This window comes from Adelges cooleyi, unplaced genomic scaffold, assembly GCF_023614345.1.
Source record: "Adelges cooleyi isolate 19-005CV unplaced genomic scaffold, UGA_ACOO_1.1 ACOO_flye_CR_arks_rails_tigmint_CR_PRNA_55, whole genome shotgun sequence".
Lineage (NCBI taxonomy): Eukaryota > Metazoa > Arthropoda > Insecta > Hemiptera > Adelgidae > Adelges > Adelges cooleyi.
In genome coordinates, this window is record NW_026096241.1 from 887,297 (window position 1) to 959,385 (window position 72,089).

Consider the following 72,089-nt stretch of genomic DNA (forward strand, 5'->3'; position numbering starts at 1 on the left):
CATTGTATATTTTCCACAACATGTTTGTGCTTTTGTAATGGCGTTAACACGTGTGGACATTCAAAATCGTTTTTGGTTAAACAACAACAATTCGCTTAAGCAACACCGCCATAACCTAAATTCTTATTTTTTTGGCTATCAAAATGAACTTGCGACCGCATATTTGTTGTGCTTAAATACACATTTGGAAACATAAATATGTTTTCAACGAGCATTTTTTTTGTTGAAAAAACACATTTTTCGCAATGTTACAAATTAAAGATACACTATTTAATTTATACTAGGGGTTAATCTAACAAATTCTAGGTAAGTGTTTTTTATTTTCCTTGTCTGTAATTATGACTTGTATTAAACAAAGGTCTAAAAAGAAACATACTACAATTCAGATTTGTTGATATAAAGATAAAAGACTCAAATTTAGTTTTAATTACAACAAATTGATGGATAGTTTACAAGTACATGAAACCTATTCATAAAAAACAAATAAATAAAAAATCGTCAGACATTATACATTTGTATTTTTTTTTACAAATTTTTGCATTCCATCACTCAAACACGTTGTATATATTTTTTACGTTGTATATATATGTCATCATCTAGCAATAAGAGCATAATATATAAAATTAACAAAAACTACGTGTGTCAAGACAGTAATCTAAGCGCTATTTATTAAGGAGGCAAGGATAGACAATATTTCACACATAACTATCTAGTAACCATTTTAAGTACGCCGACTAATTTTAGTATGTAAGAAGATATAATTAATTTTTTCTAGCTATACAACTCTCAAAGTTATTTATCTCCGAGTTATGGCGAAAATTTGATAAAAAATTAATTTTTCAAAAGTCTTTTCCGGCGTATCTATTGGGCGGATTTAAATACATATTTTTTGTAATGTGAAGCTTAATGTTTATTTATTGTCTAGACGATATCTGATTTTTCAGATACTAAGTAAGTTATTAAGCGCAATATATCTATACAAATATGATTTATTTTGGATTTAAATTATAATAATTATACTTTTTGAAAATTTTTATCAATGTAGACAAATAAAGTAAATGCAACTGGCGGGACATATGCAGTGTGTATTGTTTAACTTAACGTGAAAAATTAAAATATTATAACTATACGCCAACGACCCTTCAGTCAAGCCTTTTGAATAATAAAAAAAAATATATAAAAATATTAACAACGATTTTTAATATATAGTTTATTGTGTAAAAATAAACAATAAAACGTCAATCACACAAAACAAATGAATTACAGTTTACAGAAATCATCGATACTGTTCACGTCGCCTATGAAATAATTGATGACTTCATTTAGTTCATAGTCGGTAGCTGCATAGAATTTTAAAGTTTAGATTAAGATTTAGATTATTATGTATACAGGGTGATCCAACTAACATAAGACACTCATTTTCTCTGAAAGTATGAATATTTTGCAAATTTTTTTTTTCCTAAAATTTTAGGTACATATTTAGCTACATTTTTCAATATTTAGAAAAATTTTATCTTCAACCCTTATACGTTAAATAAGTACGAACCTCGTTTTTTCAAATGGGAACATATGTTTTAAATTCCATAAATATAAAGACAAAAAATCTAAAAAAATGTTAGCGTTTGAATTTTTAATTTTCATCCATTTGTTCGCTGTTTATGACTTTGTAAAGATTTGAATTTTTGTCTATATTTCTTAATAATTTCATTCGATTCGACAAAGACAAGTAGTTTTATTACGACGGTCATCACATCAAATATAATAATAATTTGATGTTAACGCATTCCGTATCATAATCAGATATAATAAATAACCATACATTATTAGACGAAAGGTAGACTGTTACGGATAACGGACTTTACACTTTAACCTAATCTAGCTGGAGCTAGTCATTAGCTGGTTATCTCGGATAACAATCTAGTATCTAAACTATGTATCAGTTACCACGGAATAATCGAGTGACCAGTACCCATAATATATTTTATTATTTGTACAAAATCGCATTATATTTATTATTTGTACATAACCTCATCGCTAACAAATTTCGACTTCGAAGTTCACACGTTTACATTAGTGAAATGAGAAATTGCAAACTTAATTAAAAAATGTTAGTAAATTTACATTTTACTTTATAGTAAATATGATAGCATGCTTATTGTAGTTATGTCATAACTCGTTATTTTATAATTTTTTAAATATATTAATTGATAATATTTGCTCTCGACTTTATTTTGACGTTACATTCTTGGACACACCATTAATTTAATAGGTAAGTGTATTAAAGTTTAATAGATAATTTAATACAATACGAATTCAATTAGCTTTTTTATTTTAGGTTGAATGCTTTTTTCCGAAAATCTTTTATCATTTAAAAATCAATGTTATCATGTCAGAAATATCTATGGCGTTGAGAATAGGCTATACCAATTACTATGGAAATGTCTTTTCAATTGGACCCAAGACTGAAGACCTTACAATTTTATATTAAGGTGTAAATTATAAATATAAAGCATTAATTTAATAGGTAAGTTTATTAGAGTTTAATGGGTAATTTAATACAATACGATTTCAATTAGCTTTTTTAATTTAGGTTGAATGCTTTTTTACTGAAAATATTTCATCTTTTAAAAACCAATGTTATCATGTAAAATTGGATTTGAGTATGACATATCAATTGCTATGGAAATGTCTTTCCAATCGGACCCAAGACCTTACATTTATATATCAAGGTGTAAATTATAAGTATAAAACATTTATTTCTAATGTGACATTTTTTCATGTGAATGTATAATATCAACACTAAGCAATTTGAATGAAAAGTGTGTTGTGTTAACTTAAAATAATTATTAATGCATGTATTTGTGTATGTGGGTTGATAATACTCATATACCTGTTTCATTTATTTTTAAAAATATCAGTAATTAATGTATGAATTTCATACTACTACATACAAGGAATCACTTCTTGATTATACCATTATTTATAATAATATGTAAGTATATTATTTTTATTTGATTAAACTTATCTAAGGTAGTTCAAATGTCTGCTTTCAGTTTAGTTATTTCTTACAATGATATAACCCATATATTGTGTGTCTGACATACATTACGGATATTTTATCATAAAGTTTTAGCTATAACTGACACAGGTATTTGGCTATCAAAGTTAAATTTTATATCAAATTAATTAATATACAATAATTCTCTCTTTAAAAAAGTAGTAATTCTATTAATTTGTATTTAATGAATTCAGTAAATCAAGTAAATTATTTTTTTGAACTTGCCTAAGATAATTCTTATAGTTAATTTTATTTATTGAATTTTGATTTTGTTAGATTTGTTTAATTACCAACGATTGTTAAAAGAAAAAAATTTAAATCAGTATTATAGAAGTTGAACAATTTCAAATGTATAGATATTGTTTTTGTTTAATATTTTTGATTGAATATTTTCAAAATAGTAACATTTGTAATTTTTAAATTTATTGTTGTATTAATAAATAGTTTATGAATATTTTATTAGTTAAATACTTATATTATCAGACAAAAGATTATTATTGTTCTTTAAATGTTATACTATACTATATGTTTGTCGTTGAAATTTATCAACACAATTGTTTGACTATGTGTTATCAATGTTCAAATTTTGTAAAGTACACAGTAAAAATTAATAAAAATTGTTTTTTAACTCTTTAAAGTAGGAAAATTGTCGCATACGCATTACAGCAAATATTCTTTTAACCATTATTTGCATCATTAAAGGTAAACAAATTTTATTTTTAACAACTATGCATTATAAGTTAGTATAATTGATTTTATAATTATTTGTATTTATACATAAATATAGTATACATGTATGTATGTGTATAAAATCAGACAAACTTGTCGCGTACAAATTCCATAAAATTGAAATCCTTAAAAATGTGTTTTATTACAGAATAATTGTTAAATTTAGATACTACAATTTAGCTAAGGCTATTTTTGATTTAATATTGCCACTTTTACATAATCTTAGTAAAACGTACCCGTTATAATAGTTTAATAATGTCAATACTTTAATTTGTATAGTAAACAAGGAAATATCAGATAATGGTTTTCTTTTTAAACAACTAAAATCTATTAAGCTTTTAATTTTCTAGATATTAAATAGTGAAGAAAATAATAAAAATAAGAAAATACTGATTATACATAAAATCAAAATAAGCAGATTCAACTGTAAAAGAATTAACTTTTCAATTTGAAATTTTTGAAACAGACATATTTTATTATAAAGGCTTTAGAATCACTATTATTATAACATTGTACACCTTATAAGTTATAATAATAATTAGTAAGTACTAATAAAAAGATTAGAAACATATAAACTATTTAATTTAATAGTTATTAATAAAATAAAAAAGACAAGTTCTGATAATTTAATGTTTGCGTGACACAAACCCTAACTTTATTTCTGAAGTTTGAGTATCACTGTGTGATTTTGTGTAATTGAGTCACAAACTATTGATCCATATTTTTATTAACAGGATCTTAATAAGAAATAACTTGACTTAAAAAAAAATGAAATATCAATGATGTTGAAAAATTTACCGTTACAGAAAAATCAAATCTTTTTTGCCAACAGGATGGGGAAAACAGAAAAAAAAGTATAAGTACTTTGAATCATAGTTTGGAACTACCGGCTTAAATTAAGTCGATAATTAATACAATTTCAAACTTAACTGTGATTTTGTTGTAGGTTCCTAAAACACTGTTTACAAACATCTAGTCTTTAGACAACTTAATCATTTAAACACAGTCCACTTTATTGCATTATTTTTTATTAATAAAGTTGTTTATATAATAAAAAAAAGTTAGTTATAAATGTAAAATAAGCAACATTTTAAATATTTACTGTAGAATTAAAATAGTAAGCAAATTAAATCCAAAATTCCTTATTTAGTGTAAATTGTTTAAAACAATTATTTGAGCACAGAACATATTTTGAATAAATTGAACATAACTAAACAAATAATAGTAACGCTTCGCGACGCTTGTCCATTCAATGTATGCACTTATGAGATTGTAAGCCAAATTTTAAAGCTATTGTTTACTACCTATAAAAACTAAAAATTATAATTTTCAAATAGCATAATAATGATCTGTTGTACTGTGCTGTTACTTGTTGAATGTAGAACATAGATAGTAGAAAAATATGATAACTAATGATAATAATATTTTGTATTATCATCATAGCAGCAGTTATCAACCTACTTGTACCACGGTTTTTGATTGTTGTGGTTAAATAGCCATTCGTTAGCTGCTGTCAATATAGGTCTGTCAACCTACCTGTCATGACGGTGTGTTAGAAAAGTCGGTAATCTATAAATATGAAACGCTGGTCAAACAAAATATCACAAAACATTTTATTGTGTTTGGTTATCTGTGTACTCATCTATCGGACAATGCGATCATAAATAAGTATTTTATTGGCTCCCGGTCTTTGGAAAACCAAAGAAATATAACAATATTTAAGAGAAAATGTAATATCTTTACAAAGTCATAGCTAACGACTAGATGGATAAAAATTAATAATTCAAACGATAACATATTTTAAAATTTTTTGCCTACAAATTTATGGAATTAAAAACATATGTTGCCATTTGAAAACGTGAACTTAGACCCTTTTTATCGTATAAGGGATGAAAATAAAAATTTTCGAAGCATTGAAAAATGTAGTAAAACTTATACCTAAAAGAATAGGAAAAAATGTTTTTTCAAAATATTCATATTTTCCGAGAAAATGAGTGTCTTACGTTAGTTGGATCACCCTGTATAGAGATGGGAATTTCGAATTGCAGATCTACAAAAAAAATCGGTTGATGCTACTTTTTTTAAATCTTAAGATTTAAAGTTTTTAATTTATTATTGCCCTTCTTCTTATTTATTTTTTTTTTTGTTATATCGAGTAAAGCATCACGTGCTTCTTTTTCTCGATCTTCTGAATTTCCATTTTCTAATCCAAGAAAAATTTGGTTCCTGGCTTCTGTAACCCGTGCAATAAACTCAGAGTCTAATTGAAATTTCAAATCTGTATACAAATAACAATTCAGGTTTGGTCTGATCATCGTAATAAACTAATAAATATTAGTTAGACAAAATATTGTAATATATGTTGGCGTAAATCGGAAAACCACCATTGGTGAAAAACGGGATAGATGATAATATTCAAATACGAAATTTTCTTTTTTAATGTTTGCCAAATTGATTGTGTGCGGTCTGTTTTTAAGGAATTTTGTACAGGCAATATTAATGAAAAAGAAGAGGTTTTAATTAAATTCTACCATGTCATTTAGTTGTTAGGATAATTGTAAAAGCAACTTTGGTTTATTCTAGTCCAAAATGTAGACTACATAGGATAGTCCAATTTGAATTCTTGTGCAGAGATTTGAGTTTTTCGGCTATTTTATTAGGTATGTTATGTAGAAAGCTAAATCTCATTCATAAATGCCGGTTTCTTGTAATTAAATAAATAAAATTTTATAAAAAATCAAAAATCTCTTTCCCACATAACCTTGTTAAGTTGCAGTGAACTCTATATTTTCTGTATATCTTTACAGAATTCAAATCGGACCACTATAGGTTTGTTACGTTCATTTCCACAAAGTTTAAAAGTTTAAAAAGACATATATCAGTTTAGGTTTGGGAAATTGATAAAACAGACAAACGTTTAACTACAAATGTGTTTTTCAATAAGTGCATTATTTTTAATTTAAATTTCTATCGTTTTAATACCCTCATTTTTCCTTTGCGCATAATTGAAAAATAATTATTTAAATACTCACAGTCTGATATAAAACTATTATCTTTTAGACTATCTAAATTTTTCAAAAAATCAGGATCTGTTATGATTTTATATTCATTTCCGGGTATTCCTCCTGGTCTATTTGGAGTCAAAATCTGAAAGACCCACATATTAGTATTAGTATTATTACTAGTATAACATACAGCTATTGTCGACTGTCGTCAAATACTTAATGTATTAAAGTACACTTGGCTTGCAATTTTACTTAAGATAGGTCAAAGAAAATGTATTATGAAATTAAAGAGACCCTGGAAATCATTAGTGCTTGATCTAAATAAGTACAAACTAGTTTTTTTGTATTTACATTCAATATGTAGTTGCATATAGAGACGGGTAAGGTCTCTGATGTCTCTGATGTCCCTGATGTCTCGCCACCGCTTGGTACCATCGGCGAACTATTCAAAGACACCTGAAAGTCATACACTAATATTAGTAGTATGGTACGCTTCACAAGCAGGAGTATTATAGAGGGCGATCCTATGCGGTTGTTCAACACAATATCGTCTAAATCCATTGATACAGGCAACGAATATGTAGGTTAGGTTAAGTTAATATCATTATTGTTATAAGTGGCCAATATTTTATAATGATAGTTAAAAAGTCTTTTAGAAGTTGACGCATTATCTAAATGAAAACTAAATACTGATTGAATAAACTTGAACTTTTTTAATGAAAAAAAAAAATACTTAGGAATTAGGTATAAGAATTTTGAGAGAAAAGGATTAAACTACATTAATAATAAAATAGTTAAAAATTAGTCCAAAATCTATATTTACTTACAATAAGACCGAACAAATACACTGCATATAGCGCAACACTCATGTTGGATTTAATTGTAAAAGTTTAATTTCATCGCTTTAAATGATAAAATCGAATACTAGTCTAATTCTATCGACCGGTAAAAATTCACATTCAATTATTTTTAATTTACTAATTAAAAACAATAAATATAGTCATACGATACAATATGTCCAAAAGTTGTTAGTGCTTTAGAAACTACCAAAAAAAAATTGGATCATATTATATACAAAAAGTAAAATCCTATTAATCTTCCTAACACTCTTTAAACATTGTAAATTTTTTATTGTTGCGATTAAAAAAATAATAACACACCTAGTAGTTGTATACATTTGCACAATATTATGAAATTAATATGGAAATTAAACTTTTGAGGTTATTACTAAAAAGAAAATATAAGCCTTACATTTTTCTACTCCAAAAATGTACGAAAAATATAATACATAGCGGTAGGTACTAGGTATAATAGTATATTAAGAGGAAATCAAACAAAAACATTAATAATGAAATAGCTAATATTTAGCTTAAAATATATATTACTTACAATTACACCGAACAAATACACTGCAAACAGCGCAACACTCGCGTTGGATTTCATTTTAAATACCTAAAACAATCGTCATTTTTTATAAATAATAATATTGAAACAAAAAAAATATGAAAACAGCATTTGCAATTTAAAACATTATTGCCTAAATAAAAAGAAAAATACCATATTTTTATTTATAATTCCCCTGGTAACCGATACAAAATTTTCAAAAGTTGTTAGCACTCTAATAAATACCAAAACAAATTTTAAAATTTGGGTACTTTATAAAAAGTGAAATATGGTATAATTTGAACGTTAAAATGTAAACGTTTCCAAAAATTTAAGTATTTTTCGATAAAAAAAATACATATGTTTTAGTTGTAATGTTTTTATGATGGCAATAAGTCAACATTTTTAAATTTTTAAGAAAAACATTGTCCTACGATACCATTTGCTTACGAAAAATAATTTCAAATATCGCTTACTTTTATGCAAGATAAACTTATCTCAAAGAAACTCACAAACACACTAAGACTGTTCCACTAACTATTTTGAGTGCCTTTTGTTGGTTAGAATTGCGGTTCTTCGCATACGTCATACTTTTGTGTTTACTTAAGAAAAATATGCTTTATTCAAGATGTTATTATGATGATAACAAACTTCTAAGCCAATCGGACTCAAATGATCACGCCCTACTATCCGCCACCTTATCCGGTTGGTGTACTGCGGTACTTACAAGGATGTGACCTAACCTAAAATTATATAGAAAAACATAAGCCGGTCTGCATTAAAAAATAACGGCATTTTTTAAATATGCTTTTCTTAGATATAATCTAAGTTGAAATCCTTGAGAGAATTGTTATACTTTACGGATACATTTTTTTTATAGAAATCAAGTTGTGTTTTTGGACATAATATCACTATACATGTTCTTTACATTAAAATCAAATTTAATAATTATAAATGTTTACATTGGGAAAATTTATTACAATAATTATGTATCTTAACGTACAAAATAGTTATTCGCCATAGTTATTGTAACATAGTTCAAACTAGTGATGGGAAATATTCGAATATTCGACTAGTTTGGATTCGAATATTTGGGATTCTAATCCTTCGAATATTCAAATAATAATAATAATACTTAATTTACAAATAGTTTTTTTTCCAACTATTCGAATATTTAAAAATTAGGTATTCGAATCCAAATTACAACACTAGTTCAAACATTTGAATAAACAAACGACAAAACAAAATAAGGTTAAAACAAATATTTTGTATTCGATGAACAACAAGCCATAACATAATATCGTATAATAGCTATACAAAAACTGTGGAAAACCACTTTATAAAATGTAAAAAAAAAATGTATCGATGGAACTTTTATACTTTATAAATACAGTTTTTATAGAAATCATTGGTTTTTTTGGACATATTTTTTTATACCAAATTTGATGGTATGGTAGTACCATATTGTAGTAAATAATAATTTTGTATTCACACCAATAACAATACTTAAAAACATCATATCGTATGGTATACATGTTCTTTACATTCAAATCAAATTTAACAATGTACAAAATTGTTGTTTGCCATAGTTATTGTAACATAGTTCAAAAATTTGAATAAACAAAATAAGGTTAAGAAAAATAACTTGTTTTCGATAAACAACAAACCATAACATTTTTGCGTGATAAAATAAAATAATAAAGCTATACAAAAATTGTAGAAAACAACTTTATAAAATGTAAAAAAAAATGTATCGATGGAACTTGAAAAAAAAAGCTATTACTGATTAATTAATTTTATAAATCTCTAATGCTATAATGCCGTTAATGTGTCATAAACTAAAAATATTTTAACGACCAACAATTTTAACTGTAGGTAAAAAAAAAATGTCTTATAAATTATAAAAACAATTTAGGTATATTTTACATTTCCGCTTATTTTTATAAATATATAAAAGACATTTTTTTGGAAATGATTATCAGTCAATCAATTATTTATCATATTAATTTAGCGATGCTAACATTAGAGACAGTGTTTTAAATAAGTATACCTAGGTATAAAACGTGAAAACATGAGTCTTAGCTAATGTACACAAAATGTGTATTTTTTGTATATCGTCTCAGAGAGGATAAGTAATTTTATTACATTTGTGTAAAATTATTTTATTTTCGTGCGTAACGTTTTATAAAACGTATTCTTATATGGTAGATATAGTTGATATTTAGCTTACACAAGTGTACTTGAAAACACAATTGGTTAGTTTGTGATAATGTAAAATCAGACGACCTTGAACCAACATCTTTTCATACATACAGTCTGTGGCCAAGTTATTACTATTGTCAAAACTCCAAACCTCTCAAAAAAAGTATTCATCATTGACCATAGATTTTATTGGTATACCTAACTGAAGCCTAGACGTGACACAAGGGTTTATTTCACCTATAATTAAAACAATTGTTGTGGTCAGGATTTAGTTTAAGGGGAGTATCATAACAACATGCATTTAAAGACTATTTGAACAATGCAACTTAATCTTTTTTAACTGTACTGCATACATTATATTTGCTACTTCAAAACTATACAGAAACTTATGCAAATAGAGATAGGAATTTCAAAGTACAGATGTATAAAAAGTATCGGTTGATGCTACTTTTATTAAATCTTAAGATATAAAATAGTGAAACGAATGTGTAAAAAGAAATATACTATAAAATATATACATTAAACTATGCGATATCATATATTCGACCAGACGGTAATTTTTAATCACACATAATGAACATAACCCAATAGCCAGATAATCTATGGTATTGCATTTGAATAGAATGCAAAAATAAGAAATAGAGAAGGATAGTATTAAGGATATTTTATTAGTAGTTCATTTTTTTATCAGCCTCTCGCACTAAAGTACATTTCCGGCGAACATTTTTTTTTGATAATATATTTTATATTCGCATAATATTAACATTTAATAATATCATGCGAATATAAAGATTTTTTTTTGACAAATTTACTATAATACACAGGTTTTTCTGTTTGCATAAAGATCTCAGCGATAACGTATCCTACATTTTTGTTTATCATAGTAGATTTTCCACAACATGTTTGTGCCTTTGTAATGGCGTTAACACATATGGACATTCAAAATCGTTTTTTTTTGGTAAAACAACAACAATTCGCATAAACAGCAATCAACATGACCTAAATACATATTTTTTGGCTATAAAAATGAACTTGTGACCGCATGTTTTTGTGCCAAAATACACATTTGGAAACATAAATATGTTTTTAACGAGCTTTTTATTTTGTTGAAGAAACACATTTTTTGTAATGTTACAAATTAATAATTAAACAATTTTTTTTTTTAAAAATACAACCTTTCAGTTATAATCTTTAATTTAAATTCGACTTCAATCTAACAAAATCTAGGCACAGTGTATTTTTGTTTTCTGGGTCCTATATTTCTTTATCTGCAGTTATGACTTGTTTAAGGTCGATAAAGGAACATAATATTGTATTTGTGACCAGATATGTTGTGTATTTCAAATGTTTTAGTAGTAATTATATTTTAGTAATTATATTTTGCAAATAAATAAAAATTTGTGTGACATTATTTTTGTTAACGGCGGGACGACATTAAAAATTGGCCTTAAATCTTCAATAGGTGATAAAACGTGTTTATTTTGACCAAATAAAGTAAATCCAATTGGCGGGAAATACAAATAAAAATAAAAACAAGGGATTTTTCATATACAGTTTATTATGTAAAAATAAACAATAAAACTTCAATCAAACAAAACAAATGTATTACAATTTACACATCATCAACACTTTTGTTTTATAAATATTGTTTCACGTGCTTTATGAACGTATCGATGACCTCGTTTATTTCTACGTCGGCATTTGGATATTCAGTATTAAATAACTCCTCCTTGCTCTCATTCTCCAGCTTCTCAAATAATTTGGTTTTTATTGTAAAGAATAAAGCAGCACGTGCATTTTTTTCTTCTTCTTTTAAGTTTCCTACTTTTAATCCCCGAAGAATGTCGTTCCTGGCATCGATAAGCCGAGTCATAAACACTGGGTCTAGTTTTGCTTTCGAATCTGTATACAAAAAAATATTTCAAGTTTGATCTCTCGTCATTGTATTAAACTAATAATATATGTTGGCGTAAATACGAAAACAACCATTGGCGGAAACGGACTTGATGATAACGTTCGAATATGAATAATGATTTTAAAAAATTGCTTGCCAAATATACCTAAGGGGATCTGGTATGCGATCTGTTTTTAAGGATTTTTGTATAAGCAATATTTACAAATAAAAAAAAAACCAGTACAGTGGGGTCGTTGCATAGTTGGGTTGGGGCATAGTGGGGACGGGGAGGTCACAGGTTTACAGGAATTTTTAAATCTGAAAGTGATAAAATCACTTTTGAAAAAGCGCTTCGGTGCAAATCGGTAGTTAGTATTTTCGAGCCAGTACGGTCCAAACCAAGCACAGTATAAACCAGCAAAGTTAGAAAGTTTTAAATTAAGGTTCTGTATTTTCAAATGAGCATCAAAGCGTTAATTTGAAAGTGATTTTATCCGAGAGGACTAGTACAGTAGAGTATAGGCATAATGTAATCAAAGCAATGAGGAAGCGGAGAGGTCACAGGTCTACAAGAATTATTTTAAAAAAAGTGATAATTGATGAAATTGGATTGAAATTGGATCATTTTAATACCCTTATTTTCCCTTTGCTTATTAGAGAAAAATAATTTTTTTAATACTCACAGCAATTTTTGATGCTCTTATATTTTACACCCTCTAGTACTTTCACAACGTCAGCAAGTACCATAACATTTAATATAGCTATGGGCAATTCATTTGAATTTCTTCTACTAAAATGCTGAAAGATCCACATATAAGTATTAGTATTATTACTAGCATCATATAGTTCATGTCGACTGTTGTCAAATACCTAATGTATTAGTGTACATTAGTCTTGCAGTATCAGTGTAGATAGGTCTAAGAAAATGTATTATGAAAATAAAGAGACCCTGGAAATCATTAGTGCCTGGCTTGTATAAGTACAAAGTAGTTTTTATGTATTTACATTTCTTATACGGTTTTTCTTAGCGACTTTGGGCAAGGAGTTTGATGTCTTTGATGTTTCTAATTTCTCGCCACCGCCTGGTCCCAAGGGCGAACTATTCAATGAAACCTGAAAGACATACACTAATATTAATAGGATCATACTCTTCACCAGCATTGTTATTATAGAGCGCGAGCATAATATGCGGTTGTTCAACACAATATCATCTAAATGTATTGATACAGGCAACGAATATGTATATTAAGTTAAGTTAATATTAATATTGGTACAGGGGCCAATACTACATGATGGAAGTCAACATTTTTTTAAAATTGTCTTATCCACACTTAACTATTAACAAGTATTGATTTTATTATTTTTATTTGGAAAAAACCGAATGTTCAAAAAAATCCTGATTTTCGAGTGAAGTTAGATCAATGAAAATTTGTTTTTTTTTTTTGGAAATTTAAGCCACTTTTATTGAGAACATACAGCCTGTTACAAAGGTTTTATTAAAAAAAAATAATAATTACTACTAATTATATACATGTTTGGCATGAGGAAGAATCCCCATAAAAAATGGCACCGCATAGACAATTTGTAATAGAGGCTCTGGGAATTAGTGGTTGTCCAATATTATAGGAAACTAAATAGGCAGTAGCTTGTGTCATATCAAGATTAATATCATACATTTATAATTGATGATTAATTCACTGCAGTTATTTTCAATCATATTATAATAATATACTGCATACAAAAAGTGAAATACTATTAATATTCTTATAACATTTTGAAATGACGGTTATTTCTTTAAAAAAAATATGAACATAAGTAGTTGTATACAATTGAGCAATACAGTAAAAATAATATAGAGATTAAATTATTGAGGTTATAATTTAAAAAAAAAAAAAACTATACTTTTTTTCTATTCCAAAAATGTATGAAAAAAATAATACTAAGTTGTTAGGTATACGAATATTGAGAGGAAAGGATTAAACTACATTAATAATGAAACAGTTAAAATGTAGTCCAAATAAATTTATATTTACTTACAATTAGACCGAATAAACACACCGCAAATAGCGCATCAATCATACTAGATTTCATCATAAATACCTAAAAAAAAAAAAAAACAGTTAAGTACAATTAAAAACATCAACTTTTATATTATTTTATACTTTTCTTTATTTGATTTAAATGTAAAAGTTTAATTCCTTCGCTTTAAATTATATCGAAAACTATTCTAATCCTATCGACCAGTAAAAAATGACATTCTGTTATTTTTAATTTACTAATTAAAAACGAAAAATATAGGTATACGATACAAAATGTTCAAAAGTTGTTAGTGCTCTAGAAACTACCAAAAAAAAGTAAAAAATTTGGATACTTTGTAAAAAGTTAAAAACGGTAAAGTTTGAACGTTAAAATGTAAACGTTACCAAAGTTTAATTATTTTTCGAGGACAAAAAAATATAAATATGTTTCAGTTGTAATGGTTTTATGTCGGCAATAAGCAAAACATATGTTTAATATCTAAAAAAAAACATAATACCATTGTCTTAATAAAATAATTTAAAATATCGCTTACTTTTTTTATGTTTGACAAACTTAACGCAGAGAAACTCAAAAACACACTAATACTTTTATTGGTGCTTGGGTTGCCTTCTGTTAGATAGATTTGCGACTTTTCGCGTACGTCATATTTTTGTGTTTACTTAAGAAAAAGTATGCTTTATTCAAGATATTACGACAATAACAATCTTCTAGACCAATCGGATTCAATTGTTCAAGCCCTATTTTCCGCCACTTTGTCTGGTCGATTTACCTAATGCGGTACTTACAAGAATGTGACACACCTAAAGTTATATGAAGGGCACAGCGAAAAACAGACATGTCTTTTTGATTCAAATCAATAATAGAATATGTGTTTTAATCATTTTTTTTTTGCAATTTTTAAACCTGTTTTCCTTAAATTACAGCAAAAGGGACTTTTCTGTTTTTTTCCCTGTACCTTTCATGTACTCATATCAGGCCCGCCGTGGTGGGAAACACTCTGTAAAGAGTATAAACTGTAGTTTTTAAGTTATAACCTTGAGAGAACTGTTATACTTCACAAATACAATTTTTACAGAAATCAAGTTGTTTTTTGGCTATATATTGTTTTATTATTGGATTTCCACATTTTTCGTATTTTCTTGTTTGAACATTTGAATTTGATGGCATGATAGTAGGTGTACCATATTGTTACAGATATTATAGCAAATACAAATCTGTATAAACACCAACAACAATACTAATAAAAAAAGTTTACTATACCTACGCGTGTCTTATATTCTAGATAACACATTTTTTTATCATTGTGTTCAAATTTTTCGATCTCTGAAAATAATAATTTAACTCATCTTTATCTTGTAATTTGTTTTAATTAAGAAAATAGTACCAGTATACATATTCTTTACAATCAAATCGAATGTAATAATTATAAAAAATAGTTATTCGCCATAGTTATTGTACCATAGTTCAAATATTTGAATAAAAAACGACAAAACCAAATTAATTTAAGAAAAAACACTTGTTTTCGATAAACATCATGTTCATAGAATAATATTATATTTATTAAAAGATAATAATAAGAATTGAGACTAATCTTAATTCCTTTGTTGACGGCGGGATGACATTTAAAATTGACCTTAAATCTTCAATAGATAATAAATGTTTATTTTGGCCAAATAAAGTAAATCCAATTGGCGGGAAATATGCCGTGTGTATTGTTTAACTATACGTGACAAATTAAAATATTAACAACGTTTTTTAATATATAGTTTATTATGTAAAAATAAACAATAAAGCGTCAATCAAACAAAACCGAATGAATTATAATTTGCAAATTATCGATACTTTTGTTTTATAAATCCATGTTCACATCACTTATGAAATAATTGATGACTTTTATTAGTTCATTGTCGGTAATTGCATAATTTTCTAAAGTTTTTAATTCATTATTGTCCTTCATCTCATTTAATTTCTTTTTTGTTATATCGAGTAAAGCATCACGTGCTATCTTATTTTGGTTGACTGAATTTTCATTTAGATATCCAAGAATAATTTGGTCTTGGACCTCGGTAACCCGTGCAATAAACTCAGGGTCTAATTGAAATTTCAAATCTGTGTACAAATAACAATTCATGTTTGGTCTGGTCGTCGTAATCAACTAATAAATATTAGTTAGACAACATATTGTCGGAATTAATAATAATATTCGAATACAAATTTTTTTTTTTTAATGTTTGCCAAAGATGCACTTATTTATAAGATTGTATGCGGTCCGTTTTTAAGGAGTTTTGTACAGAAAATATTAACAAAAAAGAAGAGGTTTTAATTAATTTTGACCATGTCATTTAATTTATAGGATAATTGTCAAAGCAACTTTGGTTTATTTTATGCCAAAATAAAGACTACATAGAATGGTCCAATTTCAATCCTTGTGGAGAGATTTGAGTTCTTCGGCTACTTTATTATGTTATGTAGAAAGCTGAATTTCATTCATAAATGCTAGTTTCTTGTAATTAAATAAATACTATTTTATAAAAAAATCAAAAATCTCTTTCTTACATAACCTAGTTAATTTGCCAGTGAATTTTATGTGTTCTGTAGATATTTACAGAATTGAAATCTGACCACTCTAAGTTGTCGAAATTGTTGTCTGGCTTTTTGGTCTGAAACGTCTATTGTAAAAAAAACCCCGCTTTTCTTTAATCAACAAGTGTTTTAAATACCGGGTGGTTGTTTAAAGTCTATTACTAGATTACTCTTAAAATAATTGCGATTTTGTAGTTATACTTTTTGAACACGTGTTTGTTTATGCTTTATTACTGTATGCGATAATACCTATTTAAATGTATACCTTTTAAGTATTTTCTTGAGCTTTATTAGATTTCGAAACATAAATGATAACGTATACATATTCCTAACTTTTCAAACTAACTATAATTTGCTGAACATTTTCACTGTTCGATAACCAGTTTTAAATGAATAGTTTTAATATAATTAAAGTTTAAAATTTAGGAAGGGTGGAGAGTAGAGCTATTTTTATCTAAAATTTTTCAGTAAATTATTCCTAAATTTTAAAGCTAATAAGATATATACGTCATTAAGTTATATAAGTTAATAGAGCTAAAGCAAATACTAAAAAAGATAAAAATTTAATAATATAATGTCAGACAGTCAGATGTCAGTCAGAGAACTCTTTGTTATGTTAATTTCCACGAAGTTTAAAAGTTTAAAACAGAAATTTAAAAGCTTAGGTTTGGGAAATTGACAACATAGACAAACGTTTGACTATAAATGTGTTTTTCAATAAGTGCATTTTTCTAAACTTAAATTTCTATCGTCTTAATACCCTTATTTTTGCTTTTCGTATAAGAGAAAAATAATTATATAAATACTCACAGTCTGATATAAAACTATTATCTTTATAACTATCTATTTTTTTCAAAAAATCAGGATCTGTTACAATATGTAATATTTCACCATCGGAAAATCCTGGTGGACGACTCCTGTGAATCAAAATCTGAAAGATCCACATATTAGTATTATTACTAGTATAACATACGGTTCTTGTCGACTGTCGTCAAATACTCAATGTTTTAAAGTACACTGGGCTTGCAGTTTTACTTAAGATAGGTCAAAGAAAATAAAATATAAAATTATAGAGGCCATGCAAATCATTAGTGCTTGACCTAAATAAGTACAAACTAGTTTTTAAATATTTACATTTATTATGTAGTTTCTTATAGATGGTGGCAAGGTTTCGTCGTCGCCTGGTATAATGCAAGTCACAAGCTGAAAGACCCACATATTAGTATTAGTATTATTACTAGCATCATAGTGTTCTTATCGGCTGTCGTCAAATACCCAATGTATTAATGTACACTAGTCTTTAGTGAGATCAAACATAGGTCAAAGAAACTGTAATATAAAATTAGGGACGCTCCGGAAATCATAAGTGCTTCACCTAAATAAGTACAAACTAGTTTTTATGTGTTTACTTTTGTTATAAAGTTTCTTAAAGATACAAGACAAGTGTTTGATGTCTCTGATGTCCCCGATGTCTCGCCACCGTCTGGTACCATGGGCGAACTATACATTGAAACCTGAAAGGCAAACACTAATATCAGTAGTATCATACACTTCACTAGCAGTGGTATTTTGAAGCGCGATAGAGCGTGAGCCTATGCGGTTGTTCACCACAATTACATCTAAATCTATTGATACAGGCAACGAATATGTAGGTTAGGTTTGGTGAATACCAATATTGGTACAAGTGGCCAATATTATATAATGATATTTAAAAAGTCTTTTACAAGTTGACGCATTAACTAAAGGAAAACTTAATACTGATTTAATAAACTTGAACTTTTTTAATGAAAAAAATAATACTTAAGAGTTGGGTATAAGAATATTGAGAGGAAAGGTTTAAACTACATTAATAATGAAATAGTTGAAATTTAGTCCAAAATCTATATTTACTTACAATAACACCGAACAAATACACTGCAACAAGCGCAACACTCGCGTTGGATTTCATTTTAAATACCTAAAACAATAAAAAAACTCATTAAAGATTATTAATAATAACCTTGGTATACGATACAAAATTTTCAAAAGTTGTTAGCGCTCTAAAAAATACCAAAAAAAGTTTTAAAAATTTGGATACATTATAAAAAGTTATATATGGTAAAATTTGAACGTTAAAATGTAAACGTTACCGAATTGTAATTATTTTTCGTAAAAACGATTATTTTTTTTTTTAGTTGTAATGACTTTATGTTGCCATTAAGAAAAACAATTTTAAATTTTTTAAAAAAACATTGTCCTATGACACCATTGTTTTACGAAAAATAATTTCAAATATCGCTTACTTTTATGCTAACTTAACGCAAAGAAACTCAAAAACACACTAATACTGTTTTACTAACTGCTCGGTTAGCCATTTGTTGGTTAGATTTGCGGTTCTTCGCATACGTCATACTTTTGTGTTTACTTAAGAAATATATGCTTTATTCAAGATGTTATTATGATGATAACAAACTTCTAAGCCAATCGGACTCAATTGTTCCCGCCCTATTTTCCGCTACTTTGTCCGATGGGCGTAGTTGCGGTACTTACAAGAATGTGACACACCTAAGTTATATACAAAAACATAGGCCTGTCTGCATTAAAAAAAAAACGGCATTTTATAAATATGTTTTTCTTAGATATAATCTAAGTCGAAATCCTTAAAGTTTTAACCTTGAGAGAACTGTTATACTTTACAGATACAATTTTTATAGAAATCAAGTTGTTTTTTGGACATAATATCGCTATACGTGTTCTTTACATTTATATCAAATGTAATATTTATAAATGTTTACATTGTGACATTTTAATACAATAATTATGTATCTTAACGTACAAAATAGTTATTGTAACATAGTTCAAACATTTGAATAACCAAACGACAAAACAAAATTAGTTTAAAAAAAATAACTTCTTTTCGACGAACAACAAACCATAACATAATATCGTATGATAGCTATACAAAAACTGTGGAAAACAACTTTATAAAATGTAAAATAAAATGTATTGATGGAACTTGAAAAAAAAAACTATTCATGATAATTCAATTTTACAAATCTCTAATGCTATAATGCCTTTAATCGGTCATAAGCTAAAAATATTTTAACAACCAATATTTAATATTAACTGTAGGTAAAAGCAAATGTCTTATAAATTATAAAAATAATGTAAATTTTACATTTCCGCTTATTTTTATAAATATATAAAAGACATTTTTTTGGAAATAATTATCAGTCAATCAATTATTTATCATATTAATTTAGCAATGTTAACATTAGAGACAGTGTTTTAAAAAATTTTAAAAGTTTTAACCTTGAGAGGACTGTTATATTTACAATCAAATCAAATGTAATAATTATAAACGTTTACATTGGGACATTTTAATACAATAATTATGTATCTTAACGTACAAAATAGTTATTCGCCATAGTTATTGTAACATAGTTCAAACATTTGAATAACCAAATGACAAAACAAAGTTAGTTTAAGAAAAAACACTTGTTTTTGATAAACAACAAACTATAGCATGATAAAAACTGACAAAAACAGTATCGCCTAATAGAAAAACTATTGCTAAAATACGCTGTAATTAATATTGTTGTCGTATTTCTTGTATATTTTTTACTATCTTAATATTTATTTTATACTTTATTTTACTCTTAAAATGTGAATGCTTTATCAAATGAAAAATGGTAAAGTTTAAACATTTTAATTATTTTTCGAGGAAAAAATAATTATATAAATATGTTTCAGTTGTAATGGTTGTAATGTATATATATATATATATATATATATATATACCCCTGTCAAGCGTAGAGTATAAGGGTATAGGGTATAAGCTACAGTTGGAAAAAAACATATTTTTAAACAATTTATATTGCGGTACGTGATATAAAAATGAATCCCTATTATTTATTTTAAAAGTAACATTCTTATTATATGTTTTTTCACACCTTATGGCATAAAACTATATCGTATTTAATGACCGTTAATCAGTTTTCATGTATTCAACTAACATGTTTTATTCTAGTTAGAATCTATGTAATTAAAAAAAAAGCCAACGATACAGTCTGTATCTTCTAGACAAGAATCAAATGACTGTTAACAATGCAATTTTTAAGTTTTTACATCGAGAGAACCGTTTTACTTCACAAATACAATTTTTATAGAAATCAAGTTGTTTTTTCGACATATCTTGTTTTATTATTTGATTTCTACGTTTTTCCTATTTTCTCGTTTGAATATTTTATTTGAGTAAAATGATTATTATTCAAAATTGACGGCTTATTATAATTGTAGTAGAATTGCAGTAGGCACCCATTTTCTGTTTCAGACGAGGAGCTGTTTTTTTAGAAATGTTGTGTTATTAAATATTGTGTGATAGCCTGATAAGAATTCAACTACTAATAAAGTGTCCTCAATACTATGTACATCATATTTGTCTACAACAAAACCCTTAAAATCTAGTATATGTGAAAGCTTTTTAACTATTGACTTGACTGTTGGCACACAAATCATAATTGACCCAGAAAATTAAAAAATACAGTATCCTTGGTTTTGTTAGGTTAACCCCGAATCTAAATTAATGAGTGTCACTGAGGGGTTGTATCTTTTATACATTTTGATTTTTTTATAAATTTGTAACTTTGTGTTTTTCAAAAAAACCAAATGAGTTAATTTCATCATTATTTTAAATATCCAGTTGTGTTTATGGCACAAACATGCCATCATTATTTCATCGTGTTACATAGAAGAGTACTATATTAAATACAAGATGAAAAGAAGAATTGAGACTAATCTATTTCCTTTGTTGACGACCAGACGACATTTAGAATTGGCCTTAAATCTATAATAGATAATACATGTTTATTTTGGCCAAATAAAGTGAATCCAATTGGTGGGACTTATGCCGTGTGTATTGTTTAACTATACGTGACAAATTAAAATATTAACAACGATTTTTAATACATGTATAGTTTATTGTGTAAAAATAAACAATAAAACTCCAGTCAAACAAAACCAATGTATTATCATTTACAAATCATCAATACTTTTATTTTATTAATTATATCACTTTTCCTATGAACCGAAAAATGAACCCTTCTATTTCTTTGTCGATATTTTCATATTCTTTAGTGTTTAATTTCTCTTGGCCCAGTGTCTCCTTTAATTTTGATTTTATTACAAAGAATATAGAAAAAAATATATTTTTTTTTTGGTCCTCGTAATTTCCTTTTTCACAACCAAGAAGGATATTCCTGGCATCGATAAGCCGTGCAACAAACTCTGGGTCTAGTTGTATTTTCGAAACTGTATACAAATAATATATCAAGTTTGGTCTGGTCATTGTATTAAACTAATAAATATTAGTTAGGTATTATAATACACAATTATATATATATACGAGTACATATATATTGAAAATTTAACAAAATATAGGCATTTTTATTGGACTTTTTTAGCTAAAAAATATTCGTTTTGTTAGGATTTAAACTTAATACACCACTATTAAGTTTATTTACGCTTCGCTTATTAGTGAAAAATACTTTTTTTAAATACTCACAGCAACTTAAAATACTCTTATTTTTTACACCGGCTAGTGCTTTCTTGAAGTCATGTTCTGTTACAATTTGTAATTCAGCCTTGGATAATTGATTTACACTCTTGTGTTTTAAAATCTGAAAGACCCACATATTAGTATTAGTATTATTACTAGTATAACATAGAGTTCTTTTCGACTGTCGTCAAATACTCAATGTATTAAAGTACACTAGGCTTGCAGTTTTACTTAAGATAGGTCAAAGAAAATGCATTGTGAAATTAAAGAGGCCCTGGAAATCATTAGTGCTTGACCGAAATAAGTACAAACTAGTTTTTATATATTAACATTTATTATATAGTTTCTTATACGTACGGCCAAGATGTTTGATGTCTCTGATGTCCCTGATGGCTCGCCACCGCCTGGTACCATGGGCGAACAACTCATTGGTATCTGAAAGACATAATATATAGGTACAAACTAGTTTTTATATATTTACATTATTTATATAGTTTCTTATAGATACGGGCAAGGTGTTTGATGCCTCTGATGTCTCGCCACCGCCTGGTACCATGGGCGAACTATTCAATGGTATCTGAAAGACATATATACAAGTGCTAACTAGTTTTTATATATTTACATTTATCATATAACTATATATAGTTTCTTATAGCTACGAGCAAGGTGTCTGATGTCTCTGATTCCTTGCTACCGCATGTTCCCATGGGCGAACTATTCAATGAAACCTGAATAGCATACACTAATATTAGTAGTATCATACACTTCACAAGCAGTGGTATTATAGAGCGCGATAGAGCGCGAGCCTATGCGGTTGCTCAACACAATTACATCTAAATCTATTGGATACAGGCAACGAATATGTAGGTTAGGTTTGGTGAATACCAATATTGGTACAAGTGGCCAATATTATATAATGATATTTAAAAAGTCTTTTACAAGTTGACGCATTAACTAAAGAAAAACTTAATACTGATTTACTTAGGATTTAGGTGTAAGAATATTGAGAGGAAAGGATTAAACTACATTAATAATGAAATAGTTAAAATTTAGTCCAAAATCTATGTTTACTTACAATAAGACCGAACAAATACACTGCAACAAGCGCAACACTCGCGTTGGATTTCATCTTAAATACCTAAAAAAAAATTTAAAACAGTTAAGTACAATTAAAAACATCATCTTGTATATTATTATTATAATTTTATACTTTTCTTTATTTGATTTAATTGTAAAAGTTTAATTCCTTTGCTTAAAATTATAAAATCGAAAACTAATCTAATCCTATCGACCAGTAAAAATTGACATTCAATTATTTCTAATTTATTAGGTTAAAAATTTGGATACTTTGTAAGAAGTTAAAAATGGTAAAGTTTGAACGTTAAAATGTAAACGTTACCAAATTTTAATTATTTTTCGAGGAAAATTGTAATGGTGGTACAATTCAGTTGTAATGGTTTTATGTCGGCAATAAGAAAAAAATACTTTTAATATTTAAAGAAAAACATATTACCGTTGTCTTATTAAAATAATTTCAAATAACGCTTACTTTTATACTAGATAAACTTATCTCAATGAAACTCAAAAACACACTAATACTGTTATTGGTACTTGGGTTGCCTTCTGTTAGTTAGATTTGCGACTTTTCGGATCCGTAATACTTTTGTGTTTACTTAAGAAAAATATGCTTTATTCAAGATATTACGACGATAACAATCTTCTAGACCAATCGGATTCAATTGTTCAAGCCCTACTTTCCGCCACTTTGTCTGGTCGATTTACCTAATGCGGTACTTACAAGAATGTGACACACTTAAAGTTGAATAAAAGGTACAGCGAAAAACAGACATGTCTTTTTGATTAAAATCAATGATAGATCAATTGTTTTAATCATTTTTTTGCATTTATTAAACTGGTTTTTCTTAGATTTCAGAAAAAGGGACTTTTATGTTTTTCCCTGTGCCTTTTATGTACTCATATCAGGGCCAACGTGGAGGGAAACACTCTGTATAGAGTACAAACTGTAGTTAGAAAAAACATATTTTGAAACAATTTATTTTGTGGTACAAAATTTTTTTTATAGCTTTTTTCACATTTTAAGGCATAAAATTATGGTATTGTATGAAATTTTTGCGTGCCAGAATAATAAAAATAAAACTATACAAAAATTCTAGAAAACAACTTTATAAAATGTATCGCTGGCTTAGCAAAAGATTTAACCACTGATTATAAATAGAATTTGCAATCAATGATTTGACTAAAATTGAAATGCAAGTTTAAGAAGTAAAATATTAATTATTATAGATTTTAAAGGGTCTTGTATGTATAGTCTGCACATCTAGCTGTATGTAGTTTCTAGCGATGCCTAATAAAAAAAAATAATAAGTTATTTATACAAAACCATGTAAGTTTTAGATTATAAGTCTGACAACATAATACGTTAAAGAGAGGGCTTCAGATTTTAAATTTAATAAGTGAACTTGCTAACACTTTTATGATAATTATCGGATAGGAACTTATTATGAAGAATATCTGGACCCTTGAATTTGACACACGTTAGAGTAATTAGGGCGGAAGTATTAGGATATGATGGAGTAAAAGTTTTCTAGCTTCGATGCGGATAAATTAAAAAATAAATAAAACAACTTAAGTTAAAAAAAAAGTTAACCTAATGTCGACCATATCAATTTCATTTCAGGTTAAGCTTTAGTGTATTACAGTGTTTGTTAAAGTGTACAATTTTTTCTATGAGTTAAAACCATTTTGGTGATACAAGAAACATATTTACATCTAAAATCCTGATCAATTTACGTCTACTTAGGATTTTAATTCTGTAAACATATTTGATCGCATTGTTCATTTCCAACTTGTTTTTCAATCATTTTTTATTTTATCATGTTACATAGAATAATATTATATTTAATCAAAGATAAGAAGAGGAATTGAGACAAATCTTTTTTCTTTGTTGACGGTCAGACAACGTTTGAAATTGGCCTTAAATCATCAATACATAATAAATTATTGTTTTGGCCAAACATAGTAAATCCAATTGACGGCATATATGCCGTGTGTATTGTTTAACTTAACGTGACAAATTAAAATATTAAAAACGATTTTTAATATAATACAGTTTATTATGTAAAAATAAACAATGAAGCTTCAATCAAACAAAACTGAATGAATTATAATTTACAAATCATCAATACTTTTGTTTTATAAATTATTTTTTACGTCCTCCATGAAAAAATTGATGAGGCTATAGAGTTTCTTGTCGGTTATCTGCATAAAATTCTGAAGTTTTTAATTCATTTTTGGCCTTCTTCTCATTTATTTTCTTTATTGTAATATCGAGTAAAATAGCACGTGCTTTTTTATTTCGGTTGACTGAATTTCCTTCTTCTAATCCACGACGAACTTTGTCCCAGGCCTCGGTAGCCCGTGCAATAAACTCAGGGTCTAATTGAAATTTCAAATCTGTATACAAATTAAAATTCCGGTTTGGTCTGGTCATCATATTAAACTAATAAATATTAGTTAGAAAACATATTGTAATAAATGTTGGCGTCAATCGGAACACATCCATTGGTGAAAAACGGAATTGATTCGAATACAACATTTTTTTTTTTTAAATGTTTGCCAAAGATGTACTTATTTATAAGATTGTACGTGGTCTGTTTTTAAGGAGTTTTGTACAGGAAATATTAACGAAAAAGAAGAGGTTTTAATTAAATTTTGACAATGTCGTTTAATTTATAGGATAATTGTAAAAGCAATTTTGGTTTATTTTAGGCCAAAATGTAGACTACATAGGATGGTCCAATTTCAATTCTTGTGGAGAGATTTGAGTTTTTCGGCTACTTTATTATGTTATGCAGAAAGCAGAAAAAAATTATAAAATCGAATACTGTTCTAATCCTATTGACCAGTAAAATTTGACATAAAATGTTTTTAAATTTACTAAATTAAAAATATAGGAAAAAATATAGGTATACGATAAAAAATGATCAAAAGTTGTTAGTGCTCTAGAAACTACAAAAAAAAAAAGTTAAGAACTTGGATACTTTGTAAAAAATTAAAAATGGTAAAGTTTGAACGTTAAAATGTTACCAAATTTTAATTCTTTTTCATGGAAAAAAAAATACATAAATATGTTGTCGGTTTTTTGTCGGCAATGAGAAAAAAGATTTTTAAAATCTAAAGAAAAACATAATACCTACTATTTTCATACTAAAATAATTTAAAATATCGCTTACTTTTTTTTATGTTTGATATGCTGAACACAAAGAAACTAAAAAAAACACTGATGCTGTTAGTGGTGATCTGGTAGCCTTTTGTTGGTTAGATTTGCATTCGTCATATTTATTTAGATTGCCTATAATACTATGAGTTCTTGTGTTTACTTAAGAAAAATATGCTTTATTCAAGATGACGATAACAGACTTCTAGACCACTTGGATTCAATTGTTCACGCCCTACTCTTTCCGCCACTTTGTCAAAAAAATCCAACGATAAATGTATCTTCTAGACAAAATACAAATAACTGTTAACGACTCAATTTTTTAAGTTTTTACCTTGAGAGAACTGATGTACATAACAAATACAGTTTTCATAGAATTCAAATGGTTTTATGGCTATATATTGTTTTATTATTTGATTTTGATGGCATGATACTAGGTTTACCATATTGTTACAGATATTATAGTAAATAATAATTCTGTATTAACACCTATAACGATGCTTATTAAAATGTTTTCTTTACCTACGTCTGTCCTATATTCTAGATAACACACTTTTTTATCGTTGTCTTCATATTTTCCGATCACTGAATATAATAATTTAACTCATCTACATTTTTTAATTAGTTTCAATTTATAAAATAGTATTTTTATACATGTTCTGTACAGTCGAATCAAATGTAATAATAGGTAATAATTATAAAAATATTTACTGGGACAAATTAATATAATAACTTTGTATCTTAACGTTCAAAATAGTTATTCGCCTTAGTTATTGTAACATAGTTGAAACATTTGAAAAAACAAACGTCAAAACCAAATTAGTTTAAGAGAAAACTGTGGAAAACCACTTTATAAAATGTAAAAAAAATTATTAACTAGTATTTGCAATCAATGATTTAGCTAAAATTGAAACGCAAGTTTAAGAAGTAGAATATTAGTTATTAGATATAAAAGGGTGTTGCATGTGTATGTATTTAGATTAATGACCTTTATTTTATTTTCCTATTATAGCGATAAAATTTTATTTAATAATTGTTTTGTTGCAATTTGTTGTGACTAATAATTATTACTATTTCGTATGGCTTAAATACAACATTAACAATTTGACATAACACGATATAAAATTAAAAAGAAATATAACTTATATGATAAAAAAAAGGCAAGTAGATACAAATTAAAATTAAAAAATGATAACACATTGTGTAGGTAATAAGTTGACTAGTAGTGGGTGCGTGATGGGTATATGTATTTCATCTTTTAGATTTGTATGTCTAGGATGTTTAGCCTAGCCGTTGTACTGCATCTGTTGTGGCTCTGAGTAGTTCTTTCATTCCATGTTGTAGTCGAATTTTACTAATAATATTATTATATTACTATAATCTTGGAATAAAAAAATAATACCAAATGGACATCTGTTGTGACTCAATTAAAATAACCATTTTTTTTTTAGTAATAGTAAACAATAATATGTAGTTACAGCTATGGTCTATGTATCATAATAACAAATAAAACAACTGCTGAATATTTTACCTTCTGAACTAACTAAGCGATAAGCTAATACGAAAAAAACCAACATGTGTTTTTATGATTCACACCTAGAATATAACAAAGCAATTAATTTGAGGGGACGTTTTCATAGTATTCTTAAAAAAAAAAGATTTTTAAGTAGCCAAAATTGAAAAACAAATTCCAAATTTTATGAATTTCATTGAATTTGCATGCCGACTCAAATCTCATAATATTTTTTTTTTTTATGATGTATAAGTAACTTCATAGTTTGGTATTCCACAGAAAAGTGCTATAATGAAGAAGCTATAAATTTTTAGGATTTGAACTTAAAATTCTGAAATTTGTACAGCGCTTATTTTTACTAGGAATTTTAAGAGCTTGAATTTTTCAAATTCCATATTTTAGAACTACGCACAATATCTGTTTATTCGACTTCTTACAATGTGTTCATTCAATCTTAGTGTGTTTGTATATACTTTGATGTAGTAGAAGTTACTATAGATAATATGAAACTTTCTAATGCATTATCTATTGCATTTTTTAGGCATAAAATTAAAACAAGAAACATGGATTTATCTGTTTATTACTGTGCTGGTTTATTTTGTGCTTCGTTTAAACTGTTCAGACTTACTATTCGCATTTCTGGTATGAAGTTAACGTAAGTTAACGTAAGTTCTGTAATCGAATCATGTCTCCACTCTTTCATTGAGTATATCAAATAAGTTTTATTTTTTTTTTCTGATAATTGCCTATATTAAACTCCTTATTTAAGACTAGTGTAGTGTCGGATTGAATTAAACTAGAATACCAGACATAAAAGGTGAAAAAATATTTGTTTAAGTATTATTGTTATTGGATTTTATAAAAAAATTGTTTCGCTTTTAAATTTGTAACGATATGCTATTATTATGCAAGCAAATTCAAACGTTCAAAAACAATAATATTAAAACAACTTGTTGGCCACGAACATAAAAATTGTAATATTATAAAATGTGTATAACGTGTAAAATACTTCAAAAAATATGTGATGCTAACAATATTGTTATTGTATTATATTGTCTTTTGTTTACATTGTTAAGCAATACAAAGCGTATCGTTCAATTTTGTACGATGCAGAAAATTTAATTAGAATTAAAAATGATTTAAATAAAGAAAAACAAGAAATAAAGAACTCCTTCTGGAAATTATAATAAATAAAAGTTATAGTAAAACAATAAATGTATGCATAAAAATGTTTAAATTAGGTATTATTTAATTGTAACAGCTTGATCGAACATTCCCGTTCTTTTCTTAAACGATTTTTTTCATTTAAAATAATTAAGTTCCGGTTAATGGTTGTAAATTAAATGTAATATTAAGTGATAATTATAAATAATTACATTAGGATAATTTAATAGACAATATCTTAAAGTACAAAATAGCTGTTATTCGCTATAATTATTTGAAAACCAGGGCAACAGTTCAAACATTTCAATACAGGTACCTACACAAAAAAATATGTTGAAAAAAAAACACTTGTTATTCGATAAACAACGAACCACACCATTTATACAAAGGTATTGTTTGTAAATTTTGCTTGTACCAGCCATAGGAGCTTTAAATAATGCAATAAAGCATTGAAGATACCTTCGAAAAAAAGTTAAATAAGTTCAAACAAAAAAGTATATTATACCCAGACAGGTGTGTGTTATTCTTAACGCTGCAACTGTCATTATGGAAAAATCGTTTTCCATAAAAAAACTATACAAAAATTAAGGAATAAAATGTATCGTTAGCTTATTTTGAACATAAGACTTAACTCGAATAATTAAAAGAATCCAAATGCGCTATGTGTGCAGATTTATTATCTTGTGATATTTTATAAAACACATTGTATGATGAATAATATAGTTAATACCTATTTTACACAAAATGGTGCAAATGTTACATTATAATTAAGCAATCTATATTATATATATATATAGTGTTTGAAGTCTGAAATATTGGATTTTTATTAACTATTTCACTGTTTGGCCATACTGTCTTGTATATTATGTAGGCATCACGCCAGCTTAAGAGATAATTAGATAACAGTGCTATCATTTTTCAACCTTGTAATCATTGTGACACATTTTAAGTAAGTGAAATTCACATAAAGTGATTACACTTATGTAATATAAGTACGCTCGGGTTTTTTTTAACAAGAAATTAAAATTTTTTTTTTACATGTTGTTTTTATACAATGTGATCTCAATTTTTCACAATTTTTTTTTGTTTTACTCCCCTCTCAACTTAATTTGTTTAATAGCAACTTTCAAACTTAAACGGAAACGTATACATTTTATTAACTTTTTAAACTGAAAATAACGTGCTAAAAATGTTGACTGGTCGATAACCAAATTTGGACAACTATTTTTAAACTTAAAAGAGTTTAAATGTTAGGATGGGAAGGGAGTGCGGTTGGGAAATGCGCGCTGATGAAAATAATACTCTACTCCACCATTCCTCTTACTCTAAACTTGAAACTTCAAAAATAGTTATCCAAAATGGGTTATCGACCAATACAAATTTTTAGCGCATTATTCTCGATTAAAAAAGTTAATGAAATGTATGCGTTACCGTTTAAGTTTCAAAAGTTGCTATCAAAAAAATTAATCTGCGAGGGGGGTAAAAACAAAAAAACCAATTTGAGAGATTGAGATCACATGTAAAAAAACATGGAAAAAGTAAATTCAATTATTAATTAAAACCAGTGAGGTATTGAGAAGTTCACAATTATCGTTCACCCTTTCTCCCAGAAGGGGTGGGTATTTTTTCATGCAAAGTTTTAGGGGTTTATGTATGAAAATTAGACCAAAGGTAGATCTAGTATGCGGCTATAACATATTGTACAATTTCCTCACAGATCTGTAGTCTAACATTTTTAATATTTAGGAAAAACAAAAAAAAAGTTTTTCAGCCGAGTCTGCAACCACGAAAGAGCATTTTCATGTCTCGTCGAAGTACCGAATAAATTTAGAGTAGTGGTGGGATTATAGATAATGATATAGTATATTAAAAACAGTAACAAGCTAGTATATTAAACACTACAATATTAGCCAGAAATTTGATTGTACATAATTTTTTAATCTCCTTGGCCATATGCTGTAACTGGAAGATCCATAGAATATTTTTTTTTCATTATAATTCTACAACTAATCTATATTTGTATATGATCTGGCCAAAAGTAACTTAACATAGAGAATTTGGGCCCTTAATTTATTTTGAATTTATCATTTAGTTCTAATTTGAACGTTGAACGTACAACGTACCTCTTATCTCCCACCCCTATCTAATACCCCCTATCTCCAACCATATATCCCACCCTCTATCTCCCGCCCCTATCTCCCAACCCTATCTCCTACCCCCTGTAACGGTTTTGTAAAGAACGCATTTTTGATAACGCTTTTTTCGGTTATGTGCCAGAGCAAAGACATGAAAACGTCAAAAATAGGGGAAAATTACACTTTGACCGTAGACGAATAATTTAAGTCAAAGCGGTGCTGTTTATGCCAACTGTTGTTGTTTAAAAAAAAAAACGATTTAGTAGTGTTATCAAGTATGCAGATGTGTTTACGGCCCAAACATGCTGTGCAAAATATACTATGATACACAAAAATGTAGAATAACATTACCGTGGTGATTTAGAAAAACCTGTGTGTTAGAGTAAATTAAAAAAAAAAACCCATGTAAAGCAAATATTTTTTGTAAATCGCACGACTCGTTACTTGATTTCGAAATGTGTGTATAAAACTCGCATTTAAAGACTATTTGAACAAAGCAACCGGATATATTTTAACCGAACTGTGCTTATGCTTGTGTATTTAGACACAAAAATATGCGGTCGCAATTAAATAAGTAATTTTTTACCCCCCACAAATTTATTATATGTTAACTAAACAAAATTCTAGTTATTTAAACAAGAAATATGCTGTAATTAGTATAACCCATTAGCCATATCATCTTTGGTATCGCATTTGAAAAGATAGCAAAATTAACAAATGGAGAATTTGCCATAACAATCTGATTTAAGCCGATTGTCTTACTGAAGAATAGGGTTTTAATTAAATATCCAAGGTTTTGGTCTAACTTCTTCAAATAATTAAACTAACAAACTAATTTAACTAACAAAAACTACATTGACATTTTTACCGGATTACCCAATCAATGTGCTGGAAAATTACCCACACAATGGCTAAAATCTACATTCGTAGCACTCCCTAAAAGACCTAGCGCTAAACATTGTAATGACTTTCGCACTATTAGTCTTATGAGCCACTTATCAAAGATCTTTTTAAAAATCATACATCAGAGAATTTAAAAAAAAATGCGAAACTCAAATGAGTAGTACACAGTTCGGGTTTAGAAATTCAGTTTGTACAAGAGAGGCCATCTTTAGCTTACAAGTGTTAATTCGAAGGGCTAGGGATGTCAATCACGATGTGTATGCTTGTCTCATTGACTATCAAAAGGCATTCGATAGAGTTGAACACGATAAACTTTTAAAAATAATAGAAGTCACTGGAATTGACGATCAAGACTTGAGTATAATAAGTAATTTATACTGGAACCAAACTTCTGCTTTACGAGTAGAAACAGAGATGTCAAACGATATTCCAATAAAAAGAGGAGTGATACAGAGATGCGTCCTGTCACCACTTTTATTTCACCTATATTCTGAATTCATACTTCGAGAAGCTTTGGATGAAGTTAATGAGGGCATAAAAGTAAATGGGGAATGCATTAACAACATAAGATACGCTGATGCTACAGTTGTATTCACGGATAATACGTCAAGCCTCCAAAAAATTGTAGATAGAATAGTGGACACAAGCGAAAGTTTTGGGTTGTCTCTAAATATTAATAAAACCAAATATATGGTAATTTCGAAAAAACAAACTGTAAGAGAAAAGCTGTTAATTAGGGGATAGCAAATAGAAAAGGTTCAAAAGTATAGAAATCTCGGTACATGGGTAAATGAGGACTGGGAACATGGGATGGAAGTTAAATCCCGGATTGAGATGGCCAGAGGTGAATTCGTAAAAATGTCTGAAATATTTAAATATTTTGAATGTATAAGAGAAGCAATATCTATTATGGTTTCCAACATTCGAAACGGATAGGAAATTCAAGAAGAAGACCCAATCAATAAAAAATTGAATAATAGTTCATCGTGTGGGATTAAAAAATACAGTCTGGCCAAAAATATGATTTCGCCGTGATTAAACTTGAATGTAGGTATATATTTAACGAACAGGTTTCATGTACTTGTACACTATCCACCAAATTGTTGTAATTAAAACTAAATTTCTGTCTTTTATCTTTTTTTTAACGAATCTGAATTGTAGTATGTTTCTTTTTAGACCTTTGTTTAACACAAGACATAATTATAGACAGGGAATAATAGGACCCATAAAATAAAACAATACTGTTCCTAGAATTTGTTAAATTAACCCCGATTTAAAATTAAAAAGTGTAACTGAAGGGTTGTATTTTTATCTATTTTTTTTTTCCATTAATTTGTGACGTTACGAAAAATGTGTTCTTTCGACAAAAAAAAAATGCTCGTTGAAAATATATTTTTGTTTCCAAATGTGTATTTAGGCACAATAAATATGCGGTCGCGGTTTTTTAATAGCCAAAAAAATAAGAATTCAGGTTATGGCGGTATTGTTTAAGCGAATTGTTGTCGTTTTACCAAAAACGATTTTGAATGTCCACACGTGTTAAAGGCATTACCAAGCCAGAAACATGTTGTGGAAAGAATACTATGATAAACACAAATGTGGGATACATCATCACTGTGGTCTTTATGCGAATAGGAAAACCTGTGTATTATAGTAGATCTGTATAAAAAAATTATTAAAAATTGGTAAATGCGGTATCCTCTTAACTTTTGACTTGACTGTGTTGGCAAATAATTACAGACAGGGTAATATAGGACCAGGAAAATAATGAAATATTGTGTCCTAAATTTTGTTAGATAAACGCCGAATTTGCTTTACAAAAAACTTGTTTTTCAGAGAAAAAAAACGCTTGTCGAAAACATTTTTTGGTTTCCAAATGTGTTTTTAGTATTATTTGAACACGAAACAAAACATGTTGCCGCAAGTTCTTTTTGATAACCAAATAAAAAATAATTTAGGTCATCGCTGTGCTGCTTGTGCGAATCGTTGTTGATTTAGACTGTCCAGATGTGTGTTTAAGGCACAAACATGTTGTGGAAAATATACAAAAATATAAGATAACGTCATCGCTGTGATCTTTAGGCGAATAGCAAAAACAAAAACACACTTGTAAACCAAATATTTTCCGAAAATCGCACGGCTCGTGTGCTTGTTTTTCAAATGTGAGCACCTATTATTATTTGCTTAAAAGCCATTAAGTTATTTGCTTAAAGGCATATTTGAGAATACACGTTTTCGCCTTAAAACTATAATCGCAGTTATTTAATATATTTTTCCAACTGACTTTTGCTTATATTAAGCCATGTCGGAGGACGATAGAAATCACATATTACAATAGTGGCAATTTTCGTTGTAACTATTATATTGTACTTCTTTGTAAACTTTATACTTTGTTATACATTTTGGCGATTTTAAAGGTAACTTATGAAATTATTTAAACATTATTGTGAAACTGCTGATCGTTGTCATCCGGTATTAATTTGAATATTTTTTTTATTTTCATAGCACCTGATACAATGGGGAAGTACTTGTGCTTGGTATCTTTGTTGTTGGCAGTGGCCATAGTCGATTCATTAGATTATCCGTTCCTTTGCTCGAAAACCCGATACTGCGACGTAGGGGCAGAAATTTCACTATTACCTGGTGAGTATCGCTTAACTAAGGTTTAATGTTGTCAGGCAGAATTATAATCAAATAATAAATATGAAAAAAAAAACAAATAAATCTATTAAAATTCATAAAAAAAGATATTTACTCGTAACCGCTTATATTTTTCAAAAGTAAAGTACTGTAACGTTTTAAAATTGTCTAAAGCTCTTGAAACCAAAGTTGGTTACTTCTTTTGAAAATTAATAACGGCTCTCGTTGTGGGTATTTAAAAAAAAATATTTCATTAAAAATAAAATTCATAGTAGCCGTTAGCTTGTATTTTTCCATTTTAATTTAATCATCTCAGAATTTTTTTTTTTTAAATACTGTTTTCTGCACTTGAATCATTTTTTAAAATGTATTTCAAGCACTTGAATAATTATTCATTCTATTTTTTTTTTTTTAAGTCTCAAAATTAATATAAAATGTAGAGTTTTGTTACATCACACAAACAATAATTTTGATTTGATTTTTTTTTCAACTTTATAAACGATATAAAAAATAACTAAGCAAACCCAAAAATATAGAGTGATCATTTTATCGTGAACCACTCAATATCTAATATGGTTGAATAAGAATTTTTTTTTCTCATAGTGTTTTAATACAAAGTGATCTCAATTTTTTCAAAATTTTTTTTCGCCCTTTCAAAACTAATTATTTTTAAATAAACTTTTGAAACTTAAAATATAATAACGTATATATTTGATTAACTATTTAAATTAGGAATATATTTCTAAATATTTTGACTGGTTATTAATCAGTTCTGAATAACTTTTATCGACCAGTCAACACTTCTAGTACATTATTATCAATTTAAAAAGTTAATGAAATGCATGCATTACCATTTAAGTTTCAATAATTGAAATAAAAATAATAAGTTTGAGAGGGCGGTAGGAACATAAAAATTTGAGGAAAATTTAGATCACGTTATGTAAAAAAAACAAAGACAAAAAAAAAATTCAAATATTAATTAAACCCAGCGAGATGTTTGTTACGATAAAATGATTAACTTGTATAAGTGGGTTTAGAGAAAAATATATTCATATACAGCTTTATGATTTAACGTAACCGTAACACACTTAATTTATCTGAAAGTAATATATTTTTAAAGTAATTTATTTTATTTAGTATTTTATTATTAAAGTATATATTTTTTTTTGGGCGACACTTTAGTGACTTTATGATGATATTTTACAATATAAAACAGTACTGAAATGTTTGCCTTTTTTAACTAACCGTTTAAACTACAAATAACTCTCTTAATATTTTTTACTGGCCGATAATCATTTTTGAAAAACGGTTTTAAATGGTGTTCAGGTTTTAAATTTATGACAGGAAGAAGGGTGGAGTGTAGTATTAAATATTCAACCACATAACACTTCCCGTTCTACATTTTTAAATTATAAGTAATTATTCAAACATGGTGGTCGACCAATAGAAATTCTCATCAAGTTATTCTAAATGCACATAACTTTACATACTATACACTAACTTGATACACATAAACGTTATCTTTAAAGTTTCAAAGGTCAATAGAAATGTGGAAAATATTTAAGCATGAATAAAAACGTTTTTACTGTCTAATTGTATAGGTTATGAAGTAACTAGGGTTATGTTGCTTCTTCGACACGGGTCAGCCTCATTAGAAGATAAATGGAAAAATAGAGAATTGATGATAGCAAAACAAGATAAAATTAAAGCAAACATCGCAAAAAGGCGGGAGGAAAATCCCCAGTTAGAGGTCCCAGTTCACATTCAAAGATTTTTGAGTTGGAATCCGAAATCAGTTCCAGGTGTTGGAACAGGTTTGCTTCCTGTAGGCAAAAAGGAATTGGGTGGTCTCGCATCTAGGTTATCGACTAAGCTTTCAGGAATATTTGGCGACCAAGATTATGATGCTGAAAAATTCCCGGTAAAATTGTCCGTAAAACATACTATAAAATAGGTTTCTAAGTATTTAATTTATACATCATAGATATTATCAACGCCAGACGGCGACAACCGTTGTGTGGAAAGTGCCCGAGTATTGTTGAGTGCACTATTTAAAGGAGGAGTTCCTGATAAAATTCCAACATGCGCAGACGATGATCTTCTTTTAATGGTACGTTATATAACATTGCGTGTGTATCAAAGCATTATAAATTATAATTTTATGCTCTAGATGGAATACGCTAGGAAACAAGATCCAAAAAACGAAGAATATGAAGCTAATCTTGCAAAGAAATATGAAGAACATCAAAACAGTGATGATATCAAAAGTTTGATCACAAGATTTTCAGAAAAATTATGGTTAGATAAGGAAGATGCTGATTACAGTGAGTTATTAAGACTATGTAATTTACACCCAATGACCTTAGATGTCGAGGCTTTTAGCAAACAGTCTCTTCAATGTTTATATTTGTTGTTAGGTTGTCTAAAAGGTACGTGGGAATGTTGCCGCCAGGATAGAATAATCACAGAAGATGATAACGCAATCCCTTGCCACTTGTTTGAAAAAGAAGATGCTTTAGTAATCATTTTTGTACCTTATTGTAAACAAGCGAGAACCGCAAATGATTGCGACGATATTTTTGCAGATAATGTTACAGATCGATGAAATATTTTGGTGGGGATTTACTTCAATCAGTGAAAGTGCTTTCAACGGAAAAATGGCTTGCGGTTTGGCCGAGCATCTGTTATTGTTTTTGAAGAGGTACATTGAAGTTTTATGTACTGTTTCACGGTCGTAAGCGGAAACGGGTTAATTGTAATATTTTAATTTTGTTTTTCAGTGGGACATCAATCAATCCAATGTACTTCTTGCACCGGTCAAACATTGCAATGATTCATCAGGTCTTAGGCTTACATCCAAAAGAACAGCAATTATTCAGAACTTCGCATATCATCCCCTACATGGCGAACTTCATGGCTATCGTACTCGAAAAGCCCGGCAGCGAGTCTTTGGTTGGCTTGTTTTTCAACGAAAAGCTAACGGCTATCCAATTAGAAGATGACGGTATCCCGTGTGAATTTTGTTCGCTGTCTGGAGTAATCAAAAAGCTGGAAACGTATCTTATCACTCACGGATGCTCAGAACTCAGGTGCGAACAGTGGAAGTCCGGAGATCCCAGGCCCGTCAATCTCATTGGCGAGAAAAAGAACCCTCTCTATTCTCATCCGCGATGGTATAGGCCACCAAATGACAACTAAAATTCAAAATTTAATTATTTTTCATTTTTGTTTTGTTTATTAATTATTATTGCACGAGTTTTGGAATAATCCAGTTTGCGCACACAACTCGATTTGTATTAATTAATACACTGTTTTAAATTCAACAAATACATCCGTTTGATTCAAATATCTAATCACACGTGTATGTTTTATTTAGTAAGTACCTACCTACGCCCTTGTGGGTACTGTACATGTACTTATTCTGACTACGCTATGTCATCTTATTTATAGTACCTAAGTACTCGGTACGATTTCGCCGAGATGTAATTTATTTTGTATTCGTACCCACTGTAACTTTGAAGAACATCTGAATAGATTTATGGGAGTGAAATAAACTAGATCAGGAATTACATTTGAAAAGTACCAGAAAGTTAAATAAGTAATTTTCGCCCTCCTGCCCACAAATTTATTATATGTTAACTAAACAAAATTCTAGTTATTTAAACAAGAAATATGCTGTAATTAGTATAACCCAATAGTCATATCATCTTTGGTATCGCATTTGAATAGATAGCAAAATTAACAAATGGAGAATTTGCCATGACGATCTGATTTAAGCCGTTTGTCTCACTGAAGAATAGGGTTTTAATTAAATATCCAAAGTTTTGGTCTAACCTCTTCAAATAATAGCTGCTCAATTGCATTTTAAAAATTTAATCTTAATAAATTGTTCAAACAAGGTGTATTATCAAAACACTTCCAATGAACTCGATAGTATAAATAATGAAATTACATAGGCATTTTTACCGGATTACCCAATCAATAAAAAATTGAATAATAGTTCATTTTGTGTGATTAAAAAATACAGTCTGGTCAAATATATATGATATCGCATGGTTTAAGCTTTAATATATATATATATATATATTTAACGAACAGGTTCATGTACTATTGTACACTATCCACCAAATTGTTGTAGTTAAAACTAAATTTGTGTCTTTTATCTTTTTTTCAACGAATCTGAATTGTAATATGTTTCTTTATAGACCTTTGTTTTTAGCACAAGTCATGATTACAGACAGGAAAATATAGGACCCAGAAAATAAAAGTACACTGTTCCTAGATTTTGTGAGATTAACCCCGATTATAAGTCAAAAGGTGTAACTCAAGGGTTGTATTATTATCGATTTTTTTTTTTGACATTTTCATGTCTTAGCTCTGGCACATAACCGAAAAAAGTGTTATTTACTTTTCTTAACGAAAGAGGTTTTATAATTTGTTCAAACCAGGTTGTTGTATCATCAACATATTTAATGTAAAAATAACAATCTGCATGAAGTTTTTCCAGACAATACTGTCTACAACGAAAGCCTTAAAATCTAGTACATAAGACAGCGCCTTAACTTTTGACTAGCCAGTTGGCTCATAACTACAAAAGGAGAAATTTAGGACATGAAGAATGAAAAAATACTGTGCCCTAGATTTGAGGGGTTGTATTTTTTATACATTAAAATTTTTTTTTATAAATTTGTAACTTTACGAAAAACCGGTTTTTTCAGAAAAAAACGCTTGTCGAAACATATTTTCGTTTCCAGATGTGTTTTTGTATTGTTTGAGCACAAAAACATGTTGCCGCCAGTTCTTTTTGTAAGCCAAAAAACAATTTTAAAAAAAAAAAGTTCATCGCGGTTCTGTTTGTGCGAATCGCTGTTGAATTTGACTTTCCAGATGTGAAAACATATTTATGTTTCCAAATTCGTACTTAGGCGCAAAAACATGCGGTCGCAAGTTCATTTTTATAGCCAAAAAATACAAAATTTAGGTCATGGTAATGCTGTTTATGCGAATTGTTTTACCAAGAACGATTTTGAATGTCCATATGTGTTAACGCCATTACAAAGGCACAAAAACGTTGTGGAAAATATACTATGATACATAGAAATGTAGGAAACGTTATCGCTATGATCTTTATTCGAACAGAAAAACCTGTGTATTATAGTAAATTAGTAAAAAAAAAAACATCTTCATATTGGCATGATAATATTAAGTATTATTATTATGCGAATATAAAATACATTTTCAAAAAAAATTTATGCCAAAGATGTACTTAAGTGCGAGAGGCTGTTTTTTTTTTAATTTTGTATTAAAAAAGGCTCTGATAGCCTGATGAAAAGAAGAACTACTAATAAAATATCCTCAATGCTATCATTCTCCATTTGTTAATTTTGTTTTCTATTCAAATGCGTCCCCATAGATAATCTGGCTACTGGGTTATTTCAATTACCATTAAAAGCCAACACGGTATATTTCATTTACATTTGGAATTTGTGCAATGTTCAATCATCTTTAAAAATACCAAAAAATAATTAAGGTATTAATACAGTTAGTAAATGTACGTGAATGTTATGCAAAATTGGCTGCTTATCATAATTTCAGTACAATTATTAAGGTACACATTTTCAGTTTAAAACAAACCTTAAGATATTGCGTTCAATTTAAACATCAGCGTACCCTTGTTAAATATATTTTTAAGTATAGTTAATGTAAAAACAAATTAAGATCTACATAAAAATTATTCAAACAGTACTGTCTACAGTGAGAACCTAAGAAACTAGTATATGCGGCATCCTCTTAACTTTCGACTTGCTAGTTTGCAGACATGTCATAATTGTAGACAGGGAAATATAGGACCCAGAAAATAAAGTTTTTTGTAATAATGAGTTATGTGTGACTCAAAACTGTCTGGCTATATATATGATATCGCATAGTTTAATGTATACATTTTATTGTATATTTCTTTTCGGACATTCGTTTAACTATTTTATATCTTAAGATTCAAAAATAGTAGTAACAGTTTGGGTTCTCTGCGCCCATTTTTTGATTTTACTAATTATGGATAGTAAATTAAAACTAGTAATGAATAGGTAGTGTACTACACCATTTATCAAAAGTCTTGTTACGCGTTTTACAGTCTAAATAGTCCAAAGCACAAAAATCACCACACTCGTTATTATAATCAACTATTATTATATTCTTTTAATTTTACTGTAACACACACACACACAATGTATTGAATAAAAATATCTTTTTTTTATTAAAAACATGTTTTTATAAAACAATTTGGTCTCCCACTACCAATTTTAGTAAAAACTCAATGCTGATAATTTACTTTCTAAACTATATAATGAAATCTTATAGTTCATGTTTTGGTTTACTATAAATAATTAGTTAAACAAAAAAATGGGCGGAGAGGACCCAATTTGTTACTACTAGCATCACCGTTTTTTTTTTTTTATAAATCTGTTTTTCGAATTTCCCATCTCTATATGCATAAGTTTCTGTATAGTTTTAAGCAGCAATTAGAATATATGCAGTACGGTTAAAACACATTAAGTTGCATTGTTAAAAGAGTCTTTAAATGCATGGTGTTATGATACTTAAATTTTTAACGCCCTCCCACTTAAGTTTTTTTTATTACAACTTTTGAAACTTAAATGGTAACGCATAGATTTCATTAACTTTTAAAATTGAGAATAATGTACTCAACATTTTGACAGGTCGATAACCAGTTTTGGATAAGTATTTTTATCAGCACGCATGTCCCAACTGCACTTCCCCTCCAATATTGAGTGGTTCACGATAAGTTGATCACCCTGTATACATATATATATATATGTATTTTATTTAAATTATGTAAAAAGTGTGAATTTTGTGTAAATCAAAGATCAGCCCTCCCCTTAAACAAAATCCTAACTACATCGATTGTTTTAAATAAAGGTAAAATAAACCCGTGTGTTATATCAATAGAATCTATTGCCAATGATGAAAACTCTTTTGTGGGCTTCGAGTTTTGACAATAGTAATAGATATGTTACAGACTGTATGTGATAAAGATGTTGGTTCTAGGTCGTTTAATTTTACATTATCACAAACTATTAATTTTTTTTAAAAATTGTAATATTACAAAAATGTAATAAAATTACTTATCCACACTGGGACGATGTACAAAAGGTACATATTATGTGTACATTAGCTATGACTCATATCTTCATGTTTCATACATATACTTAATTAAAAAACACTGTCGCTAATGTGAGCGTTGCAAAACTCAGTATGATAAATAAATGATTCACCGATAATTATTGCCAAAAAAATATCTTTTAGGTAATTTAGAAAAAAACCCTACTGAAGTGGGAAGTGTAAAACTTACAGTTTTTTATAATTTATAAGACATTTTATTTTTACCTACAGTTAATTAAATTTTGTTTATTAAAATATTATTAGTTTATGACACATTAGCAGCACTACAACATTAGAGATTTATAAAATTGATAATCATTAATCGCTTTTTTTTTTCAAGTTCCCATCCGATAATTATCATAAAAGTGTTTGCAAGTTCACTTATTAAATTTAAAAGTTGAAGCTCTCTCGAATGTGTTATGTTGTCAGACTTATAATTTAAAACATAAATATAGTTTTGTAAACTAATAATAATTTTTTTTTTATTAAGTAAAACTAAAAATATAAATAATGAAAAAAAAGGTAGGGGGTAATTATTTACTCAAAAAAAATGTTATGCGAATTATGCTCTAGGTAGAATCTAATAGTATGAAGGCATTTTTAAAGAAATGAAAATTGGAATGAAAGATATCCATTCATAAACAAAATACTTATACATTTTAATTAGATATAGTCAATAGTTATTTATAGTTGTAGTTTTATGTGTTATTATTCACTACTGCAATCTTATTAGTCACTACAATTTTCAACAATAGATGTATTAAATTTATTTTATAGCTATATTAGGAAGTTGATAACTCATATACATATACATGCAAGACCCTTTTATGTTTAATCATTAATATTGTATTTATTAAACGTGAATTAAAATTTTGGTTAAATAATTTATTGCAAATACTAATTATAACCCGTGGTTTACCTTATTTCTTACACATAAGCAAACGATACATTTTTTTTACATTTTATAAAGATGTTTTTCACAATTTTTGTATAGCTTTTTTATTGTGTTCTATCACGCAAAAAATACAAACAATACCATACGGTATTATGTTATGGTTTGTTGTTTATCAAAAACAAGTTGTTTTACTTAAACTAATTTTGTTATGTCGTTTGTTTATTCAAATGGTTCAACTATGTTACAATAACTAAGGCGAAAAAATACACATATTTTTTAAGTTCAGATACATAATTATTGTATTTAATCGTCCCAATGTAAACATTTATAATTATTATTTGCTACAAATTCAAATGTTCAAACAAGAAAATATGAAAAATGTAGAAATCAAATAATAATACAAGATATGCCCAAAAACCAACTTGATTTCTATAAAAACTGTGTTTGTAAAGTATTACAGTTCTCTCAAGGTTAAAACTTAAAAATTTGCGTTGTTCACAGTCATTTGTCATTCTAACTAGAATGCAAAATGTTTGTTGAATACATAAAAACTGATTAAAATGACAAGGGTAGTTCTAGTTTTATGTCTTAAGGTGTGAAAAACATATAATAAGAATTCTATTTTCAAAATAAATAGTAGGGATTTAACTTTATATCATGGACCCCAAAATAAACTGTTTAAAAATATGTTTGTTTCCAACTATAGTGTACACTCTTTACAGAGTTGTTCCTTTTGCAACGGGCTCGATGTTAGTACGCAAAGGGTACAGGAAAGAAACAAAAAAGTCCCTTTTTTTTTGTATTTTAAGGAAAACATGTTTAAAAAAATTTTAAAAATTTGCTTTTATTGTATTTAATCAAAAAGACATGCCTATTTTTCTCTGTACCCTTCATATAACTTTAGGTGTGTTACATTCTTTTCTAAGTGTCGCATTAGGTATCGACTAGTACCGACCGGACAAAGTGGTGGAAAGTAGGGCGTGAACAATTAAATCAGATTGGTCTAGAAGTTTGTTATCGCCATAATATCTTGAATAAAGCGTATCATATTTATATCTAAATATTTATTTAGATATAAATATGACGTATGCAAAGAGTGGCAAATCTAACCTTTAAAAGGCAATCCGAACACCACTAACAGTATTAGTGTGAATTTTAGTTTCTTTGCGTTAAGTTTATCAAACATAAAAAAGTAAGCGATATTTGAAATTTTTTTTCGTAAGACAATGGTATATATAAATGGTTTTCTTTAGATGTAAAAATTATTTTTTTTTATTGCCAACATAAAACCATTAGAACTGACACATATTTATATTTTTTTTCCTTCAATATATAATTAAAATTTGGTAACGTTTACATGTTAACGTTCAAATTATACCATTTTCAATTTTATAAAGTATCTAAATTTTTAAATATTTTTTAGAACACTATCAATTTTTGAACATTTTGTATCGTTTACCTATATTTTTCGTTTTCAATTGGAAAATTACAAATAAGTGAATGACTATTTTTACTGGTCGATAGGATTACAATAGCATTCGATTTTATAATTTAAAGCGAAGGAATTAAACTTTATTAATTATTAAGTCAAATAAAGTAAAGCACAAATAGTAACAAACAAAAAATACGACAACCGTATCAATAACAGCATATTTAGGTAATATTTTTTTTCCTATTTAGGCAATGATGTTTTTAATTGTTCTTTACTGGTTTTACATTTTTCTTTCTTTTTTTTATGTACAAGATAGCCATTTTTTTTAAAACAATTTGAATAAAAAAATTAAAGAAAAATATGTGTAGTTATCAATATAAAATGCGGTGTTTTAATATCACTAATGAGTATGATATAAATCATTAAAAAAAACTGTAAAAATATTAACTAGAACAAAAGTTATTTAATTTGTCAAATTGACACAATTATTCATACAAATTGATGAGCTTTTTATTGTTTTAGGTATTTACGATGAAGTCCAACACGAGTTTTACGCTATTTGCAGTGTGTTTATTCGGTCTTATTGTAAGTAAATATACATTTTGGACTTAATTTCAACTATTCCACTATAAATGTTTAGTTTGATAATATCCTCTCAATATACCTATTTCTCTTATACCAACCGCTAAGTATTATTTTTTGACGCCACTATTTTATGTTCTTAAAAATCGTGGTTAAAATTAAAAAAAAATAAAAACAATTTTTCTTTGACCTATCTCCACTCAAAAATTTTGATTCTTTTGAATATACAATTTTTTCCAAAACAAGAACAATAATAAAATCAATACTTGTTATTATTTTATTAAAGTTCAAACTTAAAAGTGTGTGTAACATACATATTTGTTGCCTGTATCAATGGATTTAGATGATATTGTGTTGAACAACCGCATATGATCAAATTCTTTTGTGATATCTATAATAATAATGCTAGTGAAATGTATGATACTACTAATATTAGAGTATGTCTTTCAGGTTTCTTTGAATAGTTCGCCCATGGTACCAGACGGTGGCGAGACATCAGGGACATCAGACAACTTGCGCAAATCTATAAGAAACTACATAATAAATGTAAATATATAAAAACTAGTTTGTACTTAATTAGGTCAAGCACTTATGATTTCCAGGGCTTCTTTAATTTCATAATACATTTTCTTTGACCTATCTTAAGTAAAACTGCAAGCCTAGTGTACTTTATTACATTGAATATTAAAAGACAGTCGACTATATATACTAGTAATAATACTAATACTAATATGTGGGTCTTTCAGATTTTGACTTACAATAAAAGAGAAGGATTGTCCAGAGCTGAATATAATTTTGTAATAGATCCTGATTTTTTGAAAAAACTAGATAGTGTAAAAGATAATAGTTTTATATCAGACTGTGAGTATTTAAATAATTATTTTTCTCTAATAAGCAAAGTGAAAAAAAGGGTATTCAAACCATAGCAATTTAAATTTAGATGGATGCACTTATTGAAAAACAACAAATTGTAGTCAAACGTTTGTCTTCTTGATTAATTTTTCAAACCCAAACTTATAAATGCCTGTAACTTGGTGGAAATTTACGTAACATATAGGTGCCAAGCCAGCATAAAAATTTTATACCGGGTAATTTTTTTAATGCCCTACACCAGTTTACTCATAAATTAATTGAAAATTTGTAGTGTTTCTCTTTGAAAATATTTTTTACTATACTATAATAAAAAATGAGACATTATTTACATTTTTATCTTTTTTTAGTATTTGCTAGGGAAGATATTTTTTATAAAAAAAATCGTATTTTTATATAGAAATAATTGCAAATTATATTTATTTAGTTACAAGATACTGTCATTTATGAATGAGATTCAGCTTTCTGCATAACATAATTAAGTAGCCGAAGAACTCAAATCTCTCCACAAGAATTGAAATTGGACCATTCTATGTAGTCTACATTTTGGCCTTAAATAAACCAAAATTGCTATTACAATTATCCTATAAATAAATGACATTGTCGAAATTTATTTAAACCTCTTTTTTTCCGTTAATATTGCCTGTACAAAATTCCTTAAAAAAAGACCGCATAAATCTTTGGCAAACTTTAAAAAAAAAAAATATTTTATTCGAATGTTATCATCAATTCCGTTTTTCACTAATAGTCGAGTTCCGATTTACGCCAACATATATGTTGTTATATATTGTTACAATATGTTGTCTAACTAATATTTATTAGTTTAATACGATGACCAGACATAACCGGAATTTGTATTTGTATACAGATTTGAAATTTCTATTAGACCCTGAGTTTATTGCACGGGCTATCGAGGCATGGGACGAAGTTCGTCTTGGATTAGAAGAAGGAAAATCAGACAACCGAAATAAAGAAGCACGTGCTATTTTACTCGATATAACAAAAAAGAAAATAAATGAGAAGAAGGGCAATAATGAATTAAAAACTTTAGAATTTTATGTACGTAACGACGAAGAACTATATGTCCTCATCACTTTTTTCATGGAAGACGTGAAACTTTGAGTATAAAACTAAAGTATTGATGATTTGTAAATTATAATACACTTGTTTTGTTCGATTGAAGCTTTATTGTTTATTTTTACATAATAAAGTATATATTAAAGTCGTTGTTTATATTTTTAATTGTCACGTATAGTTAAACAATACACACGGCATATTTACCGCCAATTGGATTTACATTATTTGGCCAAAATAAACATTTATTATCTATTGAAGATTTAAGGCCAATTTTAAATGTCGTCCCACCGTCAACAAAGCAAATACCGAGTAGTGACTAAAACCAACATGTGTCGCATGCTATATGTTGGTTTGGTCACATGCTGACCACTCAGTGGCCATATACCAAAAAAATCATGTTACATATCAATTCAACAAGATTTTTTCTCTATATTTCAAATTTGAAATTTTTTTTTACGTTAGAATATTTTTTAAAGATATACTAGCTCTATTTTAATTAATTTAAAAATGAAAAAAAAAATGAATATCATTGATTGTACCCATAATGCATCATGTGAAGCTCGGTGGAACTTGACATTACACACTGTATGTTAGTCATTAACAAATTATCATAAGAATATTATACCGAATTATATACCTACATTTGAAAGGTGTCGTTTTTGAATAGACAGCAAAATTAAGAAATGGAGAATTTGCAAAAACAATCTGATTTAAGCTGAATAATAGGGTTAAATTAAATATTAAGCTTTTTTTCCAACCTCTTCAAATACTTGGTGTTCAAAAGGGTTGGGCCTGTCCGGATAGTCGGATATCCGAATTATCCGGATAATTCGGATACGGATATCCGAAACCCGGATAGTTTCGGATATCAAATAATATTTCAATCATCCGTAGAACCAAAACTATCCGAATAGTTAAAAATTATCCGGATAGTTTCGGATATTCATTTAATTTTTAACCAGCCGAATATATTTTTTTGAGTACTCAAATTGATGTATTTGTTGTTAACCGACTATTCGGACTCTTTGCAGAGTCCATCCTCAGGGTTGTCACGACTATTCCGCTGCCGGTTAATAACCACTGACACGGATATATCTGAAAATCATCCACGTGATATTTCAACCCGTGAAAGTTTCAACAAATACATAAAGTTGAGTACTCAAAAAAATATATTCGGCTGGTTAAAAATTAAATGAATATCCGAAACTATCCGGATAATTTTCAACTATCCGGATTTCGGATATCCGTATCCGAATTATCCGGGTATCCGCAAAATCCGAATTTTAGTCCCAACCCTAGTGTTCAATAGCGTTTTTAAAATTGAATTTTAATAAATTATTCAAACAAGGTGTATTATCAACACAGTTTTAATTAAACCGATAGTATAAAGAGCGCAACAACAAAAAATACATAAGACATTACCCGATATGTGATTAAAAATTACAAAAAAAATGCGAAACTCAAATGAGTAATACACAGTTCGGGTTTAGAAATTCAGTTTGTACAAGAGAGGCCATCTTTAGCTTACAAGTGTTAATTCGAAGGGCTAGGGATGTCAATCACGATGTGTATGCTTGTCTCATTGACTATCAAAAGGCATTCGATAGAGTTGAACACGATAAACTTTTAAAAATAATAGAAGTCACTGGAATTGACGATCAAGACTTGAGTATAATAAGTAATTTATACTGGAACCAAACTTCTGCTTTACGAGTAGAAACAGTGATGTCAAACGATATTCCAATAAAAAGAGGAGTGAGACAGGGATGCGTCCTGTCACCACTTTTATTTAACCTATATTCGGAATTCATACTTCGAGAAGCTTTGGATGAAGTTAACGAGGGCATAAAAGTAAATGGGGAATGCATTAACAACATAAGATACGCTGATGCTACAGTTGTATTCACGGATAATACGTCAAGCCTCCAAAAAATTGTAGATAGAATAGTGGACACAAGCGAAAGTTTTGGGTTGTCTCTAAATATTAATAAAACCAAATATATGGTAATTTCGAAAAAAACAAACTGTAAGAGAAAAGCTGTTAATTAGGGGATAGCAAATAGAAAAGGTTCAAAAGTATAGAAAACTCGGTACATGGGTAAATGAGGACTGGGAACATGATATGGAAGTTAAATCCCGGATTGAGATGGCCAGAGGTGCATTCGTAAAAATGTCTGAAATATTTAAATATTTTAAATGTATAAGAGAAGCAATATCCATTATGGTTTCCAACATTCGAAACGGATAGGAACTTCAAGAAGAAGACCCAATCAATAAAAAATTGAATAATAGTTCATCATGTGGGATTAAAAAATACAGTCTGGCCAAAAATATGATTTCGCCGTGATTAAACTTGAATGTAGGTATATGTTTAACGAACAGGTTTCATGTACTTGTACACTATCCACCAAATTGTTGTAATTAAAACTAAATTTCTGTCTTTTATCTTTTTTTCAACGAATCTGAATTGTAGTATGTTTCTTTTTAGACCTTTGTTTAACACAAGACATAATTATAGACAGGGAAATATAGGACCCATAAAATAAAACAATACTGTTCCTAGAATTTGTTAAATTAACCCCGATTTAAAATTAAAAAGTGTAACTGAAGGGTTGTATTTTTATCTATTTTTTTTTCCATTAATTTGTGACGTTACGAAAAATGTGTTCTTTCGACAAAAAAAAAATGCTCGTTGAAAATATATTTTTGTTTCCAAATGTGTATTTAGGCACAACAAATATGCGGTTCCAAGTTCATTTTGATAGCCAAAAAAATAAGAATTCAGGTTATGGCGGTGTTGTTTAAGCGAATTGTTGTTGTTTCACCAAAAACGATTTTGAATGTCCACACGTGTTAAAGGCATTACCAATCCAGAAACATGTTGTGGAAAGAATACTAAGATAAACAAAAATGTAGGATACATCATCGCTGTGGTCTTTATGCGAATAGAAAAACCTGTGTATTATAGTAGATCTGTATACAAAATTTATTAAAAACTAGTACATGCGGCATCCATATACTAATTTATTTATTAAGATTAAATTTTAAAAATGCTATTGAGCACCAATTATTTGAAGAAGTTAGACCAAAACCTTGGATATTTAATTAAAACCCTATTCTTCAGTAAGACAATCGGCTTAAATCAGATTGTTATGGCAAATTCTCCATTTGTTAATTTTGCTATCTATTCAAATGCGATACCAAAGATGATATGGCTAATGGGTTATACTAATTACAGCATATTTCTTGTTTAAATAACTAGAATTTTGTTTAGTTAACATATAATAAATTTGTGGGGGGGGGGGGTAAAAAATTACTTATTTAATTGCGACCGCATATTTTTGTGTCTAAATACACAAGTATAAGCACAGTTCGGTTAAAATATATCCGGTTGCTTTGTTCAAATAGTCTTTAAATGCGAGTTTTATACACACGTTTCGAAATCAAGTAACGAGTCGTGCGATTTACAAAAAATATTTGCTTTACATGGGTTTTTTTTTTAATTTACTCTAACACACAGGTTTTTCTAAATCACCACGGTAATGTTATTCTACATTTTTGTGTATCATAGTATATTTTGCACAGCATGTTTGGGCCATAAACACATCTGGATACTTGATAACACTACTAAATCGTTTTTTTTTTAAACAACAACAAAAATGCTCTTTCGTGGTTGCAGACTCGGCTGAAAAATGTATTTTTTGTTTTTCCTAAATATTAAAAATGTTAGACTACAGATCGTGAGGAAATTGTATAATTTGTTATAGCCGCATACTAGATCTACCTTTGGTCTAATTTTCATACATAAACCCCTAAAACTTTGCATGAAAAAATATCCACCCCTTCTGGGAGAAAGGGTGAACGATAATTGTGAACTTCTCAATATTTCACTGGTTTTAATTCATAATTGAATTTATTTTTTCCATGTTTTTTTTACATGTGATCTCAATCTCTCAAATTTGTTTTTTTGTTTTTACCCCCATCCCAGATTAATTTTTTTGATAGCAACTTTTGAAACTTAAACAGTAACGCATACATTTCATTAACTTTTTTAACCGAGAATAATGCGCTAAAAATTTGTATTGGCCGATAACCCGTTTTGGATAACTATTTTTGAAGTTTCAAGTTTAGAGTAAGATGAATGGTGGAGTAGAGTATTATTTTTATCAGCACGCATTTCCCAACCGCACTTCCCCTCCCATCCTAACATTTAAACTCTTTTGAGAGTATAAATAGTTGTCCAAATTTGATTATCGACCAGTCAACATTTTTAGCACATTATTCTCAATTTAAAAGGTAATAAAATGTATACGATACCGTTTAAGTTTGAAAGTTGCTATTAAACAAATTAAGTTGGGAGGGAGTAAAACAAAAACAAATTGTGAAAAATTGAGGTCACATTGTATAAAAACAACATGTAAAAAAAACATTTAAATTTCTTATTAAAAAAAAAAACCCAGCGAACTTATATTACATAAGTGTAATCACTTTATGGAATTAGTCGGAATCCGAAACCCGAAACCCGGATAGTTTCGGATATCAAATAATATTTCAATTATCCGTAGAACCAAAACTATCCGAATAGTTAAAAATTATCCGGATAGTTTCGGATATTCATTTAATTTTTAACCAGCCGAATATATTTTTTGAGTACTCAAACTGATGTATTTGTTGTTAATCGACTATTCGGACTCTTTGCAGAGTCCATCCTCAGGGTTGTCACGACTATTCCGCTGCCGGTTAATAACCACTGACACGGATATATCTGAAAATTATCCACGTGATATTTCAACCCGTGAAAGTTTCAACAAATACATAAAGTTGAGTACTCAAAAAAATATATTCGGCTGGTTAAAAATTAAATGAATACCCGAAACTATCCGGATAATTTTCAACTATCCGGATTTCGGATATCCGTATCCGAATTATCCGGGTATCCGCAAAATCCGAATTTTAGTCCCAACCCTAGTGTTCAATTGCATTTTTTAAAATTGAATTTTAATAAATTATTCAAACAAGGTGTATTATCAACACAGTTTTAATTAAACCGATAGTATAAAGAGCGCAACAACAAAAAATACATAAGACATTTTTACCAGATTACCCGATATGTGATTAAAAATTACAGTATGGCCACAAATATGATATCGCATGTTTCAACTTTAATGTATATGTTTAGTGAACAGTTTTCATGTACTTGTACAGTATCCACCAATTTGTTGTGTATTAAGGGACAAAAATATGCTGTCGCAAGTTCATTTTGATAGCCAAAAAAATAAGAATTCAGGATGACCTGAGGATGACAAACATGAGTTGGTGCTGTTTATACGAATTTTTGTTGTTTTACCAAACGTGTTGTGGAAAATAAACTATGATAAACAAAAAAACAGGATACGTTATCGCTATGATCTTTATTCGATTGGAAAAACGTGTGTATTATAGTAAATTTGTAAATAAAAAAAAAAAAAACATCTTTATACCCGAATGATGATATTAAATATTGTTATACAAATATAACAATTATTTTCAAAGATATACTTAGTGCGAGAGGTTGTTTATTTTAATAATTTTATATTATTATAGGTTAGGAATGATTGTGTGATAAAAAAATGGAACTACAAATCAAATATCCTCAATACTGTCATATTAAATGTAAAAATAACTTTCGACTTGCTAGTTTGCAGACATGTCATAATTGCAGACCGAGAAATATAGGACCCAGAAAATAAAGTTTTTTGTTTTAATTAGTTATATTTGACTCAAAACTGTCTCGCTATACATATGATATCGCATAGTTTAATGTATACATTTTATTGTATATTTCTTTTGAGACATTCGCTTAACTATTTTATATCTTTCTAAACTATATAATGAAATCTTATAGTTCATGTTTTGGTTTACTATAAATAATAAGTAAAACAAAAAAATGGGCGAAGAGGACCCAATTTGTTACTACTAGCATCACCGATATTTTTTTTTTTATAAATCTGTTTTTCAAAATTCCCATCTCTATATGCATAAAATTCTGTATAGTATTAAGCAGCAATTAGAATAAATGTAGTACGGTTAAAACACATTAAATTGCATTGTTTAAATAGTCTTTAAATGCATATTTTTTTGATACTTACATTTTTAACGCTCTCCCAGTTTGGTTTTTTTGATTACAACTTTTGAAACTTAAATGGTAACGCATAGATTCCATTAACTTTTAAAATTGAGAATAATGTACTCAACATTTTGACATGGCGATAACTAGTTTTGGATAAGTATTTTTATCAGCACGCATTTCCCAACTGCACTTCCCCTCCAATATTGAGTGGTTCACGATAAGTTGATCACCCTGTATACATATATAGATATGTATTTTATTTAAATTATGTAAAAAGTGTGAATTTTGTGTAAATCAAAGATCAGCCCTCCCCTTAAACAAAATCCTAACTACATCGATTGTTTTAAATAAAGGTAAAATAAACCCGTGTGTTATATCAATAGAATCTATTGCCAATGATGAAAACTCTTTTGTGGGCTTCGAGTTTTGACAATAGTAATAGATATGTTACAGACTGTATGTGATAAAGATGTTGGTTCTAGGTCGTTTAATTTTACATTATCACAAACTAATAATTTTTTTTAAAAATTGTAATATTACAAAAATGTAATAAAATTACTTATCCACACTGGGACGATGTACAAAAGGTACATATTATGTGTACATTAGCTATGACTCATATCTTCATGTTTCATACATATACTTAATTAAAAAACACTGTCGCTAATGTGAGCGTTGCAAAACTCAGTATGATAAATAAATGATTCACCGATAATTATTGCCAAAAAAATATCTTTTAGGTAATTTAGAAAAAAACCCTACTGAAGTGGGAAGTGTAAAACTTACAGTTTTTTATAATTTATAAGACATTTTATTTTTACCTACAGTTAATTAAATTTTGTTAAAAATAAAAAAATGAATAAATAATGAAGAAAAAGGGGGGTGGTAAATATGTACTCAAAACGAATGTTATGCGAATTATGCTCTTGGTAGAATCTAATAGTATGAAGGCATTTTTAAAGAAATGAAAATTGGAATGAAAGATATCCATTCATAAACAAAATACTTATACATTTTAATTAGATATAGTCAATAGTTATTTATAGTTGTAGTTTTATGTGTTATTATTCTCTACTGCAATCTTATAAGTCACTACAATTATCAACAATAAATTTATTAAATTTATTTTTTAGCTATATTAGGAAGTTGATAACTCATATACATATACATGCAAGACCCTTTTATGTTTAATCATTAATATTGTATTTATTAAACGTGAATTACAATTTTGGTTAAATAATTTATTGCAAATACTAATTATAACCCGTGGTTTACCTTATTCTTACACATAAGCAAACGATACATTTTTTTTACATTTTATAAAGTTAGCTTTTTTGTTGTGTTCTATCACGCAAAAAATACAAACAATACCATACGATATTATGTTATGGTTTGTTGTTTATCAAAAACAAGTTGTTTTTCTTAAACTAGTTTTGTTATGTCGTTCGTTTATTCAAATGTTTGAAGTATGTTACAATAACTAAGGCGAAAAAATACACATATTTTTTAAGTTCAGATACATAATTATTGTATTTAATCGTCCCAATGTAAACATTTATAATTATTATTTGCTACAATATCTTAAAAATATGGTATACTACCATGCTATCAAATTCAAATGTTCAAACAGGAAAATATGAAAAATGTAGAAATCGAATAATAATACAAGATATGTTTAAAAACCAACTTGATTTCTATAAAAACTGTGTTTGTAAAGTATTACAGTTCTCTCAAGGTTAAAACTTAAAAATTTGCGTGGATCACAGTCTTTTTCATTCTAACTAGAATGAAAAATGTTTGTTGGATACATAAAAACTGATTAAATTGACAAGGGTAGTTATAGTTTTATGTCTTAAGGTGTGAAGAACATATAATAAGAATTCTATTTTAAAAATAAATTAGTAGGGATTTATCTATATATCATGGACCCCAAAATAAACTGTTTAAAAATAAGTTTGTTTCTAACTATAGTTTACACTCTTTACAGAGTTGTTCCTTACGCAACGAGCTCGATGTGAGTACGCAAAGGGTACAGGAAAGAAACAAAAAAGTCCCTTTTTTTTTGTATTTTAAGGAAAACATATTTAAAAAAATTAAAAAAATTTGCTTTTATTGTATTTAATCAAAAAGACATGCCTATTTTTCTCTGTACCCTTCATATAACTTTAGGTGTGTTACATTCTTTTCTAAGTACCGCATTAGGTATCGACTAGTACCGACCGGACAAAGTGGTGGAAAGTAGGGCGTGAACAATTGAATCAGATTGGTCTAGAAGTTTGTTATCGCCTTAATATCTTGAATAAAGCATATTTCCCTTAAGTCAACATAAAAACGCCAAGTATTTACAGGCAATCTAAATAAATATGACGTATGCAAAGAGTGGCAAAACTAACCATCAAAAGGCAACCTGAACACCACTAACAGTATTAGTGTGATTTTTAGTTTCTTTGCGTTAAGTTTAACAAATATAAAAAAGTAAGCGATATTTGAAATTATTTTTCGTAAGACAATGGTATATATAAACGGTTTTCTTTAGATTTAAAAAATATTTTTTTTTTATTGCCAACATAAAACCATTACAACTGACACATATTTATATTTTTTTTCCTTCAAAATATAATTAAAATTTGGTATCGTTTACATGTTAACGTTCAAACTTTACCATTTTTAATTTTATAAAGTATCTAAATTTTTAAATATTTTTTAGAACACTATCAATTTTTGAACATTTTGTATCGTATACCTATATTTTTCGTTTTCAATTGGAAAATTAAAAATAAGTGAATGACAATTTTTACTGGTCGATAGGATTACAATAGTATTCGATTTTATAATTTAAAGCGAAGGAATTAAACTTTATTAATTATTAAATCAAATAAAGTAAAGCACAAATAGTAACACACAAAAAATACGACAACAGTATCAATAACAGCATATTTAGGTAATATTTTTTTTCCTATTTAGGCGATGATGTTTTTAATTGTACTTTTCTGGTTTTACATTTTTCTTATTTTTTTTTTGTTCAAGATAGCCATTTTATTTAAAACAATTTGAATAAAAAAATTAAAGAAAAATATGTGTAGTCAATATAAAATCAATATAAAATGCGGTGTTTTAATATCACTAATGAGTATGATATAAATCGTTAAAAAAAATTGTAAAAATATTAACTAGAACAAAAGTTATTTAATTTGTCAAATTGACACAATTATTTATACAAATTGATGAGCTTTTTATTGTTTTAGGTATTTACGATGGAGTCCAACACGAGTTTTACGCTATTTGCAGCGTGTTTATTCGGTCTTATTGTAAGTAAATATACATTTTGGACTTAATTTCAACTATTCCACTATAAATGTTTAGTTTGATAATATCCTCTCAATAAACCTATTTCTCTTATACCAACCGCTAAGTATTATTTTTTGACGCCACTATTTTATGTTCTTGAAAATCGTGGTTAAAATTAAAAAAAAATAAAAACAATTTTTCTTTGACCTATCTCCACTCAAAAATTATGCTTCTTTTGAATATACAATTTTTTCTAAAACATTAACAATAATAAAATCATTACTTGTTATTATTTTATTAAAGTTCAAACTTAAAAGTGTGTGTAACCTACATATTTGTTGCCTGTATCAATGGATTTAGATGATAATGTGTTGAACAACCGCATATATTCGAATTCTTTTGTGATATCTATAATACTACTGCTAGTGATGTGTATGATACTACTAATATTAGAGTATGTCTTTCAGGTTTCTTTGAATAGTTCGTCCATGGTATCAGGCGGCGGCGAGACATCAGGGACAGCAAACACCTTGCCCAGATCTATAAGAAATCTACATAATAAATGTAAATATATAAAACTAGTTTGTACTTATTTAGGTCAAGCACTAATGATTTCCAGGACCTCTTTAATTTCATAATACATTTTCTTTGACCTATCTCAAGTAAAACTGCAAGCCTAGTGTACTTTATTACATTGAGTATTTGACGACAGTCGACAAGAACTATATATACTAGTAATAATACTAATATTAGTATATGTGGGTCTTTCAGATTTTGACTTACAATAAACCAAAAGGATTGTCCAGGGATGAATATCAAACTTTAAATGATCCTGATTTTTTGAAAAAACTAGATAGTGTAAAAGATGATAGTTTTATATCAGACTGTGAGTATTTAAATAATTGTTTTTCTCTTATGGGCAAAGCGAAAATAAGGGTATTAAAACGATAGAAATTTTAATTTAGAAAAATGCACTTATTGGAAAACTCATTTGTAGTCAAACGTTTGTCTAATTTATCAATTTCCCAATCCTTAACTTTTAAATGTCTGTTTTAAACTTTTAAACTTTGTGGAAATTAACGTAGCAAAGAGCTGTCAAGCCAGCACGAAAATGCTTTACCGGGTAATTCTTTTAACGCCCTACACCAGTTTACTTATAAAGTTATTGAAAATTTGTAGTGTTTCTCTTTGAAAATATTTTATACTATACTATATTAAAAATTGAGCCATTATTTAAATATTTATATTTTTTAGTATTTGCTATAGCTCTATCAACTTAAGAAACTTAATGACTACGTATATTTTTATTGGCTTTAAAAAATTAGGAATAATTTACTGAAAAAATTGAGATAAAAATGCTCTTCTCTCCAACCTTCCTAAATTTTAAGCTTTAGTTATATTAAAACTATTCATTCAAACCTGGCTATCGACCAGTAAAAATGTTCAGCAAATTATTGTTAATTTAAAAAGTTAAAAATATGTATACGTTACCATTTAAGTTTCAAAATCGAATAAAGCTCAAGAAAATACTAAAGAGGTATTAATTTAAGTGGGTATTATCGCATACAGTAATAAAGCATAAACAAATATATTTTCAAAAAGAATAGCTACAAAATTGCAATTATTTCAATAGTAAACTAGTGTAAGACGTTGAAGAATCTGCCGGTATTCAAAATACTTTAAAGAAAAGTGTGTATTTGTCTACAGTAGACGTTTTAGACAAAAAAGCCAGACAAAAATGTCGACTAGTTAGAAGATATAAAATTCACTGGCAACTTAACTAGGTTATGCAGGAAAGAGATTTTTGATTTTTTATAAAATAAATATTGAAAAAATTGCAAATTGTATTAATTTAATTACAAGAAACTGGCATTCTTTAATGTGATTCAGCTTTCTGCATAACATAGTAAAGTAACCGAAGAACTCAAATCTCTCTACAAGAATTGAAGTTGGACCATCCTATGTAGTCGCCATTTTGGCTGGCTTTTTGGTATAAAAAAAAATAAAATTCACTCATAAAAAAATGTTTTAAATTTAAAAAAAACATGCCTTGTAGCTTTTACAAATTTGCCATTAAATTAAATGACATAGTCTAAATTTATAAAACCTCTTTTTTTCGTAAATATTGCCTGTACAATCCCCTCAAGTACACCTTTTGCAATATTTTTTTGACAACGACCAGACCAAATCTGAAATGTTATTTGTACACAGATTCGAAATTTCAATTAGACCCTGATTTTATTGCACGGGTTACCGAGGCCAGGCGCAACATTCTTCTTGGAGTAAAACAAAATAATTCAGAAAAGCAAGAAAAAGAAGCACGTGAAGATTTACTCGATATAACAAAAACGAAAATAAACGAGAAGAAGGGCAATAATGAATTAAATGCTTTAGAATATTATGCAGATACTGATGATAAACTTAATAAGGTCATCACTATTTTCATAAGAGACGTGAAATTTTATGCATAAAACAAAAGTATTGATGATGTGTAAATTATTATACTTTTGTTTTGTTTGATTGCAGCTTCATTGTTTGTTTTTACATAATATACTATACATTAAAAATCGTTGTTTTTTTTTTAATTTGTCACGTTCAGTTAAACAATACACACGGCATATTTCCCTCCAATTGGGTTTACTATGTTTGGCCAAAATAATCATTTATTATCTACTGAAGATTTAAGGCCAATTTTAAATGTCGTCCCGCCGTCAACTAAGCAAATAGATTAGTCCTTCATATCTTGTATTAAATATAATACTATTCTATGTAACAGAATAATATAACAACAACAAACAACAAGTAGAAAACACAACAAATCACATAACTAACTATAAAATGGTCCTCTTTGCTAAGTAATTGACCCTAATACTAATACTACTCAAAATCTCACGATATCGAAAGATGTGGTGCATCAAAACCACTGCTGGGTTATGGCTATTACTTATTAGTTAAACGGATTTTTTAACCATATTTAGTTTTTCAAAAATCGACTTCCACAACAAGCCGGAAATAAGGCCGATGAAATCAATTATGTTTACAGAATTAAATCTTGATCATTCTATGTAGGCGTCATTTCATCAGGCTTTTAGATCTAAATTGGTTTAATGTACCACCCAAATGATTTTAACTCATAGAAAAAATTGTTTACGTTAAAAAGTATAGCACCCTAAAGCTTATCCAAATTAATCTGACAAAAACTGATATGGTCGAAATTCGTTACAACCCTTTTTTCTTAAATATTGCCTATATTAAACTCCTTAAAAACAATCCGCTGTGAGTATGTGTGAGTGGTGGAATGCAAAATTTGTTAAATATAAGCAGTGAAAAAATTAATGTCTGATAAATTTTTATTTATTTGAAAAATATACTTTAACTACTACTAATATTTGGAAAATATAACATTTCGGGTCAAAAATACACTCACACACATTCAGTATATTATTGCCAAGAATATGATATTGCATGGTTTATTGTACATGTTTAATTAACAGGTTTCATGTACTTGTACACTATCCGCCAAATTGTTGTAATTAAAACTAATTTTCTTTCTTTTATATTTTTTTTAACGAATTTGAATAGTAGTATGTTCCTTTTTAGACCTTTTTTTTCAGCACAACACATAATTATAGACAGGGAAATATAGGACCCATAAAATAAAAAAATACTGTGCCTAAAATTTGTTAGAATAACCCTGATTATAAATCAAAGAGTGTAACCGAAGAGTTGTATTTTTATCAATTTTATTTTTTTCATTAATTTGTGGCATTACGAAAAATGTGTTTTTTCAACAAAAAAAAATTCGCTCGTTGAAAACATATTTATGTTTCCAAATGTGTACTTAGGCACAACAAATATGCGGTCCCAAGTTTATTTTGATAGCCAAAAAAATAAGAATTCAGGTTATTGCGATGCTGTTTAAGCGAACTGTTGTTGTTTTACGAAAAACGATTTTGAATGTCCATATGTGTTAACGCCATTACAAGGGCACAAACATGTTGTGGAAAATATACTTTGATAAACAAAAATGTGGGATACATCATCGCTGTGGTCTTTATGCGAATAGAAAAACCTGTGTATTATAGTAAGTATGTAAAAAAAAAACACATCTTTATATTCAAATAATATTATACGAATATAAAAATTATGATCAACAAAATGTTTGCCAAAAATGTAATTAAGGGCGAGAAGCTGTTTTTTTTGGAAATTCTGTATCAATAGAGGTTATGATAGTCTTATAATAAATTTAACTACTAATAAGGTATCCTCAATACTATCAAAGTTAATGTAAAAATAATCATTTTAAATCGACATAAAAATTTTTCAGACGATACTGTCTACAACGAAATCCTTAAAAACTAGTTTACAGAAGAGAAATATAGTACCCAGAAAATAAAAATACACTGTGCCTAGATTTGTTAAATTGATATATAATAATAATCAAAAAGTGCAATTTTTTTTTATTAATTTGTAAAATTACAAAAAATTTGTTTTTTCAACAAACAAAAACGCTCGTTGAAAAAATATTTTTGTTTCAAAATGCGTACTTAGACACAAAAATATGCGGTCGCAAGTTCATTTTGACAGCAAAAAAAAAGAATTTAGGTCATTGTGGTGCTGTTTATGCGAATTGTTGTTGTTTTACCATAAACGATTTTGAATGTCCATATGTGTTAACGCCATTACAAAGGCACAAACATGTTGTGGAAAATATACTATGGTACATACAAATGTAGGATACGTCATCGCTGTGATCTTTATTCGAACAGAAAAACCTGTGTATTATAGTAAATTTTGTAAAAAAAAAAAAACATCTATATATTCGCAAGATATTTTTATGTGAATATAAAATATATTTTCAGCAATAAGAATGCATGCAGTACGGTTAAAATGCATTAAGTTGTATTGTTTTAAATAGTCTTTAAATGCAGTTATAAATAAAATAAATAGAATCTATTGCCAGTGATCACTACTTTTATTAGGAGGGTTTCGAGTTTTGACAATAGTAATTTATTTGTCACAGACTGAATACCTATATGATAAAGATATTGGTTCTAGGTCGTCTAATTTTACATTATCACAAACTAATCATTTTGTTTTTTTATACACCTGTGTAGGCTTGTAGTATTATAAAATTGATTAATCATTAATTGCTATTTTTTCAAGTTCCTATCCGATATTTATCATAAGATTGTTTGCAAGTCCACTTCTTAAATTCAAAAGTTCAAGCTGAAGCTCCCTGTAATGTATTAAGTTGTCAGACTTATAATCTAAAATTTAAATATGGTTTTAGAAAATTAATATTGTTCATTTTTTTTAAGCATCACTAGAAATATAAATAATGAAAAAAAAGAGGGATCGGGGTAAATATTCATATAAAATTAAAGTTATGCAAATTATGCTCTTGGTGGAATCTAGAAGACCCTTTTATGTCTAATCATTAATATTTTATTTTTTAAAACTGCATTTCAATTGTAGTTAGTTAAACCATTGATTGTAAATACTATTTATAATCAGTGGTTAAAACTATTGCTTACACATAAGCCATCGATACATTTTTTTTACATTTTATAAAGTTGTTTTCCACAATTTTTGTATAGCTTTATTATTGTATTTTATCACGCGAAAATTACAAACAACACCATACGATATTATTATATATAGTTTGTTGTTTATCGAAAACAAGTTATTTTTCTTAACCTTATTTTGTTTTGTCGTTTGTTTATTCAAATGTTTGAACTATGTTTCAATAACTATGGCGAATAACTATTTTGTTATATACATAATTATTGTATTATACAAATTTATAATTATTACATTTGATTTGAATGTAAAGAACACGCATAGTGATATTATGTCCAAAAACCAAACTTGATTTCTATAAAAATTGTATCTATAAAGTATAACAGTTCTCTCAAGGTGGAAACTTTAAGTATTTCCACTTAGATTACATCTAACAAAAGCATATTTAAAAAATGCCGTTATATTCTAATGCAGACATGCCTATGTTTTTCTATTTAACTTTAGGTGTGTCACATTCTTGTAAGTACGCAGTACACCGACCGGACAAAGTAGCGAAAAGTAGGGCGTGAACAATTGAGTCCGATTGGCTTAGAAGTTTGTTATCATCATAATAACATCTTGAATAAAGCATATTTTTCTTAAGTAAACACAAGAGTATGGCGTATGCGAAGAGTCGCAAATCCAACCAACAAAAGGCAACCCGAGCATTTAGCGGAACAGTATTAGTGTGTTTTTGAGTTTCTTTGCGTTAAGTTTATCTAGCAAAAAAGTAAGCGATATTTGAAAATCTTTTTCGTAAGACAATGGTATCGTAGGACAATGTTTTTCTTTAAAATTTAAAATTGTTTTTTTTATTGCCAACATAAAATCATTACAACTGAAACATATATAATTGTTTTCTCTAAAAAAAAATTAAAATTTGGTAACGTTTACATTTTAACATTAAAATTTTACCATATTTAACTTTTTATTAAGTATCCAAGTTTTAAACTTTTTTTTCGGTATTTTTTTAGAGCGCTAACAACTTTGGAAAATTTTGTACCAGGGTTATTATAAATTAAAAAAATGATATTTTTTTTTTATTTAGGCAATGATGTTTTAAATTGCAACTGCTGTTTTCATATTTTTTTTTCGTTTCAATATTATTATTTATAAAAATGATGACCTTTTTATTGTTTTAGGTATTTACGATGAAATCCAACACGAGTGTTATGCTGTTTGCAGTGTATTTGTTCGGTGTTATTGTAAGTAAATATAGAGTTTGGGCTAAATTTTAACTATTTCATTATTATTGTTCAGTTTGATTTCATCTCAATATTCTATTATACCTACCGCTATGTATTATTTTTTTCGTACATTTTTGGAATAGAAAATTGTATGGTTTATATTATGTTTTTTAGTTATTACCTCAAAAGTTATAACCTACTGATATTAGTGTATGTCTTTCAGGTTTCTTTGAATAGTTTGCCCATGGTACCAGGCGGCGGCGAGATATCAAGCACATATGACAACTCGTCAACATGTATAAGAAACTATATAACAAATGTAAATATATAAAAACTAGTTTGTACTTATTTAGGTGACGGACTAATGATTTCCAGGGCCTCTTTAATTTCATTAAACATATTTGTTTACCTATCTTAAGTAAAACTGCAAGCCTAGTGTACATAATTACATTCGGTATTTGACGACAAGAACTGTATATTATACTAGTAATAATACTAATACTATTATGTGGGTCTTTCAGATTTTGAAATACAAGACACTATCTAAATTGTCCACAGCTGAATTATTCATTTTAGAAGATCCTAATTTATTGGAAAAATTAGATAGTTTTAAAGATAATAGTTTTATATCAGACTGTGAGTATTTATATAATTATTTTTCTCTAATAAGCAAAGTAAAAAAAAAGGGTATTAAAACCATAGCATAAAAATGTTATACCGGGTAATTATTTTAATGCCCTACACCAGTTTATTCATAAATTAATTGAAAATGTGTAGTGTTTCTCTTTGAAAATATTTTATACTATACTATATTAAAAATTGAGACATTATTTAAATATTTATATTTTTTAGTATTTGCTAGGGAAGAGATTTTTTATAAAAAAAAATCGGATTTTTATTTTGAAAAAATTGCAAATTATATTTATTTAGTTACAAGAAACTGTCATTTATGAATGAGATTCAGCTTTCTGCATAACATAATTAAGTAGCCGAAGAACTCAAATCTCTCCACAATAATTGAAATTGGACTATCTTGTGTAGTCAACATTTTTGCTGACTATTTGATCTAAAAAAAACCAAAATTGCTTTTACTCATAGAAAAAATATTTTTAATTAAAAATAACACCTTGTAGCTTTTACAAATTTGCCTATAAATAAATGACATGGTCTAAAGTTATTAAAACCTCTTTTTTCGTTAATATTGCCTGTACAAAGCTCCTTAAAAACAGACTGCATACAATCCCCTAAAGTATATCTTTGGCAAACATTAAAAAAAAAAAAAAAATATTATCGTCAAGTTCGTTTTCCACCAATAGTTGTTTTCTGATTTACGCCAACATAATATTATATTACAATATGTTGTCCAACTAATAGTTATAAGTTCAATGCGATGACTAGACCAAACCTGAATAGTTATTTGTGTACAGATTCGAAATTTCGATTTGACCCTGAGTTTATTGCACGGGTTACCGAGGCCTGGGACCAAGTTCGTCGTGGATTAGAAGAAGGAAATCCAGTCAATGATAAAGAAGCACATGCTATTTTACTCGATATAACGAAAAAGAAAATAAATGAGAAGAAAGACAATAATGAATTAAAAACTTTAGAATATTATGCAGTTGCCGACCATGAACTATATCACCCCATCGCTTTTTTCATAGAAGACGTGAAATATTGTGTATAAAACTAATGTATTGATGATTTGTAAATTATAATACACTTGTTTTGTTTGATTGAAACTTTATTGTTTATTTTAAACTATATATTAAAAATCGTTGTTTATATTTTTAATTGTCACGTATAGTTAAACAATACACACGGCATATTTACCGCCAATTGAATTTACATTATTTGGCCAAAATAAACATTTATTATCTATTGAAGATTTAAGGCCAATTTTAAATGTCGGCCCACCGTCAACAAAGCAAATACCGAGTAGTGACTAAAACCAACATGTGTCGCATGCCATATGTTGGTTTCGGTCACATGCTGACCACTCAGTGGCCACTCGGTGGACGCAAGTGTGGCCATATACCAAAAAAATCATGTTACATATCAATTCAACAAGATTTTCTTTATTTCAAATTTGAAATTATTTTTTACGTTAGAATATTTTTTAAAGAGATGCTAGCTCTATTTTAATTAATTAAAAAATGAATATCATTGATTGTACCCATAATGCATCATGTGAAGCTCGGTGGAACTTTACATTACACACTGCATGTTAGTAATTAACAAATTATCATAAGAATATTATACCGAATTATATACCTACATTTGAAAGGTGTCGTATTTGAATAGACAGCAAAATTAAGAAATGGAGAATTTGCAAAAACAATCTGATTTAAGCTGACCTTACTGAATAATAGGGTTTAATTTAAATATTAAGCTTTTTTTTCAACCTCTTCAAATACTTGGTGTTCAATTGCATTTTTAAAATTTAATTTTAATAAATTATTCAAACAAGGTGTATTATTAACACAGTTTTAATTAAACCGATAGTATAAAGAGCGCAACAACAAAAAATACATAAGACATTTTTACCAGATTACCCGATATGTGATTAAAAATTACAGTATGGCCACAAATATGATATCGCATGTTTCAACTTTAATGTATATGTTTAGTGAACAGTTTTCATGTACTTGTACAGTATCACCAATTTGTTGTGTATTAAGGGACAAAAATATGCTGTCGCAAGTTCATTTTGATAGCCAAAAAAATAAGAATTCAGGTCATGTTGGTGCTGTTTATACGAATTTTTGTTGTTTTACCAAACGTGTTGTGGAAAATAAACTATGACAAACAAAAAAACAGGATACGTTATCGCTATGATCTTTATTCGATTGGAAAAACCTGTGTATTATAGTAAATTTGTAAATAAAAAAAAAAAAAACATCTTTATACCCGAATGATGATATTAAATATTGTTATACAAATATAACAATTATTTTCAAAGATATACTTAGTGCGAAAGGTTGTTTTATTTTAATAAGTCTATATTAATATAGGTTAGGAATGAATGTGTGATAAAAAAATGGAACTACAAATCAAGTATCCTCAATACTATCATAATTAATGTAAAAATAACAATTTTAGAACTACATAAATTTTGTTCAAAAAATTTTGTCTAGAACGAAAGCCTTAAAAACTAGTATATGCGGCATCCTCTTAACTTTCGATTGGCCAGTTGGCTCATAACTACAGAAGGGGAAATATAGGACCTGGAAAATAAAATATATTGTCTCCTAAATTTTGTTAGATTAACTCCGAATCTACTTTACAAAACTTTACGAAAAACGTATTTTTCAGAAAAAAACGCTTGTCGAAAACATATTTTGGTTTCCAGATGTCTTTTTAGTATTATTTGAACACAAAAACGTTTTGCTGCAAGTAATTTTTGATAGTAAAACAAAAACACCAAAAAATTTAGGTCATTGCGGTGATGTTTGTGCGTATCGTTGTGGATTTTGACTGTCCAGATGTGTTTAAGGCACAAACATGTTGCGGAAAATATACAAAAATGTAGGACAACGACAACGCTGTGATGTCTAGGTGAATAGCGAAACAAAAAATTGAATAATTTTGGGAAACTCTTTTTGGGATTCATTGTATATGTAATTAAAAGTTATAATTATTCAAACAAGAAGTATGCTGTAATTAGTACTACCCAATAGTCATATCATTTTTGGTATCGCATTTGAATAGAAAGCAAAATTAACAAATGGAGAATTTGCCATGACAATCTGCTTTAAGCTGTCTGTCCTACTGAAGAATAGGGTCTTAATTAATATCCAAGATTTCGGGTCTAACCTCTTCAAATAATTGGTGCTCAATAGCATTTTTAAAATTTAATCTTAATAAATTGTTCAAACAAGGCGTATTATCAACACATTTCCAATAAACTCCGACGGTATAAAGAATGAAATAACAAAAATTACATTGACATTTTTACCGGATTGCCCAATCAATAAAAAATTGAATAATAGTTCATAATGTGGTGTTAAAAATTACAGTCTGGCCAAAAATATGATTTCGCCGTGATTAAACTTGAATGTAGGTCTATGCTTAACGAACAGGTCTCATGTACTTGTACACTATCCGCCAAATTGTTGTAATTAAAACTAATTTTGTATCTTTTATATTTTTTTTAACGAATTTGAATTGTAGTGTGTTCCTTTTTAGACATTTTTTTTCAAGTCATAATTACGGACGGAAAATATGGAACCCAGAAAAAAAATTACACTGTGCCTAGATTTTGTAAGATTGATATATATTATAAATCAAAGAGTACAATTTTTTTATTAATTTGTAACATTACCAAAAATGTGTTTCTTCAATAAAAAAAAAGCTCGTTGAAAATATATCCAAATGTGTATTTAGGCACAAAAACATGCGGTCGCAAGTTCATTTTTATAGCCAAAAAATAAGCATTTAGGTCATGCTGTTTATGCGAATTGTTGTTTTACCAAAAACGATTTAGAATGTCTATATGTGTTAACGCCATTACAAAGGCATAAACATGTTGTGGAAAATAAACTATGATGAACAAAAATAGAGGATACGTAATCGATATGATCTTTATGCGAATAGAAAAACCTGTGTATTATAGTAAATTTTGTAAAAAAAAACATCTTTATACCCGAATGATGATATTAAATATTGTTATACAAATATAAAAATTATTTTTCAAAAACTGTTTGCCGAAGATATACTTTAGTGCGAGAGGTTTTTTTTTTTTAATAATTAACGCTGTATTAATAAAGGTAAGGAATGATAGTCTGATAAAAAAGTGGAACTACTAATCAAGTATATCCTCCATACAATCATAATTAATGTGAGAACAATAATTTTAGAATTACTCATAAAGTTTATTCAGAGAATATTGTCTTACAACGAAATCCTTAAAAACTAGTGTTTGCGGCATCCTCTTAAATTTCGACTTGACTGTGTTGGCAAATAATTACAGACAGGGTAATCCGGAAAAAAATAAAATATTATGTTCTAAATTTTGTTAAATTAAGGGGGGGGGGGTAAAGTTAATTCGTGCAAAAAACGGCAAATTTTTGTGAATTTTTGACGACACAGTTAAAATCTATTTGTTAAAACTAATGGTACATTAAATTGCGATGTCCCTCATAACTCGATGCTGGATCATCCGAAATTAAAAAAATCAAGTTCTTTCGTTAGATAATTGATTTCCCCGGGTAACGCCGGGAGGGTTTTTTGAAATTTCAATTTTTCACTTTTTGGGAACACTGAAGGGAAAAACGAGATTTTTGCGAAAAAAATCGGCAAATGTGTTATTGTAAAATAAAAAATATTAACAAATTTGAAAAAAAATCTCCGGCATTACACCTCGTAAGTTACGTACAGAAATAGTGTTCAAAATTTCAAAAGGATCGGTGTAGTAGTTTTGAAGTTATGAGGGTCACCGACTTTGAAAACGTGAGTTGTGGGAAAAACGCTTTAAAGTTAACGTCGTCAATTTCGTTCCGATCGACTTGAAATTTTGACACAATATTTTTGAGTTATTATGCATTCAGTTAACCAAAAAAAAAAATTAAAAAAATGCTAATCGTTGTCATCCGGTATTAATTTGAATATTTCTTTATTTTCACAGGACCTGATACAATGGGGAAGTACTTGTGTTTGGTATCTTTGTTGTTGGCAGTAGCCATAGTCGATTCATTATTTTGTCCGTTGCTCAGCTCGAAAACCCGATACTGCGATGTAGCGGGTAAAATTATGCTAAAATTGGGTGAGTATCACTTTACTAAGGTTTAATGTTTTTACGCAGACTTATAATCAAATAATAAATATAAAAAAAAAAATTAACAATCATTAAAATTCACAAATAAAGAAATTTACTCATCACCACTTATAGTTTTCAAATTTAAATTACTGTAACATATTATAATTTTCAAAAACACTTCAGACAGACACCAAAGTTAGAAACGTACAAATTTGAGGAAAATTGAGATCATGTTGTGTAAAAAAAAGAATGACAAAAAAAAATTAAACTATTAATTAAACCCATCGAGGTATTGAGTTGTTCACTATAAAATGATTATCATGTATAAATGGGTTTAGAGAAAAATGTATTCAAATACAACTTTATAATTTAACGTAACCGTAACACACTTAATTTATCTAAAATTGATATATTTTTCTTTTGGGCGACATTTTAGTGATTTTATGATATTTTACAGTATAAAACAGTATTGAAGTGTTTGCCTTTTTTAACTAACTGTTAAAACTACAAATAACTCTCTTAACATTTTTACTGGCCGATAATCAGTTTTGAAAAATGGTTTAAAAAGTTATTAAAGTTTTAAATTTATGACAGGAAGAAGGGAGGAGTGTAGTATTAATTATTCAATCGTATTACACTTCCCGTTCTACAAATTTAACTTAGAAGTAATTATTCAAACATGGTGGTCGTCCAACCGAAATTCTCATCAAATTATTTTTAATACACATAATTCAACAAACTATACATTAACTTAATACACATAAACGTTATATTTAAAATTTCAAAGGTCGATAGAGCTCTGGAAAATATTTAAGCATGGATAAAAACATTTTTACTGTCTAATTGGATAGGTTATGAAGCAACTAGGGTTATGTTGTTTCTTCGACATGGATCAACCTCATTAAAAGATAAACGAGGTAATAGAGAATTGATGATAAAAAAACAAAATAAAATTAAAGCAAACATCGCAAAAAAGCGGCGGGAAAATCCCCAGTTAGAGGTCCCAGTTCACATTCAAAAATTTTTGGATTGAAATCCGAAATCAGTTCCAAGTGTTGGAACAGGTTTGCTTCTTGTAGGTAAACAGGAATTGGCTGGTCTCGCATCTAGGTTATCGACAAAGCTTTCAGGAATATTTGGCGACCGAGATTATGATGCTAAAAAATTCCCGGTAAAGTTGTCTGTAAAAATTACTATAAAATAGGTTGTTGAGTATTTCATTTATACATCATAGATATTATCAATGCCAACAACGAAACACGACTACCGTGTTGTGGAAAGTGCCCAAGTATTTTTGAATACAGTATTTAAAGGAGGAGTTCCTGATAAAATTCCAACATGCGCAGACGATGATCTTCTTTTAATGGTACGTTATATAACATTGCGTTGTATCAAAGCAGTATAAATTATAATTTTATGCTCTAGATGGAATACGGTAGAACAAAAGATCCAAAAAACGAAGAATATGAAGCTAATTTAGCAAAGAAATATGAAGAACATCAAAACAGTGATGATAACAAAAGTTTGATCACAAGATTTTCAGAAAAATTATGGTTAGATAAGGAAGATGCTGATTACAGTAAGTTATTAAGACTATGTAATTTACACCCAATGACCTTAGATGTCGAGGCTTTTAGCAAACAGTCTCTTCAATGTTTATATTTGTTGTTAGGTTGTCTAAAAGGCACGTGGGAATGTTGCCGCGAGTGTTGAATAATCACAGAAGATGATAACGCAATCCCTTGCCACTTGTTTGAAAAAGAAGATGCTTTAGTAATCATTTTTGTACCTTATTGTAAACAAGCGAGAACCGCAATTGATTGCGACGATATTTTTGCAGATAATGTTAGAGATTGATGAAATATTTTTGAAACTTATAGCCAATTTCACAAAGAAATCTGAAGAATATCGGAATAGTGATGATATCAAAAGTATGTGCACAAGATTTTCAGAAAAATTATGGTTTGATGCGGAAGATGTTGATTATAGTAAGTTATTAGGTCTATGCAAATTTACACACAATGACCTCTTCAATGTCTCTTCAATGTTTATATTTTTTGTTAGGTTGTCTAAAATCCTTGTGGGAATGTTGTCGAGAGGATAGAATAATCACAGAAGATGATAACGTAGTCCCTTGCCACTTGTTTGAAGAAGATGATGCTAAAGTAATCATTCTTGTACCTTATTGTAAACAAAAGAGAATTGCACAAAATTGATTCTAGCGAATTTTTTCCAGGTTATGTTACAAATCGATGAAATATGGTGGTGGAGATTTACTTCAATCAGTGAAAGTGAGTTCAACGGAAAAATGGCTTGCGGTTTGGCCGAGCATCTGTTATTGTTTTTGAAGAGGTACATTGAAGTTTTATGAACTGTTTTACGGTTGTAAGCGGAAACGGGTTAATTGTAATATTTCAATTTTGTTTTTCAGTGGGATACCAATTAATCCAATGTACTTCTTACAGCGGGAAAATATTGCAATGATTCATCAGGTCTTAGGCTTACACCCAAAAGAAGAGCAATTATTCTCAACTTCGCATATCATGCCCTACATGGCAAACTTCTTGGCTATCGTAATCGAACAGGCTGGCAGCGAGCCTATGGTTGCCTTTTTTTCAGCGAACATCTCACGGTCATCGATTTGGAAGACGGTACTCCGTGTGACTTTCGTTCAATACCTGAAGTAATTAAAAAGCTGGAAACGTATCTGAACACTCACGGATGCCCAGACCTCAGGTGCGAACAGTGGAAGTCCGGAGATCCCAGGCCCGTCAATCTCATTGGCGAAAACAAAAACCCTCTCTATTCTGTACCGCATTGGTATAGGCCACCAATGGACGACTAAAATTAAAAAATTTATTATTTTTCAATTTTGTTTTGTTTATTAATTATTATTGCACGAGTTTTGGAATAATCCAGTTTACGCACAATTCGATTTGTATTAAATATTTAACGGTTTTAAATTCAATAAATACATCCGTTTGTTTCAAATATCTAATCACACCTGTATTTTTATTTAGTAGGTACCTATGCTCTTATGGTTACGTAAATATACTTATTTTTACAACGTTATGTCATCCTATTTGATAAGTATACTTGGTATGAAGGTAAATAAGTGTGTTCACCCCCCC

The 72,089-nt window shown here is 28.2% G+C and overlaps 5 protein-coding genes and 2 long non-coding RNA genes across 7 annotated transcripts; 3 read left to right on the plus strand and 4 right to left on the minus strand.

Moving 5' to 3' along the window:
- Nucleotides 1-2,112: 2,112 nt before the first annotated feature.
- LOC126842592 (uncharacterized) lies at nt 2,113-2,915 on the plus strand. The gene is made up of 3 exons (XR_007686360.1): nt 2,113-2,269; nt 2,336-2,524; nt 2,591-2,915. It is a non-coding gene; the product is annotated as an uncharacterized LOC126842592 (long non-coding RNA).
- Nucleotides 2,916-5,822: 2,907 nt separating this feature from the next.
- Nucleotides 5,823-8,677, minus strand: LOC126842591 (uncharacterized). The gene is made up of 5 exons (XM_050579634.1): nt 8,652-8,677; nt 8,182-8,244; nt 7,144-7,248; nt 6,820-6,934; nt 5,823-6,065 (listed from the first exon to the last, which is right to left on the minus strand). The coding sequence occupies exons 2-5, from the start codon at nt 8,233-8,235 to the stop codon at nt 5,869-5,871; spliced, it is 471 nt and encodes a 156-aa protein (XP_050435591.1). The 5' UTR covers nt 8,236-8,244; nt 8,652-8,677; the 3' UTR covers nt 5,823-5,868.
- A 3,360-nt stretch (nt 8,678-12,037) lies between these two features.
- On the minus strand, nt 12,038-14,372 carry LOC126842593 (uncharacterized). Its single transcript, XR_007686361.1, has 4 exons — nt 14,309-14,372; nt 13,142-13,384; nt 12,955-13,069; nt 12,038-12,279 (listed from the first exon to the last, which is right to left on the minus strand). It is a non-coding gene; the product is annotated as an uncharacterized LOC126842593 (long non-coding RNA).
- Nucleotides 14,373-16,110: 1,738 nt separating this feature from the next.
- On the minus strand, nt 16,111-19,229 carry LOC126842589 (uncharacterized). The gene is made up of 6 exons (XM_050579631.1): nt 19,177-19,229; nt 18,789-18,851; nt 18,304-18,408; nt 18,029-18,097; nt 17,705-17,825; nt 16,111-16,420 (listed from the first exon to the last, which is right to left on the minus strand). Exons 2-6 carry the CDS (start codon nt 18,840-18,842, stop codon nt 16,161-16,163), a joined length of 609 nt encoding a protein of 202 aa, XP_050435588.1. The 5' UTR covers nt 18,843-18,851; nt 19,177-19,229; the 3' UTR covers nt 16,111-16,160.
- A 2,656-nt stretch (nt 19,230-21,885) lies between these two features.
- Nucleotides 21,886-24,042, minus strand: LOC126842588 (uncharacterized). The gene is made up of 7 exons (XM_050579629.1): nt 23,980-24,042; nt 23,506-23,568; nt 23,090-23,158; nt 22,939-23,007; nt 22,788-22,865; nt 22,437-22,551; nt 21,886-22,183 (listed from the first exon to the last, which is right to left on the minus strand). The coding sequence occupies exons 2-7, from the start codon at nt 23,557-23,559 to the stop codon at nt 21,939-21,941; spliced, it is 630 nt and encodes a 209-aa protein (XP_050435586.1). The 5' UTR covers nt 23,560-23,568; nt 23,980-24,042; the 3' UTR covers nt 21,886-21,938.
- A 10,643-nt stretch (nt 24,043-34,685) lies between these two features.
- On the plus strand, nt 34,686-38,375 carry LOC126842586 (uncharacterized). Its single transcript, XM_050579627.1, has 8 exons — nt 34,686-34,799; nt 34,888-35,025; nt 36,624-36,943; nt 37,007-37,132; nt 37,193-37,346; nt 37,440-37,540; nt 37,608-37,723; nt 37,803-38,375. The coding sequence occupies exons 2-8, from the start codon at nt 34,899-34,901 to the stop codon at nt 38,218-38,220; spliced, it is 1,362 nt and encodes a 453-aa protein (XP_050435584.1). The 5' UTR covers nt 34,686-34,799; nt 34,888-34,898; the 3' UTR covers nt 38,221-38,375.
- Nucleotides 38,376-63,000: 24,625 nt separating this feature from the next.
- Nucleotides 63,001-64,934, plus strand: LOC126842595 (uncharacterized). Its single transcript, XM_050579639.1, has 5 exons — nt 63,001-63,023; nt 63,159-63,221; nt 63,427-63,522; nt 63,725-63,839; nt 64,631-64,934. The coding sequence occupies exons 2-5, from the start codon at nt 63,168-63,170 to the stop codon at nt 64,885-64,887; spliced, it is 522 nt and encodes a 173-aa protein (XP_050435596.1). The 5' UTR covers nt 63,001-63,023; nt 63,159-63,167; the 3' UTR covers nt 64,888-64,934.
- The last annotated feature ends 7,155 nt before the right edge of the window (nt 64,935-72,089 follow it).

Bases quoted from the DNA above. Each gene is read 5' to 3' on its own strand.
- LOC126842589 (XM_050579631.1), bottom strand. From the start codon at position 18,842: ATGAAATCCAACGCGAGTGTTGCGCTTGTTGCAGTGTATTTGTTCGGT. The intron at 17,826-18,028 runs GTAAATATTTAA...TGGATCTTTCAG, and splicing joins TAAGAAACTACATAATAAAT to ATTTTGATTCACAGGAGTCG. The intron at 16,421-17,704 runs GTGAGTATTTAT...ATTTGTACACAG, and splicing joins TAATAGTTTTATATCAGACT to ATTTGAAATTTCAATTAGAC.
- LOC126842586 (XM_050579627.1), top strand. From the start codon at position 34,899: ATGGGGAAGTACTTGTGCTTGGTATCTTTGTTGTTGGCAGTGGCCATA. The intron at 37,347-37,439 runs GTGAGTTATTAA...ATTTGTTGTTAG, and splicing joins TAAGGAAGATGCTGATTACA to GTTGTCTAAAAGGTACGTGG. The intron at 37,724-37,802 runs GTACATTGAAGT...TTTGTTTTTCAG, and splicing joins CTGTTATTGTTTTTGAAGAG to TGGGACATCAATCAATCCAA.
- LOC126842591 (XM_050579634.1), bottom strand. From the start codon at position 8,235: ATGAAATCCAACGCGAGTGTTGCGCTGTTTGCAGTGTATTTGTTCGGT. The intron at 7,249-8,181 runs GTAAGTAATATA...TATGACTTTCAG, and splicing joins TGTATTTGTTCGGTGTAATT to GTGTCTTTGAATAGTTCGCC. The intron at 6,066-6,819 runs GTGAGTATTTAA...ATTTGTATACAG, and splicing joins TAATAGTTTTATATCAGACT to ATTTGAAATTTCAATTAGAC.
- LOC126842595 (XM_050579639.1), top strand. From the start codon at position 63,168: ATGAAATCCAACACGAGTGTTATGCTGTTTGCAGTGTATTTGTTCGGT. The intron at 63,523-63,724 runs GTAAATATATAA...TGGGTCTTTCAG, and splicing joins TAAGAAACTATATAACAAAT to ATTTTGAAATACAAGACACT. The intron at 63,840-64,630 runs GTGAGTATTTAT...ATTTGTGTACAG, and splicing joins TAATAGTTTTATATCAGACT to ATTCGAAATTTCGATTTGAC.
- LOC126842588 (XM_050579629.1), bottom strand. From the start codon at position 23,559: ATGAAATCCAACGCGAGTGTTGCGCTTGTTGCAGTGTATTTGTTCGGT. The intron at 23,159-23,505 runs GTAAGTAAACAT...TATGCTATTCAG, and splicing joins TGTATTTGTTCGGTCTTATT to GTTTCATTGAATAGTTCGCC. The intron at 22,184-22,436 runs GTGAGTATTTAA...ATTTGTATACAG, and splicing joins TAAGAGTATTTTAAGTTGCT to TTTCGAAAATACAACTAGAC.